Source organism: Phodopus roborovskii, unplaced genomic scaffold, assembly GCF_943737965.1.
Source record: "Phodopus roborovskii unplaced genomic scaffold, PHOROB, whole genome shotgun sequence".
Classification (NCBI taxonomy): Eukaryota; Metazoa; Chordata; class Mammalia; order Rodentia; family Cricetidae; genus Phodopus; species Phodopus roborovskii.
The window spans coordinates 23,335,806-23,407,894 of record NW_026126563.1 but is presented as its reverse complement, the minus strand read 5'-3'; the positions used below and the strand labels follow the sequence as shown (position 1 = coordinate 23,407,894).

Sequence of the window (72,089 nt, the reverse complement as noted above, 5' to 3'; positions counted from 1 at the left end):
TGCATCTCTCTCTCTCTCTCTCTGGAGATGGATGTGGAGATTGGTGGGCCCTTGGGTGTCAGCCATCAACCTCCTCCTTGTTTGAGACAGGGCCTCTGTCGTTTATGCTGCAGTGCTCGGCTCCTCAGTTCTGTGAGCTCCCAGGGCTTCTCCTGTATCCTCACCTTCACTGCAGGAGCAGTGGGATTGCAGACTTGCAATATTATACGAGTTTTGGGGACTCAAGCTCAGGTCTTTGTGCTTTCATGGCAAGTAGTTTAGCCATTAAGCCATCTCCCCAGCCTTGAATGTATGCACTCATATTTTCGTGTATGTGTGTGTGTGTGTGTGCGCGTGTGTGCGTGTGTGTGTGTGTGTGTGTGTGTGTGTGTGTGTGTGTTGTATGTATGTGTAACAGTGCAATTTCAGAGGCCAGAAAATTAACTTGTTGGAATTGGTTCTCCAACCAAATAGGCTTTGGAGATTGAACTCATAGTCTTGGGGGAAAGTGTCTTTATTGAGCCATTTCCTCAGTCCCCCTTACACACACACACACACACACACACACACACACACACACACACACACACACAGTGCCTTTACCGAGCCATCTCCTCAGTGACCCCCCATTCCTGCCATGTGCACACACACAGCTGGCATCTTTCCCAATACGACATTGTTTTCTGTGGCTGTGTGATTCCACATGCATTATGGATTAGCCTGAGCTTAAATTTTATGTAAAACTGAATTCTGAGTGCCAAGTAACCAACATGCAGCATTATGCTTGGAATACAACTTGTTTGTAAGCTGGACCAGTGCCCATTTAAAATTAGCTTAATACTTAATACTGAAAGTCAAAGTTTCAGAGCTCCATAGAAAGGGTTCTCAGAGTATTTCCTCTGATGGACCAGTCTCTAGAACATCCTCCACGGGTCCCGATGATTTCCAGGGACACTTGGGGACAGAGTAGAGTGACTGTGTGCAGAGTTCTTAGTTTCATTTTCATCTAAGTCCATGAAGTTGTGTTTGACTCCATGACACTTCTATGACCTTGCTGGAACCAGCCCTTGGATCTATTTGACAGTAAGAGACCCCCCCCCATAGATATTACTTTACTGCTTTCACCGTTGGGGTCCTCTGTAAGTTGAAGACAACAACTCTGCCCACAGGAAGGTTTCAGGGACCCTAGGCTAACTCTTCTTTACTGTGCAATTTCTGGTTGTTTGTCACCGGTGTCTCTGGGCTAATGTGCTGTGAGAATAATTTCTGTATGTTTTTGCCTTCCTTCTTCCCTGGCCTGCAAGTCAGCTGTCTTCATTTCCCTCAGGAATTGTCTTCCAAAAAAATTGGTGCTCTTGGCCCAGACCTAGAGGGCTTGGGCTCCACACAAAGGGAGGGATTTCCTTGGTTAAATTGAGTCTCTGGGGGCTAAAGAAAGTCAGCCTGCTGAGCTGGCTGACCCTGCTGCGATGCCAGCAGGAAATGGCTTTATTTTCTCTCTCTATCTTCAGAGCTGCCTGTTAGTTGAATTTCCACTCTTGACTCTGTGACAGACAGCTCAGGATAACCTTTACTCTAAGGCTTGTAAGCCTCAGAGGCATTTAGTTGAAAATGTCAGCTTCCTCCCAGCCTCCCTGTCCCCACCCGTGTGTCACAGAAGCAAGGAGAAGCCACTTCACTCTTGAGCTGCTCTGTTCCTTCAGGAAGCTCCCCCCTTGAATCGCAGTCCTCCTCTTACCTGAGTGTGGAACTGAGGGGGAAGGGCGCGGTGAGCCTTCTCTTGGTCTGTTCTGAGAGGATGCTCCTGGGGACTTGAACTCGAGAAGCTGGGCATAGTGGCACCAGAGGGAAGGCTGGGGCAGGATGACCACAGTGAGTTCAAAGCCAGCCTGGGCTACAGAGAGTTCTAGAATTGCCTTGACTAGAGTAAGCCCTTGTCTCAGAAAACAAAACAAACAACAATCATAAAAAGGAAACAAGAGGAAGGAAGTGGGAGCCCCCTCCCCCATCTCTGTGGCCCTGAAGCTAGAAGGATCTACACTGAGCTACTTGGCAGCCTGGTTACACAGACAGATGCCTTCTTGAACATGGCATTGTAAGTAATTTGAATAGTGAACTTTAGGCCACAAACATCTTTGACCCAGAGTTACTTTCCTAAGATATCTGTGGTGCAGAGGTTTCCAAGGAACCCAGGACCCAAAGAGGCCATTTAAGCCAGAAGACAGAGCAGGTTGTCCTCGATACTGCCAGGCACTGTGTAACCTGGACAGGGAAGAGCACTGGCAAGGAAAGCAGGTGTTTTTTACTAGCACGGAACACTCAACACCGGGCACTCACAATGAATTTACTCCATTTACCACTTTTGCTTTTTATTTTTTGAGATGGAGTCTTATGTATCCCAGGCTGGCTTGGAAGTCATTATGTAGCCAAAGATGACTTGAACTTCGGATCTTCCTGTCTCCACTCTTGAAGTGTTGGGATTACAAGCTTGTATGACCGCATCCGGTTTTATGTGGCATTTAGGGGATAGAGCCAGGCCACTGTGCATACTAGTCAAGCTATGCTTTTAGAAACAGGGCCCAGCCTGGAGTCCAGGCTATCCTGGGGATTCACACCAGCCCTACTGTATTCAGTCTCCCATGAGCTGAGATTATACGCGTGACCTACTGTGTCTAGCAACGACACTAGTTTGAACTCGGTCTTCCCATCATTCTTCCGTCTTAGGGTCCGGTGGACATGGGATGGTGGCTGCTGAGCCAGCTTGTCTTCATTACTGGGGTGCCAGCAAGAAAATATCTGCAGTTTTAGCAGCGCTGGAGGCCAGGTGTGGCGGGACGCACCTGTAATCTCAGCTCATGCTGAGCTGGCTAAATTTACGTCAACTTGTGACAGGCTAGATTCATCTGAGAGGAGGGAAGCCCAGGTGAGAAAAATGACTCCACACCATCAAATCAAAGTTGGACAACAGAAGGGAAAAGATCCCCAAAGAGACGGTACAAGAATCAGAGACCCACTTGGAGCCCCATAAATATGCTAAACTGAAAGCTGTAATGTATGCAGAGGAGCTGGCGCAGACTTGTGTAGGCCCTATGTTTGCTTCCTCAGTCTCTGTGAATGCATGAGTTTTGCTCATTTGCTTTAGAGGACCTTGCTCCCCTGGTGTTTCCATCCCCTCCGGCTCTCATACTCTTTCCATCTCCTCTTCCAAGGGATCCCCTGAGCTCCGAGGGGACATCCCACTTAGAGCTGTGTGCTCCAAGGCCTCTGTGTGTGTGTGTGCAATGTCTGGCTGTGGGTCTCTGTATTTGTTCCCAACTGTTGCAGGAGGAAGCTTCTCTGATGGTGGCTGAATGAGGAGGCATGGATCTACGAGCACAGAGGAATGTTATTAGGAGTCATGATTTTGTTCCCTTTCCTGTTTTAGACCAGTAGTATTTGGTTTCACCATAGGTGTCTGGGCTGTCTAGTCTCTGGTTCTTCATCACCTAACCGGTGTCAGGTATGGGTTCCCTCTCGTGGAGTCGGCCTGAAAATCAGACACTGGTTGGTAATCTCACGTGCTTTATTCTAACATTGCCCTAGCTTATTTTGCAGGCAGGACAGCATTGTAGGTCGAAGGTTTTGTGGCTGAGTTAGTGTTTTCATTTCACTTTTTGTATCCAGCAGAGTGCCTTTCTGTACCAAAGACACTAGAACATAGGGGTGAAGGTTCTATGCAGGCACCCTCTCAACCTCTCCACGTTCAGTGAGTGGTGTGGGTTACTGCAAAATGGGAGAATGTCAGCTACAGGCCTCGGGTGCTCTCTGACAGCATTCATAGCCCTTCCGTTGGTGGTGGATAGGGTTTGGGAGAGTTAAGACATCCCAAAGGTTTTTATCTGTTTACCAGATTCAGGGTTTTGATACAGAGGTGGGCAGGAATGGCTCTTTGTGGGGCTAAAGGCAGCCCAAGAGAAATTATAATTATGCTCCCAGACCTGTAACATTCCAAATTCTACACGGTCATTAAAGGTATCACCAGCCTTTGTAGCTTATTTTCAGAAATCCCCATTTGCAAGGCTCGATCAACAGAATGAACGCTGTGCTGGCTTTACTAAACTTTCTGGCTGGCTTCAGCTATCATAACTGGAATTGCTTATACCAGCATGACTGCCCTAACCCTTCACAGACAAAAACCAGAGAACTTAAAAATGTCCATGATTCTAAAACTCAAGTGTAGTTTAAAATGTGTTCAGAACAGCACTGACAGTATCTGCCCCTTTCATAGTAATGTTGTGACATTTAGACTTTGACAAGCCCATACATTTTATTACATTTTGTTTGTTTATTTGGGATGGTCCATGTGTACTGTGGTGCATGTCTGGAGGTCAGGACAAGTTACAGAACCCAGTTTTCTCCTTCCATCATGTGGGTCCCGGAGATTGAATTCAGGTTGTCAGGAATAGAGACCTTTCCCCACTGGGCCGTTGAAGTGCTCACTTTAAATAATTTTACTCTGCCAGTTCAGGACAGGACATTGAATTTGGGTCATTGTGGAAAGTTTGCACTAAACAGGTGATCTATTAGAGATGCCGCTGCCTGAGTAGAATCAAAGGGCCTGTGGCATCTTCTCACTGACTTATGCTCCTTTGTTGAAAGATTATGTCAAGTTGTCTATGCCCTGGTGTGAAGTGACATTTCAGCCTACTATTACTTCCGAACAAAGATTTCTGAACTTTGGAATCCTTTGGCAGGAAATCAATGGCATGGTCAAATTAGGAAGGTTCGTGGAGAATTTAATGATGTAACAGGGTAGAAAGGTAGAGTCTGGGAGTCAAGAGACCACAGGGTAGTGCAACCCCACGGGCCATTATGGGAACCAGGAAGGAGCCACCTGGAAGGAACCAAGTCCTCCAAATCTTAGGCTGAGCAATGTAGTTTACTCAAAGGGATCTTGTCCAGGGGGGGCTGACAGAATAAATACCCAGTCCTGTTACCTGCTTGGTGGCCAGAGGCCAGGCGAGGTTTCCATTTGTTTATCTAATAAACTGTGTGTGTGTATGTGTGTGTTTGTGTAAGTGTATATATATGTGTGTGTATGTGTCTGTGTGAGTGTATATATGTGTGTGAGTGTATATGTGGGCGTATATGTGTGTGTATGTGTGCATGTGTATATGTGAGTGTATGTGTGTGAGTGTGTGTATGTGTGTGAGTATATGAGTGTATGTGTGAGAGTGTGTGTGTGTGTGTGTGTGTTTGTGTATATAGGGAGGAGAAAGACCAGAGGGCAGATTTAGAAGATCATTTGTCAGGGATGAGTGCATTCTCATTTTGGATAAGCATATCAGGCAGCTGAATCCACCATCTCTCAGATACAGGAGAATGCTAAGCCAAAGAGCTAAAAAAATGTACAATTGAACTTTTAGGCCTGAAGGTTATTTTATCTCATGTTATTTTTAATCTATTAGCAGGAGCAAAAATGTAATCACAGAAAAGCCACATTACCATAGGTGAGTCATTTCTCACGTGACTCCTGGGGGCGGGGGATGAACTGAGGTCTTCTTTCACTTAGAATCAGGGCTCTAAGGCTATTGGTATTTGTGATGAAGACTTGGGCTGACAGCTGGCGTCCAGGGATTTAGTAAAATGGGAAGAACTATGGGCACAGGCTGAGTTAGGCACAGGGCTGTGACAGATGCAAAGAGACACTCAGGATACATTCCCAGATGAACAGAATTTAAACAATGTAGAAGTAGAAAACACGGAGGTAATGTTTTGAGTTAGTGGGAATTGATGATATATATATATATGCATGCTCACACATGTGTACACACACATTTTCAGACAAGGTCTCTCTAGGTAGCCCTGGCTGTCCTAGAACTCCTAGAACCTACCTCCCAAAAGCTGTGCATTGCCATGCCAAGCAAGAGTATATATTTTTAACAATAGATTGGTATTCCAGTATTATTAATTCTGCCTAGGCAGCATTTGCTTGCAGGTGTGTGTGTGTGTGTGTGTGTGTGTGTGTGTAATGGAGCCTGATAGCTTTCTAATCCAAGGGAACAACATAGGCCTGGGCATAAATCAGCGGGGGAGGGGGCAAGGGATGAGTGGTGGGAATCAAATGCAAGTTCAGAGTAAGAATGATAGTGCCATGGACAAATGAACCTTATTCTCTCTCCTCATGAAGGAATGGAAAAGTTTCAGATATTAGGAGATTGTAAGGAGTTGGATGTGACATGTTCCAGGCTTATGTATTTGAACACTAGGTTCACAGTTGTTTGGGAAGGTTAATGAACCTTTAGGGGGTGGGGGATGTCGCTACAGGAAGTGGGTCGGTGGTGAGTGGGCTTGAGGCTTATGGCCTGGCCCCACTTCCTGCTCTCTCGGCTTGGAGGTCTGTGGAGACGTAAGCAAGCAACCCTGGGCCACTGGTGCAACTGCTTCTGCGGACTTTGCTGCTTCCCAGGGTGTGCAGCATACTCACCCTGCTGCTCACATCACAAGAAATGAGACTGCCAGTCACGCTCTCTGTCTTCCCTGTCTGATAGAAAGTGGAGCTGTGTTTAACAGAAGCACAGATTTGATATACAGTGTAAGCAATAAGCCAGGCACACAGGTGCACGCCTTAAACCTCAGCGCTCAGAGGCAGAGGTAAACAGATGTCTGAGTTCGAGGCCATGCTGGCTTACAAGCGAGTTCCAAGATAGCCAGGGCTATGTAGAGAGAACATGCCTCAACAACAACCAAAAACCCAAAATGAAATAAACTAAACAAAACATGTATAGCAACGTTGTATATGAAAGAAATCTTTCTAGTGTCTGCTTTCTAGTGGAACAATCTTGAAATGATCAAGCTTGTGAAATTAGGACTCTCATACACAAGCTATAATGATGAGCTATAAAGCCAACCACCTCCCATCAGGTATACAGCCTAGTTAGAAAAATACAGAGGTCAGCAATAAAGGCACACGTGAAATGCCCTGTTGTTGCAGCTGCCAGGGTCTCAGGAGTTCAGGGAGATCTGTGTGTGTGGCGCTGGCAGGTTCTTGGGGAAGTTGAGGAGGCACTAGCTGGGTTGGGAAGGAGGCAGAGGATCTGACGCTTGTATACGAGGGAGTCTGGTATTTGCAGGGGAGACGGTATTTGTTCAGAAACAAGGTGAGACTCGGCCATCATGGGGCATCAGCTGGGAAAAAAATCCTAGGGCAATTTAAACAGCCATTTGGTTTCTGAAATATTTAGGTCATCAGTGACAGAAGCCCTTTCTGAATCACCCCACAAGTCACAACTAGAGCGTCGTTCGAATGCCAGCTCCACTCTTCCCATGAACTGATGGGGACCATTAAAGTTAATGGCACTATCTGCTGTTGGTTAGGAAGTTTATATTAGCGATGCCAATTGGAATCACTGACATTTGCTGGATTACAATTAGCTTCACTACTGAACACAGCCAAACACACTTAGAAGAAACTGAAGAGGAAGGACTAACTTGTGATTCAATCTATGAGGTTGGTGTTACCGTAATTCAAACCCACCAAAGACAAGACAAGAAAAGATATTACAGATCAACATTTTTCATGGATATAGATGCAAAAAAATTTAATAAACTTAAAGCAAAGAAGAATTTTAACACAAGAATTCAAGATCAGTTTGACTTTCAGGAGGAGGACATCTAATTTGCCATTTAAAAAGTTATATGAAGGCTGGAGAGATGGCTCAGCCATTAAAGGCTAGGCTCACAATCAAAAATATAAAAAGTTATATGAGCTTGGTATGGTGGTACATGCCTTTAATCCCAGATCTTGGGAAGCAGAGGGAGGCAGAATTCTGTGAGTTTGAGGCTAGCCTGGTCTACGTAGTGAGCTACAAGACATCCAGAGCTACATAGTGAGACTTTGTCTTGAAAAGCAAGACAAACCAAAAATAAACTCGTGTGTCTGTGTGTGGGTAAGTACATGTGAGTACAGGTACCTCCATGGGCCAGAAGAGGGACAGAGTATCCAGACTTACAGACAGCTGTAGCCCCCTGACATGGAACTGAGCTCAGGCCTTCTGCAAGAGGACTATATGCTCTTAACCACTGAGCCATCTCTCCAACCACTAACTTGTCTCAATAATGGACTAAAAAAAGACAAGTTAGTGATGTTTTTACTAGATGAAGAATAAATAAACATTTGATGAAATCCAATCTTCACTCCAGAATAAAAGCCCTTAGCAAACCTGCACTAGACCAGATGCCCAGAGATGTGGCTCTTGCCAGCCACAGGAGAATCACAGGCTGGGAGGGGGTAGGAGCTAAGGCAATGGACACTGGCTGTGGTGTGTCCTTGCTAGTGTGCAGCTGTGTTTCCGGAAGAAAGATGAGAAAGAAAATTTTCCTCTGTTGTTGGAACACCTGACCAGGTGTGAGCTTGAGGGAGAGAGGAGGAGACTCAATCCCCGATTGAGGAATCACAAAGCACTCAGGTCTTGGTCTGGGAACAAAACACACCCTACTTTTAGCCATCTTTGCTCTGGACATCTTGGTTTTGGCAAATCCTCCTTTGCACCTTCATACACATGACAATTGTGACATTTGGGGGTGGGCTGGGTCCAAGGAGTGGATCCTGGGCACGCTAACTATAGAAAACAATGAGGACTATAATAAGTGAAATGAAGATAACAACAGTTTCGTTGTGCTTTGTTTAGAAATTGAGGAAGAACGAAGAACAAGCAGCCACTCTGGCTTTTGTCGCTAACAGTAACCAAGTCTAACGGTCCAGTCCCTGGATCCCTTCCTTCCCCAGAGGCTGGGGATGCCAGATTCACTCTCTGAGTCTCCCTGTGGCAAAGCCCCACCTGCCCAATGTGCTAGCTTAAGCTTTGGGTTCACATATATGTTACATGTACACAACCATACAGAGGCCAGAGGAGGACGCTGGGTGTCCTGATCTGTCACTCTTCACCTTATTCCTTTGAGACAGGGTCTCTCACCGGAGCTAAGCTGGCAGCTGATAAGCCCCAGTAGTTTTCTTATCTCCAGCTCCTTCAGCACTGAGGTTAGGGCTTTCACAGGGATACTGGGGATTAGAACTTAGCTCTGCAAGTTTGTGCAAAAAGTGATCTTACCCACAGAGCTGTCTCCTCAGCCCCAGGTGTAGCTCAGTCTGGCTCTGAACTTGTGATCCTCTTGCCTCTGTCTCTTCAGCATAATTTCCTATCTGTCTTAGGTTTCTACTGCTGTGATAAAGACCAAAACCAAAAACAAATTGGGAAGGATAAGAGTCCATCACTGGGGGAAGTCAGGACAGGAACTCAAAACAGGGCAGGAACTTGGAGGTAGGAGCTGAAGCAGAGGCCATGGAGGAGGCTGCTTACGGGCTTGCTCCTCATGGCTTGCTCAGCCTGCTTTCCTATAGAACCCAGGACAACCAGCCCAGAGATGGCTCCACCCACAGTGAACTGGGCCCTCACACATCCATCATTAATCGAGAATATTGTCTATCACAGATTCAGGCAAGGATTCCATGAATGAATAACATCGAAACATAAAAGGAGGCTGCAGTACCCAGCTCACCTTGAAGATCCCAATGCTCAGCCAAAGTAGATGTTTTGGTTTAAAAACATTGTTTTTAAAAAGTAGAGCATTATCAAGACCTTAAAAGCTTTATATCCATTGTGAATCCAATCACCAAAGCCTGCCATACCTCAAGACTGTCTACAGGAGGCATTTTCTCAGTTCAGGTTCTTCTTCCCAGATGACTGATGTGTCAAAGTTAATGGCACACAGAAAATCTAACCAGCACACTATCCAGCGTGTGCCACCACAGCCAGATCAAACTTTACAAGATTCATGGATGGATGACAGAGGTGTGCTCTGAGCATAGAGGAGCAGGTGTTTGTCACCAAGCCATTGAGTCTGGTGGTTTGAATAAGAATGGTCCCCATAGGCTTACAGATTTTAATACTTGGTCACCGGGGAATGACAGTGTTCGAAAGGGTTAGGAGGTGTGTCCTTACTATAGAAAATGCGTCACTGAGGGTAGGGTAAGCTTTGAGGTTCCAAACTCAGAGCCTCTGTCTTCCTGCCTGTGGACGAGGATGTAGAACTCTCAGCTACTTCTCCAGTACCATGTCTACCTGGGTGCCAGTGTGCGCCCACCATGATAACAATGGGCTGGGCCTCTGAAACAGAAGAAACGCCAATTAAATGCTTCCTTTCTAAGAGATGCTGTGGTCATGGGGTCTTTTCACAGCAACACAACACTGACTAAGGCCCCTCGCCGGTGGTGACTATAGTAGTGCACCTCTGTGACTGGCTCTGCCCATGCCGTGAGCTCTGCTCTGCTGCCTGGAGCAAAGTAACACCATTCTAAGGTCAAGGATTTCTCTCTCAGTTTCCCCTTTATTTCTCACGAACCTTTCATAAGCAACTTGGCTGGCCAATGTCCTTGTACCCCTTCAGTCTCTGCCTGGATGGCACATGTGCAACACGTTCAGTGTCCACCTAGACATAGCTAGTCCTGGGACAAAATCAACAAGACACCAGAAAGTGCACATCACAGGAAGCTTTTTTTTTTTTTTTTCATAAAAGGTAAAAAACGAGCCAATACTTACAGATGAAAGCAGTTTTAGACACGAGGGCTTTATGGTCCAAAATGACTGCATGCTTCATTACACAGCTTTATGACCCTTTCCCTCGCAAAGGGCATTTGTTTGGTAAAAAATAGTTATTCATAAGGTCCAGTAGAAAAGTCTCAGTCATATAGAAAAACTGTAACTCTTATTGCAGCCGGCATGAAGGTAGATTTATACTATTGTTTGTCTGAATTCTGTTAAACCATACTCTGCTACCTCAGAATGCTGTTCTTGGTATAATCCAACATGAATTGCATACATGCACACATTCAGACACATGTGCCATGATGTTAAAACAAAACATGGAGTGTTCAAAACACTTTCTTTTGAAGTTTGCTGGCTAAGTGATTGTATTCATGGGCTCAATTTTTTTAGTTTTTTCTCTCTCTCTCTCTCTCTCTCTCTCTCTCTGTGTGTGTGTGTGTGTGTGTGTGTATGTGTTGGTACTGGGATTAAATCTAGGGTTTGTAACATGCTTGCTAGGCGGATACTCTGCTACTAAACATTCCCAGCCCCACTCAAAGTACTGATTCAAAAGAGTAAAATACCTTGGGAAGACCCTAAATGTCTATGGAAGAATGTATGGACATCCTGAGGCTACTGTCACTATAGAACACTGTGCAGCAATCACAGTGAAGGATTGCCCCATCCTATGAAAGGCATCTCACCAGAGCAGAGAGACACATAAGAAGACATGCAATGTGTGCATGATTACATTGCCATGAAGTTCTGGGTCGTTGTTGAGTTAGAAACTGGATGGTAATATCTTGAGGTAGGGTAGTCTTTGGAGACTGGATTGACATGGGAACTATATATATATATATATATATATATATATATATATATATATTCGCAGTTTTGAAACCAAAATATTCACTAAAAGGACAGTATCCTTGGAGCACAAGAGACTCCCAAACCAAGTTTTCATCACAAAGGACATTTATTTGCCCAGAGGGACAAAAGGCAGGGATTAAGAGACAAAGACAGAAGATGGAAGATGAGGGAGGAGAAAGAAATAAGGGAAAGGAAGAAAGGACAAAGGACTTGGAGGGACAAAGGACTACCTCTGGATAGAGAGGAGATTGACATGGCCTCTAGGCAAATGGCAGTTAGGATGAGGTGTTTAATTCTGAATGGACAGGTTCATTATGGTAGCAAAAGGGAGCTTTTGATTGCTGGATTTCTGTGCTTTGATAGCTGGACCTTGGTAGTCAGCCTAAGGAGGAGGAAGTGGCCAGATAAGGGAATGGACCTTGATGGCTAGTGCTTGGAATGTAATCTAAAGGATTTTAGCAATGCAGAGGGGATGGGAGAAGGGCAAGGCCTACCAGAGCCCCTTCATTTACTTTATGGCTGGTGGTTGAAATCACCAAGATGAGTTGGGTGCTGTGGCCACGCTCTTGGCTCTAGAGTGTTGTTCATTCAGGAGTCTGTCTCAATCTGTGGTGACAAGTTTTAGGTGTCTCACTTGTCTCGGTAGTATTCTCTCTCTCAGCCATGGCACTCCAGTTGCACTTTCTCTTGAACTAGGCAGGGCAGCCACTTTTGCCTCAACTTTTGAAGATAGCAGGACTTAGAGCAGTGGTTCTCAACCTGTGTCCTCTTTGGTGGCCAAACAACCCTTTCACAGGGGTTGCCTAATACCATTGGAAAACACAGACATCAACAGTAGCAAAATTACAAAATAGCAATGGAAATGATTTTATGGTTGGGGTCACCACCACATGAGGAACTGTATTAAAGGGTAGATGCATTAGGAAGGATGAGAACCACCGCCTTAGAGACACAGTGGTGTCACAATGTGTGTATCTCATGGCAACGATTTCCAAATGACGGTGTTCCCTACTTCATATTTCTTCGGCCACCAAGGCCAAAGATAGCAGAAGTGCAACCTTCTATTACTTTAGCCTGGGTTAACTAATGTATTTATTCTATAAAACTTTACCTGCTTATTTATATACAATTCAAGGATGTTTTTGTGAGCCATGCTTTAAGAGAGAGAAACACTCTCTAGGGGCTCAGGTGGTAAAGTGCTTGCTTCACAAGCATGAAGACCACATAAAAAGCCAGGCAAAGCTTGCCTGTGCATTTGTAACCCCGATGCCCTGGGAAGCAGGGACAGGTGGATCCCCAGAGTTTGCTGGCCGGCCAAAAGAGCTGAGTCAGAGTTCCAGGTTCAGTTAGAGTCTAAAAGTAAGGTGGGAAGGCAGCAAGTGGCCCAGTGGACAAATGTGCTTGTTACCAAGTCTGATAGCCTTAGGTTGACCTCTGATTCCCACATGTACTATGGTGCCTGTACACTCAATAAACACAATGTTAAGAATAGTGAGTGGAGAGAAGGTTGAGGATAACACCGACATCTACCTTTGACCTCCATGTGCATACAAATGTGTGTTCTCATGTTCTCTCTCTCTCTTTGTCTCTCTCTGTCTCTCTCTCTCTCCCTGTCAAAAATCAACTCCCTATGGAAACTGAAGTCCTTGTTCCATCGCACTCCAACTCCAGGTAAAACGAACACACAAGAACAAAACAGAGTTCTCGATCAGACAAACTAAATTTCCCCCAAGGACATTGGGTCATGTGCCTTTGGTCTCTGCACCTTACTCATGACCTCACTCGTGGACACCTGTGACCATTCTGGACACACTTCTATCATTCCAGTCCATAGTATTTTAAAGGCATAGTATTTTAAAGGCATAAAATTCTGTTAATATGTGTGTGCTGAGAGGAATGTGTAAAGTCAGTCTTCAAAGGCAGAAATGGAAAACCAGAAAGCAAGTAAGTGCCCAACTGCGTCAGCATGCAAGGTTATGTAGCAGAGGGAAAGGGTCTATACGCCTGCTCATGTTAGAACAGAATCCAAAAGCCATGCGGCTTGCACCAACAATCTGTATTCTTCCTCAGAAGTTCAGAGTTGTAGTGTGAACAGCCAGAGACCACAAAAGTGTGAAAGGGAATGCGGGGTGAGAGAAGAAGTTAGAAAACAGTAGCCAGGATTGGGATCAAAAGAGCCAAGCCAGTAGCGGATCCAGGCCCGGGGTGGGGCTCAGCCTTCAGGAGCCCTGTAGCCTGAGCTAGGGAGGTCAGCGGTGCTCTGCAATCAGTGGTCCTGGCGGGATTTACAAAAGAAAGATGGAGTCAGGCCGTGGGCCATCCTACTGTAGTTTGAGTCTTTATAGGATGAAAGATCTAAAGCAAGCAAACAACAACAAACAAACATGAGGCTTTCAACCTCTTGCTCTGGCAAACAGCAGCAGGCTCCCCGGGCAAGGCAGAGAACAGCGCTATCTTTGTTCCACCAACCTCTGGGCTCCGTCTACGGCTGTGTCCAGGAGGGGGACTGCTGCCAATCTGTTCATATTGTCCCTTTGCCCAGAGCGAAGCTCCCTCCCCCACCCATGCCCTCCACTTGCCCTGCCCCTTGAGTTCCTACTGGAGCTTTGTGGGAGCCGGACTGCTTGGCTCAGCCTCTGAAGGGCAGGAGTAGGGATGTCTGATGAGGGCTGACTAAGAATGTCTTGGATGAGGCCTTGGTTTCTCAGCCTTTAGGGGTTTTTGCTTTATTTTTTTTTTCCCTCCAAGCTTACAAAACAAGTCTTTATCTCTGCTAATTCCATAAGCAACATTCTTCAAAGCTCTTAGACTGACCTCCTCTAGTACCATCTCAATGTGCTGGTACCGCAGCAGAAACCAAGTGTTGGGCATAAATAAAGATAAACAGAAAATGAACAGCAAAGCAGCAGTTAGAAAAAATGATACAGGAGAAGATGAAGCAGGCCAATAATTTAAGAAGGCAAATGCGTCACAGTTGAGGATTATCACGTTTGACAAAGAAGAGAACCTCAGAGATGGGAGAATTGCAATAATCATCGGTTTCTTTCTCTATAGTATGCAAAAGAGTATGTGTAAAAATAACAGCTCATGCTAAGTGATGGGTGGGGCCTCTGGTAAGACAGAAGGGAAGACCACTGCCCAGAGGTGGAGTCAAGGGGATGGGTACCAAGGGCTAGGGAAATGTCACTCTCCCTAGCAGGGTCCCATCTCTCACAATGAAAGCTAAGGAGCCTACCATTTGGGAAGTCTTTTCTCAGCCATTTGGGGGCTATATTTGTAATGTTAAAGTGGTGTTCACTTAACATTTAAGAAGTCATTCCAGTAAGCAAAATGACCCATGAAATCTATTTTCCTTTATTCCTGTGGGGATCAAGTTTAGACAGGAGATTGCATGAGCCTGGGCGTGCCAGCAATGTCTTTGGAAAGGAGCAACTTTGACCTTTCACATTGCAGGGGCTTGTAAGGGTGTCCTGGAAGTGAGCTGGGTGCTAGCATACCGGTAGGAGGCTGTCCCTCACAACACCTTAGAGAGTGGCTTTCCCAAGCCTTGTTTGGGCCTTCTGAACTCTGGTTCCTTCTCTCCACCTAGCACATGCTGCAGTTTCCTCCTCTCCCCACTTTCTGAGGAAACTGGTCCTAAGAGGCAGAGAACACACCAACTTCCCAGCACCACAGATAACAGTGTGTCTCCTCCTGCACCTCTGCCCCAGCCCAGCAGTAAGGAAAACTGGAGTTCCCTATCCATTGCTCAAGTTCATCTGGGGCCATCTCTGAACTGAGATATGTTCTACAGGTGGCAGCCTGGACTGGGCAAGAAGGCCTTCCTTTTACTTTGCCTGTTCACACCGAGCAGGGAGGTGGAAACAAGGAAGAGTGTCTATCCAGATCCTGGGCTTACACTTGGAGAACCTACTCTAGGAACTGGTGACCTCGGAGTCTCTTGTTCAAATAGGCTTGTACCCTTTTCAGGGCCATTGAAGACCTTGTTCCTAGGTTCAGTGAATCTTCCCAGGGTCCTAAGAGGTGGTCAGCAGGAGGCTGTGGTTTGATGGAGTTCCACACGTTCACATATCATGTGAACTAAGGAGCAAGGGGCTTGTGGTAGCTGGGAGAGCTTTCTCAGTATCTTGACCAGCAGTTTCAAGGTTTTCCCCCATTCAGGAGTCCTTTATCAGCCATATTTTACATGGCAAGCTATGATTTGCACATTTCACAAACATTATCAAGAGAAAAAGCACAGCTCGTCCTCCAGCCTGCAACAACAGCCTGATCCTAAATATCCACTCTATTTCCTGAGCTTTTTCTGAGACAATAAGCCAGGCACTCTATGTCTTAAAATATGGAACAGCTTAACAAGTATGTTATTTACTTGTAATCTTGAAGTCTTAACTGGGATCAAGAATCTGCTTAACTGGTACATTCGCTCTGCTGTCACTAGTACCACAGGAAGGCTTCAGTAGCCTTTAGTGAAAGAACTGTGGCACTGGTGAGGGTTTCAGGAGCTTCAGGGACCACTAAGGAGGTTGCAGAGGCAGCTCCCATCTTGCAGCAGAGTTAAGTCAGGCCTTCCAAGTTTCCAGGGACGGCTGGGCATTTAGGGGGAAGTCAGCTAACTAAATATGGGTTCACTGTTCCATCCCAATGCTCATAGGTAACATGTGAGATGTGCATGCCGTGAGGCGTAAGAGGTCTCTTCATGTGCTGGCAGTGGGCAGTGACCAGGGTTTCCATGGTGCATGCAGAGCAGGTTTCTGTCCGACTTCAAGACTCTGCAGCTTATGTAGATGTCCTCCAGCTCTCCCCATGCTATTTATTGCTACCATCTGTTGACACTCTGCTGCTCGATCCTTGATGACTCTGACAACTACACACAGGCAGCTACATCCATTAGGAAGACAGAATTTCTCCTTCCCTACTAGAATGGGGCTCCCCAAGAACAGGCACTGGTAGCCTTGCTCCTTCTAATCTCCACTCTACAGAAGATGTATAAAGGGCAATCAACAGGTACAGGGTGACTAATATAGTGGGAACACGGAACTGGATCAGAAGGATGGGGGAAGCTAAAAGTGGTATCAGCCAAGAATGAAAGGGTGAGTGGAAGCTAAGACGACTATAGGAGGGTGGGGCTAGAAAAGTGACTTCCATGCATGATGGGTGTGTGACTAGACCCTGAGGGAGGAGGGAACACAGCTCATTGTTGGAGACTGAGGGGGAGTGCAGAGACCTGAGAAGGAAGCAGACTTCTGATTGGGGACCATGAGCTTCGTTTTAGGCATTTCAAGAAGACAATGGAGGGTTCCAAATAGGGAGCATGATCTGAAAACGCAGTCTGTCTTCTGGAATTGAATGTAATGTCTCAGCCATAGGCACCAAAATTGTTAGCAGAGAGACAGCTCATAGGGGAGATGGCAACTCAGGCCCTAGGAGTTATTGGAACAACTGGGAAATGTATAGAGTTGGAAGGGCAGAAGGGTCTTAGACATCAAGAAATTCTCAGTGTAAAAGAATAGAGAAGATCCCAGTTCAACCACAGCTGCTCATGATGACACTAAAAATCTGTATCTCCAGAAAATCCTATAGTAGCATCACAAAGCATTTGGTAAAACGAGACAGCTGTCGAAGAGACAACCAGAGCTTAGGAGGAAAACAAGATGGTGACATTTTAGAAAACAAGGGGCAAATTTCAGGAAAAAAGCAACCAGTGAGACCCAGACTGAATCTGGAGATTGGAATCCACTTGTTGAATGCCTTTATATTTGAACTCAGTAAACAAAGCAGGTCAATAGGCTGACCCAAGTCTTCAGATACAAGCACAAAATTCAGACTGGGGGGGGGGGGGCAAAGGGAATAGCTGCTTATTAGAAGTACAATTTCAACTGAGACAAAAAAAAAAAAAAAAAAATGGAATAGTCATCAGGCCAGGAGGTAGGCATTGTCGGGAAAGGAAACAATGGAAACAAAAGTATGAGTTCAGAGATCAGAATATTCTAGGAAGTAGAATGTATTCCTGACAGGGCACAAAGATTTTGTTGTTGGGAACTGAACAAAAGAAGAGGAATAAGCCTCAGATATTAAGGACTTAATGTGCCAAGCTAAAAAGTTACCTGGTTTTTATCTAGAGAATAAAGGGGGCCCTGTATATAAGAAAGTGAAGTGCTGCAGTCAGACTTAAAAGCCCGTTCTAGCAGCCAGTGGAAGTGAGGAACTTGGAGCCAAGGCGATTAGGAAGTGATGATAAGTCAGACTTCCATTTGGAGATGTCCCAGGGATCACATGGGGTGGGACAGTGAAAATGAGGTAAGCTGCAGGGGAGGCTGGAGCAAGAGGTCTGCTGGAGTGACTGCTGGTTGGAAGCATGAGTCCTTGAGTCAAGAATTAAGGAAAATAGATGTAGATGAGGTTAGGGGAGGAGATCTGGCACAGGAAACAGCATTTCAACACTAGAGAAGGCATAAGTAACGGTATTGTCAGTTCCTCGTTCTCTTAACTGGTCCTTCCCCTCTGCATCAGTCTACAGCCTGTTTCAAACATCGGCATGTATTGCTGCTTTAGCTACTAGAACGTAGAGATTCACTCCTTTATTCCTTACTTCACCCAAACATAATTATAATGCACCAACAATTTGCAAGTCACGGTACCTGAGAACGGATCTATTTATCCCTAGTCGAAAGACACAACTGGCGGTCACCTTACAGAGATTTTATTATATCCTAGCCAAAAAACGTGTACCGCCCAGTTAGAAACCACTAAGTTAGATAACGGCATAATGGTTCTGGAGAAATACAGTACACTATGAGACAATAAACGAGGTGTAGGCATTGAGATGCATGAATTGGTTTAGATCTGCGACCACCCTGTTATCTGCACGTAAGATTTTTGTCTGTTAATATTCGTTGAGGAGAGTAGAAGAGGGATAACCGTTGCATGCCAACACGTGGTTCTGGACTCCTAAAACACTGAAGAACACCCTACCTTTCTTGTCATTGTGCAGTACTGATACATGTTAATAAGACAGAGCAAGTAGCTCGGCAATCTGTTAGTGCCCTGATATTTAACGTCCTTTATTGTCATAGCCATTGGGATGGGCATTGTGGCACCTGCCTGTAACCCTGGCATTTGAGAGGTGGAGGATGATTTGGAATTCAAAGGCCACCTCAACTACTTGAGTTTATGGCCAGCCTAGTCTACATAGAAAGTTGTAGGGCAGCCAGAACTACACAGTGAGACACCTTGTCTAAAAAGCAAGAAAAAAAAAAAAAAAGCTACTAAAGGATCGGATGCTCACTGGGCCCTCCAGGACGGTGCCCAGAACAAGGCTCATAACCTCAGCAGCAGCCACCAGTTCGACGCCTTCCGACCCGGAAGAAACACTTCCGAGCCCCGCCTCCTAGTAGCAGCCGGGGAGGAGTCCGTTAAGCTCCAGGACACCGGTGGAGTCCCGGAGCATCAACACGGAAGTAGCCTCCAGCCGGAAGTTCCAGGGCCCGTCCGAGGAGGGGTGGGGGCGGGGAGCCGCAGGCACACACACTGCGGGCAGGATGGCGGCTCAAATTCCAATCGTGGCTGCCACTTCTACCCCCACCATAGCCAGGACCAGCAAGAAGAGGCCAGCCAGCCCATCTCACAACGGCAGCGGAGGGGGATACGGCGCCAGTAAGAAGAAAAAGCTGTCCGCCTCCGGCTTTGCTCAGGTACACTGTGCGCACCGCCCGGGGACGAGGGCGCATGCGCAGGCTCGAGAGGCGCCGAGGACGCTTGCGCGGGGAGTGGCGGAAGCTGGGGCGCGTGCGCAGTCCTGCGGGCGAGGGTGGTGAGACTCACTTCCCTGAGAGCCGCGTTGTAACTCCTGCTGGAAATTAGGTTTTTTTGAGTCGTAGGTTGGATCTACGACTTTAGTTAAAAAAAAAAAAAAAAAAAAAAAATCGCCCGCGTCGTAGAGTAAGGTTTTAATCGGTTTAGTAGAAGGGTCGCCCAGCTCTGTCAGGTCTTGTTTTCTGTATCTCTGCAAGCTTCTCCCGCAGATGGGAGCCCGAGGGGTCGCCCCAGTGTGCAGCATGGAGGAATACAAAGGTGATTGACACCTGTGGCTTCCTTCATTCTTTTTACATGGGTTAAATCTAGAGGTCAAGACGTGGAAGTCTAGCCGGGCGGTGGTAGCGCACACCTTTCATCCCAGCACCCCGGAGGCAGAGGCCGGCTGATGTGTGTGTGAGTTCGAGGCCAGCCTGGTCTACAGAGGGAGTTTCAGGACAGCTAGAGCTACACAGAAACCCTGTCTCGAAAAACAAAAAGAAGGAAGGAAGGTTGAGGCCAATCGGAAAGTGCTGAGCACAGAGGGTTGGCACAACAGACTAGCTACAACCCGCGGAGACCAGCAGTGGTTTGGTTGGGGGGTCGTGCCTTTCCCACTCTCACTTTATGAGGAGGGTTATGCTCCTGGTTATGCTTTTCAGTTTGTGTGGCGCGTTTCCCCAGCAACTCTGTTGGTAATTGGCAACCCCTCCACTCCATTTAAGCATTTTATTGAGTTTGCATGTAGTGAAACACACAGACCATAGACAGTCTCCAGACAACTTAGCATTTTTTTTTCGAGACACGGTTTCTTTGTGTAGCCCTGGCTGTCCTGGAACTTGCTCTGTAGATCAGCCTGGCCTTGAACTCACAGAGATCCGCCTGCCTCTGCCTCCCAAGTACTGGGATTAAAGGCATGTGCCGCCGCCGCCCTGTTTTAAGATATTCTTGAGAGGCCCAGAAAATTCCTGCTGATCTTGTCCTCTGCCTCAGCCTTGCAATCCGGTCACCATGTTCTTCCCTCCCCGCCAGAAGTAACCACTTTTCTGCCACCTCCTACCTCAGCTAGCTTTGTTTATGTACCCCCCCTCTTCTCCTGCTCCCGAAACAGTGTCCCTATGTAGTGCTCCACTTCTGGCTTACTTGTTTTGTTAGTATTTCATAAATTATTGTAGTTGTCTTGTTTCTTGGAACAGGATCTCATGTTTCTCAGGCTGGCTTAGAACTCACTGACCCTCCAGTTTCAGGCTCCTGAATGTTGAGCATCCCGGCTTGCAGTATGACCCAGCTCCGTTATGTACTCATTATGTACTCATGAGGTGTATTCTCTTGTGGTTTTCCATAATGTGATTTAATGTTCTCTTATGCTGAGACCAAGCAATATAGTCACTACATTAAGACGGGTTTTTGTTGCTTTGTGTTTGTCTTTCTCCTTTTGCTTTTGTTTTTAATTCAGACTCTAAACAATGTAGCCCTCACTGGATCTGGAACTTCTGGTATGGAGACAAGGCTAGCTTTGAATTTACAGCGATCCACCTGCCTCTGCCTACCAATGCTGGGATTAAAGGTCTGCTTTACCATGCCCTGCTCTTTGTGGACCACTTTTGGTTGGGTTTGGTAAGACACCATCATCTTACTGTGTAGACACTGCTGGTCTGGAAATCACTGCAGAGCCCAGACTGGCCCTTTGGCAGTCCTCCTGCCTCAGCCTCCTCATTCTTGGCAAACAGGTGTACACTACCACACCTGGTCTGAGTTAGTGTGTCTTTCTTTTTTTCCAACCTATTGAGACAGAGTCTTGCTATATAGCCTAGGTTGACTGTAAATTCACTATGTACCTGGGCTGGACTTGTAAGTCCAGGTTACTAGTAGATGCCTCTGTGTTTGATTCTTTTTATTTGGTTGTTTTTTTGAGACAGGGTAGCCTTGGATGTTCTGGAACTAGTTCTGTAGACCAGGCTGCCCTTGAACTCACAGAGATCCACCTGCCTCTGCCTCCTGAGTGCTGGGATTAAAGTTGTGAACCGCTATCCCCAGGCTGTTTGATTCTTAAATGATGATTAAAAACACCATCCCCTTCCTTTTCAAAACACCACAGCAGGAAGACAAGGTTGTCCCGAAGTCTGAGTCCCAGTCATGAGGGTTGCTGTTGGCAGAAACTATCATAAGGATTCTACAGTTCAGCATAGGCTAGGAGAGCCCCTAGGCCTTGCTGACCCCAGGTTATTACAGCAAGACTGGTGTCTCTACCCTGGAACTTACACCATCTTCTTTAGTAATAGGAAGAGGGCATAGCCCTTAGATCTAGGCGTAACCTCCCATCTGTCTTGGGCCTTTCATGTCTCAGGGCTGGATATTCCATCTCTGAAAGCCTTTTAGTGTTTATGATACTTTCACAACATGGAAACCGTAGATTACCATGTGTCTTATTTTTCCGAAGCAGAGCATCATAGACTTGGTTTTCCCTCTGACTAAAGGCCTTCCTGTCATCCTGACTCAGTACTGACTGTGAATGAGAGGAACAGAGAAATAAGGGTGGGGTAACATGGGAATGGCCTTTAAGAGGAAAGGCAAGCAGAGACCAGTATGACCTTCCTGCGGTTTATCTGGCTGGAGATGGCGTAGAACCCTTCAGTTTGAAAAGCAATAGCCACTGAGCCAGTTCCCAGACTGTCATTCCCTTCTGGAGTCTTCCCTAGGCTGCTGTCGGAAACAGCAAGCTCTGGCCTCCCTCACCCCCATTACAGGCAGCAGCAGAAGCACTTTGTTTTGGTGGGTGACCTCTCCCTGGAAGAACTTTACAACTGTCTGTCTAATCCACACTGACTTGCTGCAGTGACTGTTTTTCACAGAGCCTCTGGAGACAGTCCACCCTCCCACATCTCCAAATTGGTTTGCCCCTGGAGGATGGGGCACTGGAGTTCGACACACTCTGTCCATAGTACCCTTGTCACTGTTATAGTCTGAGGCATTAAGGCCTTGGTTTCTTTTACCTTTAGCAACCCTTTGCTTCCTTGGCAGTTCAGCTTGTTTGTCCTGGATGACCTCTTTCCTCCTAACTGACAGCTCTCCTGAGATTCTCTACTTGCCTCTAATTAGCAGCTTGTCCTTTCTCCTTTTGCCCTGAATCACAGCCTCTTAAAACATAGATTTCAAGGCCGGGGAGATGGCTCAGTGAATAGAAGTGCTGATGTAGCAGTATTCACAAATAAAGAAATACAGGATACATTTCAGTGTGAGTTTCTTCTCTCTCTCTCTCTCTCTCTCTCTCTCTCTCTCTCTCTCTCTCTCTCTCTGTCTCTCTCTTTGATACAGGGTCATCTCTGTTTAACCCTAGCTGTCCTGGAACTTGCTTTGTAACCAGGCTGGCTCTGAACTCACAGAGATCCGCCTGCCTCTGTCATTTTGATTGCTGGGATTAAAGGTGTGCACTGCTACCTCTTGGCTTCAGTGTGAGTTTCTTAAGATTTAAGGATTTGCATAATGCTGGGAAGACTGGAGTGAAGGAGGATGATGAGAGAACTCCCAGAGATTTGCCTGCTTCTGCCTCCCATGTGCTGAGAGTTAAAGCATGTGTCACCACACCTGGACTAGTTTGATTCCTGTCTCTGTGACTCACAGCATGAGAAAGTAACTCATGGTGGGAAAGGGTTCATTCAGCTTTCCTTCCTTGTCACAGCCTGTCACTGAGGAGTTGGGACAGGAGTTCACTGTAGGAACCAGGGGGGATTGCTGCTTATTAGCGCACTTTTCTGGCTTGCTCTGCTAGCTTTTTTTATATAGCCCAGGCCTGCCTACTTAGGGACGGCGACACCCACAGTAGACTAGTCTCACATCAGTCTCAGTCAGTTCTTCGTAGACATGGCCACAGGCCAGTCCAAGCAAGACAATTCTCCTTGTCCCAGGTGACTTGTGTCAGGTTGACAGTAGAACTATTTATGTGTGTGTGGATGTGTATATGTGCACATGTGTAACAGCTTTGTTTATAACTGAACATGGAAAATGAACCAAATGTTCAACAGAAAAAAAATGGATAAATAAGTTTTAACTCTTCCATGTAGTGAATTCTACTCTGCTGAGAAAGAGGGAAATTGATGAAGGAAACCACTGATCCATGTGAAGGTGTCAGATACAAGCCATATACTGTCACAGTGAAAGAGATGTAGAAGAATCAGGACGTTGGTTGCCCTTGAGACTGGAAGGCATTGGCTAGAAAGGGGCAAGAGATAGTTCTGGAATGGTGGTGGGCTATACCAGTGTCAGTACTGGAAACTCATGAAACCTGTCCCTGCCACATATGCATTTCACTCTGTGAAGATAATGACTCAGTTCCTAAGATGCTTGTCTTGGAATTGGTTTATAAACGAGACGGCATTTCTTATTTCTGCCTCCTTTCTCTCGTGCTGCTTGAAGGACACTGCGTCCCAGCTTCAGCCAGCTGGCCCATGTCCCTCCAGCTTCCTCTGTTTCAGAATTCCCGTGTCCTGTTGTCCCCAAGTGCAGATTAGCTCCAGCCTGGGTTTTCTGACCAAATTAGATTCTTGAGGTCCAGACTCTAAGACTAGTCTTCCTATTTCAAGACATAGTTGACAAGATCGTCAAGAAAGAAGGACTATGGCACTGTGGAATGGATTTAAATTGAAAAGTTGTGTGCTGTGTAGCCTTAAACCAGGCCCCCCTGCCTCTATTTCCTGTAAGAGGGAGATAATGGCATGTCCTTAGCAGTTGTCAGAATTAATCAGACAGCTGGAGTAGACAGCAGTCCCCAGGCACTAGGGGACCAGGAAAGCTGGTGCTGGGGTCCTGCTTATACCTGCCATGGTTCTTGCTTATACAGATAGCGTTCCCCAGCCTCCAGGGCAGGAACCCTGGACCCCTTGCATGTCTGTCTGGTTGAGAGCGCACATGAGGAGCCCATCTGGCTTCAAAGATTTCCTTCTTTCTGTGTTTCCAGGGTGTCAGCATTGAAGCTGTGAGTGAGAATAAAATGGCATCCTCTGAGTTTAGTTCGGGGCCTGTGGAAAAAGCTGCCAAGCCATTGCCATTTAAGGATCCTAACTTCGTGGTAAGCATATAAGGGGTTATCAAATATGGGGGTGGACAGCTGCACCTCAGCCTCCGATGTAGCTGGGTCTGGAGTTGCCTTCTCCCTCAATTCCATTTGCCACCCCCCCACCCTGGCTGTTGAAGATGGGGAGGGAGGGGTACAGGATAGGACTGGGAAGGCCCTCTGTGACCTCCCAGTGTGTCAGGCCTTTTCAGAATTCCCCAGAGTTCTGAGGATGATTTTTCCCACGATTGTTCCCCTATGCTTTCTGTTAGCCTTAATTTTAAAAGAAGTTAGAAATAAGTAAAATAGGAGCACTCCCCACTAATTCCTTTAAATCTCTTTCATTCATAAAGGCTGTATTAAATCAGTTTTAGTGACCCAAATCATACCTTTAAAGGTTTATTTATTTATTTTTTGATGAGTCTTGGCAATCCATTGTAACCATGGTCAGCAAATATGTTAGTAGTCTTTTCCGTTTCATTTTTTTAATCCTCATATCACAAAAAGAAATTTCCAGAAGGCTTGCCATACCATGATTGAAGCTTATTTGGGTTTTCCAGGACCACTAGTAATTAGAAGGCAGAGAGACACACCCTCAGAGGTGAGTTAGAAATGTAATCTCAAGATCACATCCAAGTTTGAGTAAACTGACTTCAAAAGGATGAGGTCATGAGTGAATTCAACTAGGGTGAAGACGGTCAAGAATTCACTTTCCTGTGTGCATGGTGAAAAATAGCCATTTATTTCTGCTCTGTCATGAGCAAACTTGTGGGTTTAGGTAGCCCCCAAACTAAGTTCTTTTCGTTTGCTTATTTATCTTTTTTTTTTTTGAGAAAGGGTCTCCTGTAGCCCAGGCTAGCCTCAAATTCATCCTTGAACTAACTCCCAATTCTGCCTCCACCATGAATAGCTACGCACTATGTTCTTTTAAACAAAGATTAAAGTATATGGTGAGGTCCTTTTAAAGGTCTCGCCAGCATAAATAGTTGCTTACAGCCTGAGTGGTGCCTAACGGCTCTAACGGGCACCGTGTCAGGTTCGATGCATCTTCCACTGACTCGTCTCTTCTCCCCGCTTTTAATTTGAGCACTCTGGCCACGGTGGTGCAGTAGCTGGCAAGAAGAATAGAACCTGGAAGAACCTCAAACAGATCCTCGCTGCCGAAAGGGCATTGCCATGGCAACTGAATGATCCTAACTGTGAGCTGTCTAGAGCCTTCTAAGTGTTTGTAATGTAGACAGAAACTTCCTAACAACAAACCTACGTTATTTGCTCGTGTTTGTGTTATTGCGGGGAAATGTTCTTAGCCTGAGAGCCCTGCAGTGGCACCCATCCAGGGATATTATGCATATATTCCCTGTTCATGGAGTCTATGTTGAGTCTGTTTGTTTGTGTTGTCACAGGGGTTTAGTTTTTAGTGTTTTATTTGCAATTTCAGTCTGGAGAAGTAGGCCCCACTGTGATAATGGCAATGTTTCTATTAGACCTCTCGTTTAAAAATCCACTATTTAAGCTTGTTTTCACAAAAAAAAAAAAAAAAAATGTAGCCCACCTGTAATCCTGTAATGAGAGATTTGAGAGAGTCTTCAGAAAGCAGCTAACAGGCCACACACACACTTTTTCTCTGAGCAAATACCTCCTGCTGTAGTATGTCCAGACCTGGGCAAAACCTTGTTAGCTGTTCTGCTCAGCTACCAGCTACCCTGGAAACTTCAGGTTCCAAGATCTCCCCTCCTGCCCTGCTGTGCATCTTTCATGACTCAGATGGTGACAAGTTAGTCATCTGGGTGTGGACCGCTTGAGTCTGGGTGTGTGGATCCTGTTAGTGGCTGTGTGGCCTTTCATCACCAGGAGCCCATTTTAGCTGGAGACTGTGAAATAGCCTGCGGGTAGATGAACTTGGCGGATCCACTGGGGTGGCTTGTCTCTGGTGGCAGGGCAGGACCCTAGCTGAGGCCTGCACTTAGTCTGTGACATACTGTGCTAATTTTGAGACACCTCCTTTATTCCCCTGGTTAATCCCGGGAGGCTTCTGTAAGTGTGTAATTACAGAGGGGCATTTCAGGAGTTAGCTTAGAATAAAGAATAAGGGATTGGAGAGATGGTTCAGTGGTTAAGAATAAGGAAGAGCATAGATAGCATAATGGACCAGGAATTAGGATAATTTGAAGGTTATGTGGTCATCTCTTTTCTTTCTACTTTTTAGACTTTAGTATTGATGCTCCTCCATCCTTCAAGCCAGCTAAGAAGTATTCCGATGTTTCAGGTCTTCTCGTGAGTATAATTACATGTGTCTGTATTCGCGTTACATGTGCGATTTCAGGCATGTCTGTCTACACCGATGGTCCTGCCTGGAGTTCCGGCTGTGGTCTGAGTGTCTGTGTGGGTAGTCTGGAGAGGCCTTTGCTCCAGAAAGCAAGACGCAGAATTCTCACTTCTTCTTTTTTCCTTTTTCCTGTGTGAGACAACATGAACGAAACAGCCATTTCTGTCTTCACTCTTGAGTTTTAAAATAGTGATTTACACAATGGCAGTCCTTTAAAAGCTATTCTTGGCTGGCGATGTAGCTCAGTGGTAGAACACATGCCTAGCATGCCCAGCACCGTAGAGGGGACCTGAAGTCAGGACACACAAACACAAGTTTCTAGCCTTTTCCCAAATGAAGCCGTGTAAGTAACCCACATGTCTCTAAGAGCTGGAGCCCCCTCTCCCATGTGGTTTCTGTGGATCTGGTCCTATGCCCTCCTCCCTAGCCGACCACCATGTCCCCTCCAGTGCTTCTGAAGCAGAACTGCAGGTTGGGGTGGAGGCAGGGCACCGACACTGGGCACTGAGTGTACTTCCACCCACACAGGCGACAGGCGAGCAGCGGGTGCAGAACCCGCAGAGAAATTCCAGCTGGCCTTTATCCGTCTTCATCTCTTGTAAATTTGAAAAGCGGGGTTTTTTTGCTCGTTATAGGAATGGTGAAGCGTACTACGTCTAAAATTTACCTGTATATCATTTAAATGCTTTTCAGTTTAATGAGGATAACTGATCCACCATCTGTCACAGACTGGCCAAATTAGTTCTATACATTATACCAGAAAATTGCTTCTTCTGTTATCATGTAATCTCCTCTCTCAACTCCTGGCCTTTTTATTGTTCTAAGGTATGCTTCTGTCTGAATTCATATAGCTACATGCTTGAGTTAGGGTGTTTGCTCTCCTGAAGGCCCATTTGCTGTGAGCTTGGGCCTCAGTGTGGTGGTGTTGAGGCATTAAAAGGTGGGCCTGATGAATTAATGGTGCGTCTTAAAAATGGTCACACCTGGGTCAGATCCCATAGGAATGGATGCGCTTCTTCCAGACGGACTCATGAAAAGAGCCTTTCTTTTTTCTTTCTTAGTTTGCACATACACTTTTCCTGTACTTGGCCTGTTTTCTTCACACCATGTTGAAGTACAGCCAGGTGGGACCCTCACCAGGATGCCAACATTGAAAGCTAACTAAGCCTCCGGGCATTGGTGGCATACGCCTTTAATCCCAGCACTAGGGAGGCAGAGGCAGGCAGATCTCTATGAGTTCGAGGCCAGCCTGATCTATAAGAACTAGTTCCAGGACAGGCTCCAAAACCACAGAGAGACCCTGTCTCAAAAAAAAAAAAAAAAAAAAAACAACAAAACAAAATACAAACACACACATACACACACACTTTATATGTAAAGGTGTTTTTCCAGCATGTATGTATGTGCACTATGTGTGTGCTTGGTACCCTCTGAGGAAACCCTGGAGCTGGGTATCCGGCAGGAGCTCCTAACCTTTGAGCCATCTCTGGCACGGGAAGCCTCGTTTCTTTATAAAGCATTCAGGTATATTTTCGATAGTAGCACAGAATGAACTAAAACACCATTCCAGCTTTCCTTTTGTGCAAGTTTGTATGTAATAGCTCCCATGTGTGTTTTGCCTTTGTCTGTATTTTTGTATTTAGAGTGAGTTTCTTTAAAGAGGGTCTAGCTTTGTACCCACCTGACAGTGTGACTCCAGATGATAGCTTTATATGGTTCACATTTCAGTGACCATTACTGTGGGTATGTAGTTGATGGCTGGTTTGCGCCATCAACCAGCTCCCAAATAAAAACATGGAGACTTATTACTAACTATGAATGCTCGGCCTTAGCTTAGCTCTTTTAATTTAATCTGATTCTCTTGGTCTATGGTTTTACTTTCTTTCATTCTGTATGCCCTGCTTTGCTGCTTTCTCCATGTCTGACTGGCTGGTGCCAGTCATCTCTCTTTTTGCCTTTCTTTCTGAGCCTAAATTCTTCTTCCTACTTAATCTCCCTGCCCAGAAGTCTTACCTATACCTCTTCCCTTGATATTGACCATTCAGCTTTTTATTAGACCCATCAGGTTCCATAGGCAGGCAAGGTAAAACAGCAACACATCTTTATATAATTAAACAAGTGCAACACATCTTTGCATAGTTAAATATTCTGCAACAGTTTTCCTTTTTTTTGTCTAAATAAAAAGGTTTTAGCTTAACATAGTAAGACTATAAACAATAAGAACAATTATCAAACACAAATGAAGCCGCGTATGTAAGAATTACATTTGCTACAATGTCCAGCCCATTTGAACTTGGCAAATTCAGAGAAAATACTCCATTATCTATCCTCTCTTATAGTGTACCTAATTTACTTCCTAACTTTCTATCCTAACGTGTATTACCAACCCCAAATTATGTTTTTAGACCTTAAAACATTTTCTTAGATAAACAGTTTAAGCTTTTATGCTTCTCAACCTTCATATTACATTTTTATTTGTTTCTTTTCTGAATTTGGTAATAAGGAAAACTATAACTATCTCATCTTCAACTCCATCAGAGACCCAAGAAGGATATAGTATTACCTGAATAAACAGGAAGTGCAAAGCAAACAACTTCCAAAACTATAGAAGTGACAGAGACATCTGTCTGCCTGGACAGTCATCCAAACTCTGCAGTGTTGGGACATCCAACTTCTGTCTACAGGTCTAGAATATCTGACAGACTTTTCTATGAAGAAGGAATTTTGAAGAACTGTTGCATCTTGTCTTGGCAAAATTTGGCAGTCTTTTTCCTATTGTCCTACTTGTCCAATTTGGACTCTCAGCAGTCAAGGCAAGGGCAGTTCCTTGCCCAATGTCTAGCTTTGTCACAATGAAAGCAAACTCCATATGGAGATTCTTCAGCATCCATCATCCTTTTATGAAGTAAATTGTTGCTGCCAGAAATAGACATGTTTCACTGACATGAAAAGCCTTAGGTTATTAAACATCTTAAATGTCAAATTCTGATGGTCTTTGAAGTGTTTGAAGATCACCTATCTATCTAAAATATATGTTTAACCTTGAAAACATACCTAACATGACTATAAGTTGTTACAGATGACTAACTACTAACCTGTATTTTTTTAATTATCATAAACAGTTTGAAATTATAGCTTTCAATGACTAGAACTTTGTATTACAGTAGTAAATGAGCTGCATAGATCCAATACCTTAAACAAGAGTAGAAACATTTATACAGTGTAACAAAAATAACCTTAAATTGTATCAGTATATAAAAATCCATACCAACATAAAATATTTGAGATGAATAGTTGTCTTTATATCCTATATTCCTATATTCCCACTGAATGATGACAAACATGAGCTACCAAATGACCAAAACCTACCCACCCCACCTTTTGGGAATGCGAGCACTGTGTTCTCTAGACTATTTTCTGTTGCCTGAGGGCAATGCATACCCAGGGGACCCTTAGAAAATTGAGATAATGGTGAAGTCTTAAGAAAACTAGCTATAACATTGGTTGTTCAGTCTCTGTGCTATGAGAAAGTGCAAGGCTTATCTGAAGTTCTGGCTACAATAGTCTATGAGGCTGAGCCATCTCAGCCAGCAGCATTGACGTAGTTCTGCATGCATCAGAGGCACTCTGACAGGCTGGATCACCTGGGCCACCCGTTTTCAATGGTATCTGGTCCCCTTGATCTGAAAACACACACACTAACAAGGTAACATATATGTCTGCATTAACACAGGTATGAACTGTGCATTGCACACAAGGCAGCCAAAGACTTTTTTTTTAAAATATATCCAAGCAAGTAAAAAACAGCTGTCAACTTGGCATGTAGTAAGTCATGAGGACTCTGTATTTATCTTGTCTCACCCAGTCTCAGAGCTATTCTTTTGTCAAGGGATTGGCATATATGTCAACCGTGTGTGTGTGTGTATGTATGTACATATGTAAACATATATGTAAACAGTCTTTTAGTTTTTCTAGACTTATTTATGTCTGTAGCCAAGATTTTCAGGGAGTCAAATCTGGTCTCTATTTTGAAGGAATCCACAGCCTTTCGTTTCCTGTGGAAACAAAAGCATAACCTCTCCCCCAACTCAATACATTTTCCAAATTACATTTTAAAGTCAGACATGCCTAAAGTATCTAGACTGATTTAATTCAGCAGTTCCTTTCACAGTCCCATGTCTCTCAGCTGCTGCTGCTTGCTCATCAGCATTTAGAAACTTCAATGGTAACAAAGTACCATACAGGATCTAGGTACACTGAGTGTTTCCATTTTTACATGGTTTATATATAATACATATTGCATGTAAATGTTATATATAAATATTTATATATAGATATTACTTTATTCTTTCTTTAAAGACTTTTATTTTTAAACTATTTTTTCCTATGACTGTCTATACCCATTCCCTTTTCTTTCTTAAGCATATATGCACACTGTAATCTGTTTAAAGTGTTTTGGTCTAGACCTGTTTTACTGTGTTCTCTGACCTGTAGCATGAAAAATGAAAGACCCAAATTTTGGGGTTCAAGCTGAAGATCAGAGAAGCAAAGCAGCCAAGCCAGTAGATCTTACCTCTACCCAGCTGAAATGGCAAACCTGTCTCCACAAGTCCTCAGAGGCAAAAGCTCTCAGTTCCTGTCTCCTCCTCCTTTTATTCCTTTCTCTCCCTAGCCATATCTCTCCTGTCTCCACCTCCCTAGTGCTGGGATTAAAAGTGTGTGATCCCAGGTGTTGAGATCACCTTTGTGTAAACTGTTTCTTTAAGAACTGAATCAATTTTGTGTAGTCACTGTGACCTTGAACTAACAAAGATCCGGCTACCTCCGAATCATAAGTCTTGTGATTAAAGGTGTGTGCCAACATTGCTTGGCTAGCTAGTATAGCTGCTGAGATTAAAGGTGTGTATCACCACTGCCTGACCTCTATAGCTTGTGACTGGCTTTTCTTTGTGAATCTTCAGTTAAGCTTTAATAAATCATAAATAATGTATCACCACAATTCCCCTTTTTTATCCTGTACAAAAAGAAGATGGCTACGACTAACGAAAAACTATATACAATAAGTACAATAAGAATGTACACTGTATACAGGCAGTAAGTACACCAACAATGTCTAGTCCATTAGCATTTGACAAATTCAGAGAAAATACTCCATTATCTATCCTGTCTTAGTGAGTCCAAAGTCTTACATGTAATTTATTTTCTATTCTAATTTACATTATCAAATTGTCTTTTAATATCTCTCATACTTTTACACTTTACACATTTTTAGGCGAGCGTTGGTGGTGCACACCTTTAATCCCAGCACTTGGGAGGCAGAGGCAGGTGTATCTCTGCGAGTTTGAGGCCAGCCTGGTCTACAGAGCTAGTTCCAGGACAGTCTCCAAAGCTACACAAAAAACAAAAACAAAAAAACAAAACCCCACACCTTTAGTGAGTTTGTTTTTTTTTTTTTTTTCCTGAATCTGGTAAACAAAGAAGATTATAGCTATGCTATCTAGTCTTCAACTCCCTCAGAGACCCGAGAAGGAAAGAATATTACCTGAGTAAACAGAAAGTGTGAGCAAGTGACAAAAACAGCTGGCTGCCAGAACAGTCACCCAAGGTCATTCCACAACATTGGGGCATCCATCTTTGGCCTGTAGGCCTAGCATCTCTGATAGACTTTTCTGTGAAGCAGGGTTTTTAAAGGCAGTCCTGCCTTGTCTTGGCAGGATTTTGCAGTCACTCTCCTTTGCGTCCTGTTTGTCTAGTTTGGCCAGTGTACTGTCAGCAGTTGAGGCAAGGGTGCTTTCTTGCCCAGTGGATACTTTTTGCCACAAAGAAAGTAAACTCCATGTGAGTTTCTTTGATGCCTGTCATCTTCTCTGAAGTAGATTGTTGCTGCCAGGAGTAGATATGTCTCATTGTCAAAAAAAAAAAAAGAAGAAGAAGAAGAAGAAGAAAGAACCTATATTATTATTAAAACATCTTAAATACCATACTCTGTAGATCTCTGAAATGTCTGAAGATGACCTATCTAAATTATATCTGTTTGACCTTGATAACACACCTAATATGACTACAAGTTTGATTGTAATAGATGACTAATTACTAACCTATATTTCCTTATTATCTTATATAGTTTGTAATAATAACTTTCAAGGACTAGAAATTTGCATTGCATTGTTAAGTGAGCTGTATAGGTACAATGCCTTGAACAAGATTAAAAACATAGGTATGGTATATTTGAACAAAATTAATTTCTACTATAGAACTGTGTTACATGCTTTCCTCATGAGGGTGCTAACTGGCCATTTAAAAAGCTGAATGGTTGCCCTCATAGTCCTAATGCTCGTCTTACCCTACTGAGTTTATTTTCAACACTACACTGCTTTGTCTGGAGTGTGAGGCTCTTGTACTAACCCCTTCCCAGCACATTCTTGTTCTTTATTGTCATGATTACTTATGCGTAAGATAGCACAAAATAGACTGCCATTAGTTCTTGCTTTAGTTATCTTTTAGAGAAACAAAAATTTTAAAGATTGTTGTTGTTTATTCCAGCTTTTCTTCACTGGGTTTTATATGTTCATCTAGCAATCTGATCCACAGCTCTATCCTAGAATTACTTTCTGAATCTCTGTGTTTTCTTGATTGTTGGTCTCTTGCAGCCTCTTGTCTGCTGGATGTGTGCTGTGTTCATTTCAGTGGTTATCTGAGACAGGAAAGCTGGTGCAGCCCCAGTTACCATTATGTCCCAAAATGGGAATCTTGCCCTGTGTCATTCTGGGCAGCTGGAAGTCATGGTTTATGAACAGACTCAGAAGCTGGCCCCTTGGCACATCCAGTCTGTCCTCAGCCATGGCTAGCAGCTGTCAGCTGCAACAGTAGTTCTCATCTGTGAAGAGACAGAAGCAACATTGTGAAGAACATTATTCCAGGCCTCTGTGGCATCAGCAGAGCTCTTGCCATATATACAAGAGTTACCTAAGCCCTGGATATAAAAATTAAGGTCTTCAGAACATATAAAGAACCCTGCTCCCAAACCACTGACAGACAGCCCTTTGAAAGACATAGGAAGAGCCAGCAGGTGGTCAGCAGGTGTTCAGCCTCACTGGAAGGACTGAGAATGTTTGGTTGTACATTTCAGCTTGGATATAAAGAAAGTGTGTGTTCCTACACTGCTCTTTGGGAGTAGGAAAGGTATTGATGCAGCTCCCTTGGATGACAGCTTGACCTTTGACCTGGCAATTTGCCTTCTATGCAGCTCCCTGGAGAAGTAGGCTGTGCAAGGATCTTAGGCAGAAATGTTTCTGAGAGATTATGAAGGTCTTTCCCTGAGATGTGTTCTGTTATTCTGTGAGCCAAATCCATGTGGAGCAGCATGGATGAAGTTCCAGTGGACATCCTTGGCTAGAAGAGGCCAAGCATGTGGATTGTGTGGTAAAGACACATGTACGTGCACACAGGCACACACACATACTCATATGTGCACGCGTGCACACACACGCATGCACACACACACTCATATGAACGCACACACTTGATGGGTAATTTCTCTGCTTGGTTTGTTTAATAAGGTATAAATTTTAAAAAGCCTGTAAGGATCCCCACCTAACAGTGGCTTTCTTGGGGGAAGCAAAAGACTTTGAGGTAGAAGATGCTGGCAAAGGATACTTTCCCTCTATGAAATGCTTTGATTTTATTTTTTAGATGATAGTATAGTTCATCTTGCTTGAGCACAGGAAGGAAAGCATGGATGTATGTGTCATACCCTCATTTTACAAAGCTATGATGAATGTTGTGGCTCTAGAGGTTCCTGGGGGGTTGTGGACACTGTCTGTCATCCTAAAGTTGGGACAGGGCATAAGCAGTTTGCTGGGTCCCCATAGGCAGGGAGTCTTTTTTTTTTTCCTTGCAGTCTAGAAGAGGGTGGGAAAGTACTCATCTGGCTCAGGGATTTAGTTTGGCATACTCGTTTCTATTCAGAGTACTGCATGTTGGCTCCTGGGTCCAGTCTGTTCCAGCTTTTGTTTGTGACAATTTTGTCTGTGCCACAAGATCTCTGTATTCTGAATTGTTTATACAGCAGCCTTCTTGGCATGAGGCATGAGCTTGGGTGGCCAGCTCAGCACAGTGTGGTCGGTGGTAGGAGTGAGGCTGCCACATTCGGAGCCACAGGGAGTCTGGATCATAGGTTTATCTGTGGAGCCAGACAATCCAAGCCCCTTCTGAGAGAATGTGAAGGTAGCTTGCCCCACCAGGGAGGGAGGGAGGGAGAGAGAGAGAGAGAGAGAGAGAACTCACCTAACTTCTGCATAGCCACAAGCTCTCCGAAACAGCTTTATGACTGTTTTCCAGCCTTCCCATATATTGTTGTCATCAAAGGAAATGTAATTCACAGGAGATAAATCGGACAGCATTTCTTCTAGTCCTCCCGCCTTCCATTTCTCTCTGCCCCTGTCCTTGAGCGTTGGAAGGGCTAAGGAATGTGGACTTAGGGTCAAACACTCAACAGTCCCTTATTCTTGGCCCTTTGGCCAATTTAGGAGCCTCTGCAGAGGCAGGAGTTAGAAGGAAGGGATGTGTGACCATTATGAAATGAGTTTTGGACCTGCAGCTTGCAGCCCTCAAGATAACAATAAGAAGTGTCCCAGGATCTGATGGGGCTGTTCCTCTTCCTCCAGAGTGTCCCTGGGATTGGTCCTCAAGTCTAGAAAGATGAGTGAGCAGTTTGGTGTTCTTGGTGACAGTGAACCCTGATGAAGTTGTATTTTACTTGGAGTAAAGTAGAAAAAGGTTGAAGTTCATGCCTAAAATCTCTCCGCTGACAACTTTGTCCTTCCCTCTGTCTGTCTCTCACTCAGGCCAATTACACAGACCCTCAGAGCAAGCTGCGGTTCAGCACCATTGAAGAGTTCGCCTACATTCGAAGGCTGCCATCTGACGTGGTCACAGGCTACCTGGCCCTGAGGAAGGCCACGAGCATCGTCCCCTGAGCCTGAGAAGTGGGAATGAAGTGGGAATGGCCTCAAAAAACAGATTCTGCACGTGTGATATTGTTTCATGGAAACATACATGTTCTGCTGTCGGTCTGAGAGTGGCAGCTCCGTGCCTTGGAAAGAATGTCTGGCTTTACCATGATGGTCTTTCTGATGTTTATTTTCCTCCAAGTGTGGCATTCCTCTTTTAAATCATACTTCAGTTGTTGCCTCAAGTAAACATTGTTTGATAAGAAAATACAGAATTTTAAAATTAACTCAAGCATGTCCCAGAATTTTGTTTGCAAGTCGTGAACCCTCTTGCAATATTTTCAAAGAATGTACAATGAAGACACAGATCTGGATTGTCCTAGAGCCTGGCAATTGTGCTGGCCCCTCCCCAGATCAGAATGGATTGCCCTGGAGTCTATTGAGCATTCTGGTCCTTCCCTGATAGAATGAGTTGTCCTGGAACCTAGCAAGCCTGCTGGCCCCTCTCTGGATCAGAATGGATTATCCTGGAGTCTAGCACGCATGCTGGCCCTTCCTTGGATCAGAATGGATTGTCCTAGAGAGTCTGTTGAGCATGTTGGCCTTTCCCTGGATCCGAAGCTTCTATCTGTCTATTTTCTACTATGCTGTCAGGAAGTTTTGAAACTACCCATCATGATGGCATGCCTGCTGATGATTCGTCTCTGCTACATGGTGAATTGAGGCATTGGCCTCCAGGATCCTAAGGATAAATTCAGCTCTTAAAAGGAAAAGCAATTAGCAAGATTGAAGAAACATTTTGGAGGCTTAGCAGTTAAGACCACTTTTTGCTTTTGTAGGGGACCCAAATCTGGTTCCTAACACTTATGGTGACTCACAACTATCTCTAACTCCAGTTCTAGGGCATCTAATACCCTCTTCTGACATCTAAGGACACTGGATGTACACATGCAAACAAACTCTCATTCATACAAAGAAAATATATTTTTTAAATTGTATTTTCTTCTTAAGACCACACTGATATCCAAGCTGCTCTGATCTAAGTCCTTTTAATGTGTGCTGCATGTCTTCACTGTAAGAGAGGGTCCACAAGGACAACTTAGAATGACTGGAGTGTTAGAGATGCCCCTTGCGGAGCTGAGGTGTGGAAGACCGGGTCACTGTAGTTAATTTTCCTGCAATGAAATGCCTGGCAAGAAGGACTACATATCCATTCTGTGGGGAAGGCATGACAGCTGGCCACACTGCATCCATGGTCATGAATCAGACAACAGACAAGACGGGAGGCTGGACTATACCACCTCAGGGCCTGCTCTAGTGACCCACTTCCCCCAGAGAGGCTCTACCACCGTGGTACGACCGCATCCTTCCAAAACTGTGCCGCCCACCATACGTATTTCACATTCAAGTCACTATACCATGTCCCCCGGGTTAAAGCATGCGTCCACCCAGCTGGAAGTGTGGGCCAGACTACTTCCCACCAGATAACACTTTTCTGAACCCATGCCTCTTAGGAAGAGGCATCCCATCATCAAATAACACAGGTGCCTATGGAGAGGTCACAAATGATGTCTTCTTCATGAAACAGTGTTATTTCCAACAATGTTCTCGTCTGAGAGAATGTGTGAGCCTTATTTGGATCCTGGTTCAAACGAAAAGCTTACAATATTTCCAAGACAATTACAAACTTGATAGATTTTGATGTGTGACCGTATGTAGAAATAAGTATGAATACTTTTAATCAGAATGCTGGTATCATAATGTTAAAGGAAAGGGTTCATATTTTAGAGATGAAGGCTAAAACATTAGTGAATAGAGCAATATGATGTCTGGGATTTGTTTCAGGATGGTGTGGAAGAGAGGAAGTAGTGTTGAAACAAGATTGGCCTCAAGTCAACTATTGTGTGCTAAGTACACGGAAGCTCGTTGCACCATTCTCCTCTGTATTATTTTAATTTCTCCACAATAAACTTAACAAGGGGGTGACATTTTTATTACTAGCCGTTGAACAGAAAAGATAGCCACTTTCTGAAGCTTCTCACACAAACAGATTAGGGAGAAAGAACCACAAGGCAGCAACAGTGTCTTCTCTATGCTTCGAATCGAAGCCACCTTTGCTCTGCTGTCTTGGAGTCAGGGAATGGTGTGGGTCAGCTTTCTGTTGCCTTGACAAATACCTGAGAAAGTTAGCACACTCATGATCCAATCACCTCTCAAGTGAGCCACCATCCGGGGACCAAGCCCTCAATGCATAAGCCTTTTGGGGGAGTATTAGCAGCTTCTTGGGTACAATTAAATCAAATGAGGCAGGGTTTGGAGTGCATCAGGATGGCTTTCTGTGGCTTGGGGAAACACCTGTAAATTGTTTTTTAACAGAAGCTGCACGTGGGGCCTGGAATCTGTCAGCACAAATCCAGCTGTTCTGTCTACAGAACTTCCCAGACAGCTGAGCAAGGACTAAGGCAGAAACAGACAAACTGGTTCACTGAGAGCATTGTATTCAGTGTCTGGCATTTCCCTGAAGGGGCTTTTTCTTTAGAAAGGCCAGAAACTCATCTTTATCTCTAGCTAGCAGTTTCCTCCCATTTGTTACCAGGAGAGATAACAGTCACCATGGCCTGGGCTGGCTTGCCACAAAAAGCCCTTGTAATATTCCACACTGCAAAAAGCCAGGCAGCACTCGCCAGCGTTCATCCTGCAAACGCATGGCAGGAAGTCAGAGCTTCAGAACGCTGAGCACAGGCAGGCTGTTGGGGTGAAGGAAATTGCTGTCCCTGAACTGCTTGTGCCTTACTAAGGACAGAGGAGCCCAGACACAGCCCCGTGGAGACCTGTCATAGTCAGGGTTTGGTGCCTTGGTGACGTGCCATGATCAAGGCAGCTAGGGAGAAAAGGGTTCCTTTCAGCCTGCACTCCAGCTGACAGTCCCCCACTGAGGACGCGGAAGGGGGGCAGGAGCCACCCAGCAGTAGCAGTGCTGCTGTCTGGCTTGCTCAACCTGCTTCCTTTTTAAAATTTGAAACAAGCTTGTTTTACAAGTCCAATTCCTTCTCCCTCCCCTCCTCCCCTGTCCCCCTCCCCCAACCCCCTATTCCATCCTTTTTCTGCTCCCCCTGGAGGGTGAGGCCTTCCTTGGGGAGTCTTCAAAGTCTGTCACATCTTTTGGAGCAGGGCCTCGCCCTCCCCTGTGTTTCTAGGCTGAGAGAGTATCCCTCTACGTGGAGTGGGCCCCCAAAGTCTGTTCATATGCTAAGGATAAATACTGATCCACTACCAGCGGCCCCATAGATTGCACAGTCCTCCTAACTGACTGGGAACCTGGGTCGGTCCAACCTGCTTTGTTACAGAACCTGGACCACCAGCCCAGGGAAGTTCCCGCTCACATGGTCTGTGCCCTGCCGCATCAATCACTCATTAAGACAATGGCCCACAGGCTTGCCTATAGCCTGATTTTACCGAGGCATTTTTCACAGTGGAGGCTTCCTCCCTTCAGATAACTAGTTGTGACAGAGTGACATAAAAACTATTGCCCCTGCTACAGAAACGCATGCATCCCAGAGTCTGCTGCCGCCCCACAAGGTGAGCTTTTGGCTCAGCACTCAGACCTGGACTTGAGTTACGTTTTGTTCCACTTGTACACCTGACCAGCCCTGTGGTCTAGGCCCGTTTCTAGTCCAGTCATAAATTATTAATCCTTCATAAAATGTACGTCCTGATAGACTCCAACAGGAGTAGGGTCAAGCTGGGAAAACTCAGAAGGTGACATTGAGCCCCTGAGCCCACCTCCCTCAGTCTGTGCATCAGAAAACTGGGTCCTTCCTGACCCGAACCTTCTTAACCGGTTTTCTCATTCCTCATAGACGACACCAGCCCACAGGTGGCAATTGGACTAACCGTGACAGAGCTCTCCACAGCTTGTCTCTATTGGTCCTATCAGTTCTTACTGCTTATCTCTTATCCTGTGCACTTTAACAAGCCAGCTTTTTTTTTTTTTTTTTTTTAATGGCTCAAAAAAGTAGATAAGCAGATGGGGTTGAGGATGTAGCTTGGGTGACAGAGTGCTTTGCCTGGGGTGCTCAAATCTTAGAGTTCATCCCCAGTGTGACAGTGGCACTCACCTATAATCCTAGCACTCGGGAGGTAGAGGCAGGAACTCAGAAATTTAAAAGTCAGCATAGTGAGTTCGAAGCCAGCCCGGGCTACGTGAGACCCCTGTCTCAGAAAGAGAGAGAGAGGAAGAAGAAGGAAGGAGGAAGTTCTATAACTGAGACCAGGGAGGAGTGAGGCATGGTGGGTAGAGAGCAGAGACTGTAGAGTCAAGCTCAAGGAGCCTAGGGAAAGCTTGCTGGGCCTCTCCACCATCCTCAGTTCTTTGCATTCCTTCTGTATCCTACCTTTGTTCCTCATGGATAACAGGCCGTAAACACTTAAAAGCAAACAAAAAATGAGGGCTAGTCGTCTGCTTGTGTTGGTGACTGGGTAGGGTGGAGGCAGGGTACCCTTCCTACTGTAAACACAGGGCTCCAGGGGCCACCTGCGTTTCTTCCATGACTCAGTGGCCTGTGTTCCAACTGCAGACAAAGCCCTTCCTGGAAGAGTCGATGTTTTCCTGGCCCACAGGATGCTGGCTGCTGACAGGTGCACAGTGATCACCAAACAGCTCTCTCCTCACTGGGGTCAGAAGATGAGTCACATCCACCAGCCTGGTGACTTGGAGTCTTGGCTCTTTCCACCATGCACGTGGGACGGCGTGGCCTAGGGTTGTGCAGTGTGAAGGGCTCTTGCAGTGATCCAGTCAAGAGCCTGGCAAGTGATAACTCCCCTAATAACAACTGGGGAGGAAACTGGTTACTAGAGATAAAGAGGAGAGCTTCTGGTCTTTCCAAAGAAAGAGTCTATCCAAAGACAATAGCAGGCCCTGATGCCGCTGCCTCAGAACATTTCATCTGTACAGTTGCCCACACTTCTTACATGACCGTGTGCTAGGTTTTGTAGAGATAACTAGAGGGTTTGGGTGCTGAACACTTATTAGCCTTTCTGTGACGGAAGCAGTCACAGGGACATTGGGTCGTGCACACAGGAAACATGGTCTGAGCCTGCCTGGGGCCTCTAGGAAGGAGGAGAGGTAAGGAGGGTGTGGCTGACTCCTCAGGACTCCGCCACCAATCCCAGCCGCTTCCCTTCCACCGTGGCCAGGGGTCGCACCTAGGCCCCCTTCAGGTGCTGACATCATGCTCTTACACTTCCAGCCTCAGAACCAGGCGTCCAGAAACTTCTGTTTATAATTTACTCAGTAGGTGGTATACTGATACAGCAACAGAAGACAGATTGTCATGAATGCCGTGTTATAGATTTTTTAAAAAAAGAAAATATGAAATGGTTCGTGTCAAGAAGGCCATAGGTGAATTCCAGGGAGGGAATGGATCGTTTGGGGTGGGGGTGGCAAAGAAGGTAAACTTAAATATTCGGAAAGAGAGAGAAGTTTGATTTAGCTCAAGGTTAAAAGATGACTGATGTTTTCCCCTGGAACTCGGGCTCGCATACTTATGTGGGACCCCTGCCTCCAACTGCTTCACTCCACATACGGATGGGCCTCAGATCTACCGAAGAGCCATGAAAAGAAAGAGAAAAGGAATGAGACCCCCCCCCCAACTGCCGTACAGTGCCTGAGGAGCCCTGACCAATACACTTCCTGGCTGGGAAGATTGGGTAGATACATTTAATTAAACCCACTTTTCACTGGCATCACCAGGCCCAGCAGTGAGTCTCACACATCACCCGCACTGTGTAAGTTCCCGGGTAAAAAAATCCAATTACAAGAGGGAAGATGTTCGATGTCCCTGTCAGCTGTGATGTTTCTTTAAATGGTTGCTTTGTTCCTTTGGGAGTCGGTGAATCTAATGAAACTGAGTTTGTGTTGACGAACCTGGTGGGCCAGAGCGGGGAGCAAGAGGCAGTGAGGTTCTTTTTCTGAAGATTTTCTGACCCGTTGTCGTTTCAGAGACACTAGTTTTTGTTTTGCCTTTTAAATCAAAGTAATGGGAGAGGAGAGGCTGGGGAAGTGGCTTGGCCTGTAAAGCGCTTGCCATGCAGGTACAGGGGCCTGAGTTTGAACTCTAGCCTCTGTGGCTACAGACTGACCGGGCACAACTGTAACCCTGCTGCTGGGAGGTGGAGGCAGGAGAATCCCCAGGGCTTTCAAGCCAGGGAGTCTAGCAGAACTGGGGAGCTCCAGGCTCAGTAAGAGACTCTGCCTTTAAAGAAGATGCAGAGTGATAGACACCTGATGTCAACCTGTGGCCCCCACACACATGCACACACACTCCATTTGCTCGTGCACACATAAATGTGCACCTGTACATGTATGTACACACACACGTACATATACGCACACAGTCTGAGGAAGCCTGGTCTGAAAGGGCCAGAAGTTGAGCTACGGGGCAGGCAGTACTGTTCTGAGTACCCTGTGTCTCTTGGTATGCAGCTCTGAAGGACACGCCCAGCCCTATTCTGTACTTGGTGACAACCAGGTTCTGTTGGTTGCTTTTGTAACCCGGTCACGTGCTGTCTCATCAGTACTCACAGAACGTTATTGCTTCATTATTAGCCATGGAGGAAACAGTCTTGGGGACGGTAGTCCATCTACCCAAGCTACATGAGAGCCATGGGTCAAGCATGTGCTGAGGCCTCTGGGAAGGGAGAGTTGACAGATGTGTGCTGGCTCCCCTGGCCTCCCCACCCCCCACCGTGTTCACCACATCTGAAGAGCAGATCCTGATGAAGACTTGTGGCTTTGTATCCTTGCTTCATGGTTCACAGAACTGCATTCTGGGTATGGAGGAGTGTTTGTTAAGTCCCACTGACAATTCTAGTCTGTTACATTGCTTTTCCACATCATGGCAAGCTTGTTCTCTGTCCCTGTCACCTAGAGCAGCCAGCTAGTTCAACTCTTGGTTCAGCAATTGCCTTTCTGGAAACCTTCCATGTCTCCTCCCTGGCCCTGCCATCCCCCCATGGATCTCCACTCCATAGTTGCCTTGTTCACCATGTTGAAGCCCTTGTCCAGGAGACTGACTCCCTGTAGACTCTGAATGCAATAGAATTCTAGAAAAATCTCCCAGATGTGGTGGTGCACGCCTGTCTTCCCAGCACTTGGAGTGTAAAGGCAGGAGGATCAGGAGTTCAAGCTTGTCCCCAACTATATTCTGGTTTCAGAGTAGTCTGGACTCCATGAGACACTGTATCAAAAACAAAGAAACCCACCAAACCCCACAGAGGGGCTGGGGATGTAGCTCAGCTCGTAAAGTACTTACATAGTATGCACAAAACTCCAGGTTCAATCCACAGAACCACACAGAACCAAGCCTAATGGTCGTTTGGGAGGTGGGATCAGGAGAATCACAAATTCAAGGTCAGCCTTGGCTACACAGTGAGTTCCAGGCAAGTCTAGATGATGACAGTCACTATAGGTATTACTAACCTAGAAAGAGAGAGAGGTGTTCAGTGGAGGAAAATTAACTAGAAACGCCTTGGCACTTAGCATCATGTGGAATTTACAGAATAATGAGTAGTTCTTCAAAATGATGGGCGTGGGGGCAGGTGAGGTGATCCAGGGGGTAAAGGCCTCTGCCACCAAGTCTTATGATCATTTGGTTTAGATGTTTGGCGCTTTTCTTTCTATCTCTTCCTCCTCCCCCCCTCCCTGCCTCCCTCCCTTGTGTGTGTGTGTGTGTGTGTGTGAGAGAGAGAGAGAGAGAGAGAGAGAGAGAGAGAGAGAGAGAGAGAGAGCCTATGTAGGCAAGAGTAGGGCATCAAGTGACCCTGTTCTGTCATTGTTCATCTTAAAAGACCTTGAGGCAGATCTCTTACTGAACCTGGGTCTGGGCTGGTGACTAGCAAACCCCAATGATCTTCCTTTCTCTGCCCCACTGTGCTGGGATGTCAGGTGCACACACCTGGCCTTTTACAGGGGTGCTGGATGTTTGCCCTCTGTTCCTCATGCTTAGGCACCAAGTGCCAGTAGATGCCCAGCCATCTACCCTGCCCCGTTTCATTTTTATATCCACCCACCTGGGAATGGCAAGACAGATCCTGCCATATGAGAGTTTAAATGATGATCAAGGTAGCTGGGTGTGGTGACACACAGCTGTAATCCCAGCACGTGGGAGACTGAGGCAGGAGGATTGTGAGGTTAGCCTGAGCAATGCAGCAAATCCAAGCAGCCTGAGTCACATAGTGAGTCTGAACCCTATCTCAAAAGGGATTGGGTTGAAGAGACAGCTGTGGTGGAACACAGGAGAAGGGTGGCCAAGAAGATGCCCCGATAAGCATGACGGGGGGGGGGGGGAATGTACCAGGAAGATGACAGAAACTGCACTGAACAGACCAGAGCAGGCTCTCTTCACCAAAAATGGTATTGGACTATTAGGGGGAGTGTAAGTAAAGAGGTGTTGCCATGTTTTAATCAAAGCAGGGAGGGAATAGCTAGGTTTTTGAGGACACAGAAAAGACAAGAGGGTAAGTTAAGAACAGAAAACTTTCCTTAGACAACAGTCACTTCCTACGGCAATTGAAATATTTGCAACATGCCTGGAGAAGAAAGGGACAAGCCAAAGATACCTGGTTTCCAAAGCAGGGAGACCAGGCCTGCAACCATGACTCAGGAGGGAGGAATGTGGCCCAGGCTCCCCGCAGCTGTGATAAGGACAGGATGGAGTGCTGAGGAGGGCATCCTGCAGAGGCTTTGGGACTTTCCATGTGGCCCCAAGAGCTCTGGCCTGCATGCCAGGCGGGCTGCTTGAGGATAAGAAGAAGAAACTGGGGAAGTGCTCCCTCCACCACCAAAGCATGCGGCTGGGGCAGTCCAGTGGGCCTGTGGATGACCGTGTTACAGATCTTGCAGACACCTGCCCATGCACTATGTTGAATGCTTTCCAAGGCTGCTCTGGAGTGTTCCCAGGCCCTGTAGCTCTGAAGCTGTTTCACATTAAGGGATTTTTCGGCTGCTGTCCTGGTTTGTGTCATGTATGTACTATGCTTATGTCCTACTGTACTTAGGACGCTCTGAGGTGGAATAACTCAGTGGTACAGCATTTACCTAGAATGTTCAGGGTCTTAAGTTCAACCCTCAGTACTGAGAACAACAACAAACTGAAGAGGTAGGATACTCTTTTAAACAGGCCGCATTCTGAACATGGACATCCTAAGCAAATACACACACCGATGAATGACCCACCTGGCCTGACCTGCAGCTTCTCCCATCACCCCTCCCCAGGGACTCCTGGGCTTGTTTCCATGTGACCCAGTCAGTGCCCTTTCTGGGCATCTACTCACAAGACACCCCAAGAGTCCAGGGAGCAGGATAGCTCCTCCCTTCTCTGAAGCAGTCATTTTCACTCAGTGGTGTGTATCACCGGAGTTTCCCGAGAGGCGGGCGAGGGAGGCAGATGGATCCCATTTGGTCAGGTTTCTCCATCTTTCTCCAATGCTGAATCCAGAAAGCAACCTATTGCCTCAAAGCACGAAATCACTATGATAGCATGTGATAAGACACAATGAGGTTGGCACTTCTCTCTTAATGGTCTTCCTCCCGAGTCCAGTAACCCCAAACTGGTCATGAGAACATCAACAGATCCTTCTGGAAGGGCATTCTACAAAAGGCCTAATGAGTACTCCTTGGGAAAGAGAAGTGGGTATAAACCAAGGAAATCTGAACCAACGGTGCACTTTAGTTAATGATGTATCAATACTAGCTTCCTAGTTCTAACAAATACACCATAGCAAGAATAAGGGTATCAATAGGGGACATAGGTATCAGGGTGATGGGAAGGGCTTTTGTGCCTATTCTGAAAATCTGAACTATTTTACAACTTAGCTAAAGAATGAGGAAGGCTTGGAAGCCGTGTGGAGTAGCCACATCTTTGTCAGATATAATGAAGGGAGATCCTACTCATTGCATTGCTTGCTTTTGTCATTGGCAATATCAAAATAACCCCATAAGAGTAATTTAAAGGAAGAAAGATTTATTTTGGCACACAGTTCGAGAGTTAGAGTCCACCGTAGCACAACAGGCTGGCAGCGTGGTGTCAGGAGCATGAGGCATTCAGGTTGGTGACCTGGCATCATACTAAGATGGCCACGTTGCATCCAGGGTCAGGAAGCACAGAGCGAAGGATGCAAGTGTTCACCTCACTTTCTCCTTTTCATTCGGTCCAGTCCCCAGCTCATCAAGTGTATTGCCGTATTTAGAATGAATGTTCCCTCCTCAGTTAAACTTCTTCAGACGTGCCCTCAAAGACACGAGCAGATGTCTCCTAGGGGATCCTAAAGGCTGTCAAGTTTAGTCATCATACTCATGAATCTTAACACAGCCTTCCAGACCACAGGAACGTCAAGGAGCTACTGCTACTGAGCAAGCAGCCATCTGCTCTTGGCCCTTAATCAATTGCTCTGATATCTATTATATAACGCACAGGATCTATTAATGTGTTCTTTAATAAAATCCTGGATTAACTTGTTACTGATTCAAAGGGCAACTCATTACTTGTTGAATGTGTTGAATAGGACTTGAAAAAGCAAGAAATGGTTGTCAAATTGGCATCTGCTTTAAGGAATGATGTATTGCAGCTTCCCTGAAGAGGTGCTTTGGAAATGACCCTGAATGTCTACTCACTGCACTACATTCTGCCCAGTAGAGATGGAAAGGAAGCAATTGTTTCCAGTGGTAGCCAGATGTGACAAGCATTAACCTCCAACCTGACTGCACTGCAGAGTCCAGTCCATGCCTTCCTGCAGAGATTGTGAGTTTATAAATTCACTACAGCATGTAGTAAGATATCCACCCTGCCCACACCTGTAGCACCCACCACGCCTGTTTGTGCCTAATCCCGTGAATCTTTCCCGTGCATCCACGGCAGTGCTCTGAGTTTTCTCCAGTGTGAGTCTCTCAGGCTTCACTGGGAGAGAGAGACTGATCAAGAGGCAAATTTGAAGAAAAGTTCTCCTTCTCCATGAGAAATGTTTTAATTTTAACATTAGAGTCTGTTTAAAATTTTCATTATTTATTTTTTGAGAGAAGGTCTCATGTATTCCAGGCTAGCCATGAACTTATTCTGTAACAGAGGATGGCCTTGAACTTGCAATCTTCCTGCTTCTGTCTCCTATATGCTAGACTTACAGGCATACCCAGTTTAGAAAATGAATGCTGGTCTGGGGGTGGAACCATGAGTTTCAACCTTGCTAAGGTTGAATATAGGTTATTCAATAAGGTTAAAATAAGACTATATTTTAGCCCTTTGCCGTCGTCATTGTTTTACATACTTTGTGTCCTCAGAGACCAGAAGAGTGCATAGGATCCCTGGGAACTGGACTTACAGACAGTTGCGAGTCACTACAGGGGTGCTAGGAATTGAACTCAGGTCCTCTGGAAGAGCAACCAGTGCTCTTAGCCACGGAGCCTTCTCACCAGCCCCGAGCTCTTTGTTTTGGGACAGACTTAGGTAGCCATTTTCAGCAACTATAGTGTTGATTTGCTATTTGTGGCACGTCACACACGAGATAATTGAAGTCACAGAAGAAAGAAGCAAGCAGGTGAACGCACCTTTGAAAGGCTGAATACAACACACACATGAAGCCTCAACATGCTTGGTTTAGCTCCAAAAGCCTAACATTGCTGTGACTACTGTTGCTTCACCTTGAATCTCTACAGCTCTCTCATCTCACATGGTCTTGGTCTCCTGTTTTCTGCCTGTTGCTGGCCTCTTCCTGCCTTCATGTGCTTTGCTAGCTAGCATTAAGACCTGCACCTCCATATGAGCCAGCACAGAAAACCAGACCCTACATGGCCAGGGGCTGGGAGACTGTCCGTTAGACTTTGATCGAGTCCCCAGAAGGTTCAGTTCTTTGCCAAATACACGTCATAGTTTGTGTCATTCAGTTGTAAGAGTTTTAATGCTTCCCAATGAAGGAAAGTTAATCAGAATCCAACTGGCCGTCTAGCTCTGGGTTTCCTGAGGTGCTTAATCCACAATGCATACTGGAGCTCCCAGGGCCTTCTGGGGCAGCAGGATGGCCCCTTACTAAGCACAGCATTATGCACTCACAGACAGAACACCTTTCTTTCACACTTTGTAAATTCAGTAAAGGTTATTTCCTTGCGGATTTTACCTCCTTCTCATGCTGATGCAGCAATCAGTGGCTGATCCCCTGTTCGCTTCGGTCTGGGCCTGAGACAGAAGCGCTGGACTTGGAGTCCAGGATTCTAGGTCTGACATCAGTGCACAAGGGTAAGTATAAGAATGTCAGAGGCCTCAACACACCCATCTTCAGAAGGTGTGGTCCCTCACTTCAGGATTCTTCTGAAACTATACAGAAGGGCTTTTCAGTGTGCTACTGATATGAAGTTATACTGCTGGCTCACAACTATGATCCTAGTGCTCATGGTTGAGGCAGGAGGATTGCCATGAGACCAGCTTGTTCTACATAAGTGAGTTCCAGGAGTAAACACACACACACACACCACATTGAAGTGCTTTAGTTAAAGTCTTCAGTGTAAGTTCCTTCTCAAGCCTGGGTAGTATACCGTTGTATCAGAACTGTCAGTTTCACCATGACATTCAAAATGTTATTTTTAATGCCTTAAATGCCTGGAAATTGGCTTCCAAACCAGAGCTAAGGTAATAAGGGAAAAAACCATAGCCCAGAAGTATCTGTAAAAGTGCCGTTGCAAGTGTGGGCATTGTTAGATGGGAATGCTCCTGATTGGGTAGAGCTGCACTCATGTCTCACAACCTGTCAACCCTGTCAATCTATGTGACAGAAAGGTGGGTAGGAGCTGGCAAGGGCTTTTACCTGATCCAAACCTGATGTGGGGAACAATGTTTATTTTTGTCTACTCACATCAGCATTCTATTATTCTAATACTGCCCGTTGAAGATTTCCCCCACCCAGTGGAAGACAGTAGTTACCTGTCTTGATGACCAGTTGGACATCTGTGTGGGGGCCCCTTCCTTCTCCTTTCTGTTCTAGCCCATTGGCCTCTTCCACAACAGCAAGTTACTATAGACATATTTCATTAAAATTATGTGTGTGCGAGTGTGTGTGTGTGCTCTCATGTGTGTGAGTGTGTGCATGTGTGCGTGCGTGTGTGTGAGTGTGTGTGCGTGTGTGTGCTCTCATGTGTGTGAGTGTGTGTGCACGTGTACATGTGACTATAAGGTGTCTATGGAGGTCTGTGCACGTAAGTGTAAGGTGCCTGTTGGATCCCAGAGCTCTTCACGAGCAGTTTTCAGCCACTTGACATAGAGCTGGGAACCAAACCCCAGTCCTCTTCAAGAACAGTTTGTGTTGTTGCCCACTGAGTAACCTTGCCAGTCACACTGAAGTATTGAGACCAGGTCCGGTGAGTCTTTTTAGATCTGTCTTTTCCAAGATAGTCCTGGAGACTCCAGGTCCATTATAGATCAGACTATTGTCGTCGTCGTCGTCGTCTTCTTCTTCTTCTTCTTCTTCTTCTTCTTCTTCTTCTTCTTCTTCTTCTTCTTCTTCTTCTTCTTCTTCTTCTTCTTCTTCTTTCCTTCCTTCCTACTCCTTCCTCTTCCTCCTCCCTCCTCCTCCCTCCTGCTTCCTCCATCTTCCTCCTTCTTCTCCTTCTTCCTCCTCCTCCCTCCTCCTTCCTCCTGCTTCCCCTCCTTCCTTCTCCTTCTTCCTCCTTCCTCCTCCTCCCTCCTCCTTCCTCCTGCTTCCCCTCCTTCCTTCTCCTTCTTCCTCCTTCCTCCTCCTCCCTCCTCCTTCCTCCTGCTTCCCCTCCTTCCTTCTCCTTCTTCCTCCTTCCTCCTCCTCCTTCTTTTCCCCCAAGACAGGATTTCTCTATGCAATTGTGGCTGTCCCAGAACTCGCTCTAGACCAGGCTGGCCTCAATCTCAGAGATCCACCTCCTCTGCCTCCTGAGAGCTGGGATTAAAGGTGTGCACCACCACCCAGCCAGACTATTGGTTTCTTTAGAAACATCACAGCTTGCTAGGATTTTGATTTGAGTCTACAGATCAGTTTAAGAAGAGCATCTTAACAGTATTGTGTTTTCTAAACATGAACTTGACCTGTCTGTCCAGTAATGTAAGTCCTTTTAAACTACTCCTGGTGGTTTCTTATAGCGTTTAGTATGCAGACTTTTTTGTATATTTCATTAAATATATTCCTAATATTTATGGGTTTTAATTGTTATGACAAGTGATATTTAACTATTTGTACAGTAGCATATATATTTTTTTCTTTAAGCTGTTTGTGTGTGTGTGTGTGTGTGTGTGTGTGTGTGTGTGTGTGTGTACTGACATCTGAGCACCATGTAGGTAGGTGTTTGATGCCTGTAGAGGCAGTCCTCTGGCACTGGAGTTAGAGAAGGTTGTGAGCCATCATTTGGATACTGGGAATCAAACTCAAGTCCTTTGGAAGAGCTGCCAGTGGTCTTAGCTACTGAGCCATCTCTCAGCCCCCATGTTTTAAATACTTTTATATTTCTAGATTCTTGTTTTGGAAAAAAAATTAAAGAAAATTTATATTCAGTAAAATGAATTTTAGTTAAGAGTACTTGCTGTTCTTGCATGAGATCTGGGTTTGCTTTCCAGAACTCACAACAATCTGTAAATCTGGTTGCAGGAGATCTGATGCCCTCTTCGATCTCTGTAGGCACCAGGAATACATGTAATACACCTGCAATACACATGCAAACATGAAGACAAAACACTTATACACATAAAACACTTAAAATACACAAATGAATATTTTAGCACACTTACAGGCTTGTGCAACCCCTGTGTCCTCTAGCACCCCCCAAAAGAAACTCTACATTAATTCGTATTCACTCTTTCCAACCTTCCCCTTTGAGTCACTAACCTACTTCCTGTCTCTGAAGACTCATCTATTCCGGGTGGTCTTTAGAGGTAGAGCCTCTGTCTTGTGAGCATCCATGTACATGTGTGCTGGCTAGTTTTTATGTCCACTGGGCACAAGCTGGAGTGTTCAGTTAAGAGGAAACATCAATAGAGAGAATGCCTCCATAAGATCAAGCTTTAGGCAAGCCTGTAAGGCATTTTCTTAATTAGTGATTGATTTGGGAGGGCCCAGTCCGTTGTGGGTGGAGCCACCTGTCTGGGTCCAGTGAGAAAGCAGCCTGAGCAAGCCATGAGGAAGAAGCCAGTAAGCATCACCCCTCCATGGCCTCTGCACCAACTTCTGCCTCCAGGTTCCTGCCCTGTTCGAGTTCCTGCCATGACAGCCTTTGGTGATAAATGGTAAATGAAATGAACCCTTCCCTCCTCAAGTTGCCTGTGATCATGTTTCACACAATAATGGAAACCCTAACATAATGAATCTTATGAACCTTGTACCTACGAACGCCACTCGAATCTTGTGAGTATTAAACCTATGAACACCTATTTGTGTTCAATCAGTACTGTGCTCATGGACACTTATGCACATATTTTTGTTTAAGTAATTCTTTTCGATTTTTTTTTTTTTTTGAGTGTGCATCTAGGAATAGAATTGCTGAATCACAAAATAACTCTGTGTTTAGATTTGCTAAGAACTACTGAGCTGTTTTCCAGAGTGGTGGCACCGTTCACACCCACCAGCAGTGTGCAAAGGTTCCCATTTCTCCATCTTCATCTGTTCATGTTGCTTCCATCTTCTTTATGGTCACCCTAGTTAGTATGAAGTGTTAAGTCACTGCTGTTTTTGTGCACTAATGGGTGTGTCGTGTCTTTCCGGGTGCTTATTGACCCTTTGTGTTTGTGGGGGAAGTATGTATGAGAGTCCTGTGGCTATTTTGCTATTAGGTCAATGTCTTTTTTTTGCTGTGGCGATAGAAAGATCTTTCAATATTCTGGATCCTAGACTCTTATCAGATATATGCCCTGAGGATGTTTTGTTCTATTCTGTAAGCTTGCTTTTCACCTCTTGTGGTCTTATAATTTGATGCATAGGAGTTTAAAGTGTGTGGGTAAGGAGTGGTTGATGTGCACGTGTGTGATATACACATGTGTGTGTCGTGTGTGTGTGTGTGTGTGTAAGAGAGAGAGATTGTACACATGTATGTGTGAAGGCTGTGTGAGTATTGATCAGTTGTTGAATTGTTGAGCAGTTCCTCGATCTTTGTAGTCAAATGGAATTGTTGATAATCTTATTTTTCAACTATTTGATATTGGTGTATAGAAATACAGCTAAAGTTTATAAAATGTTCTTGTATCCAGAGGTGCTAGAAGTTCACTCAAAGGGTCGTTTTAGTTCTTTCCGGTGGTTTTTAGTCTGTAGTTTGCCTTCTTTGCTTTGTTATTCCAATGAATAGTGGTCTCCAGGAAATGTGGGCTGTAGTAGTCAGCATGGACATTCTTGCTATGTTGTCCATTTTTAGACGAAGTCTTCTGCATCGCATGGTTATTTGGAAGTTGTTTTGTTGTTTTTTTTGTAAACACCCTGTCTCAGATGGAGGACTCCTCTCCTTCCACTATTCTAAGAATTTGTGCCATGACCAAGCATTAAATTTTGTTAATTGCTGCCCTTATGTCTACTGAGATGCTTGTGTTTTTTTCTTGTTAATTCTGATAATGTGATGGATATTCTAAATAATTGATATTGAAATAATAAAACAATCTTGCATTCCTGGGAACAGATCTACTAGGTCATGCTGTATTGTCCCGTTTTAAAAAAAAAAAAAAAAAAAAAAAAAAAGCTGTGCTCAATTTGGTAGTATTTTGTTAAGGATTTTTGTGTCTGTATCCATGGGGAATATTGGTCTGTGGTTTTCCTTTCTTGTAATGTTGTTGTCTGGTTTTGGATTGGGATTTGTGTTAGTCAGATTTCTGTTACTATAACAGATGCCTGAGCTTATGAGTTGACAGAGAGAAAGGGCTTGTTTTGGTTTGTAGCTTCAGAGGTTCCAATTCATAATGGATTGGCCCTATTGTTTTGGGCCTGGGTGAGGCAGCACACGACAAAACAAACACATGTTGGACCCAAACTGCTCACCTTATGGCTGAGCAGTGATGGAGAGGAAGGGGAAATGATTGGGGGTCCATGCACAGTGTTCACCGTGTTAACACCCTTGTGTGAGTGTGGGAAGGGGAGGAAGCAGATCAGTGTGCACCAGCAGCTAACACCAGTGAGGTATTAGTATCACACAGCTTACATGGTTATAGATTCTTATACGTGGTAACCTACGTAAAATTAAGTTTATTCCCTTCCCAGAATTGTATATTTTGTCATATTGTGAAAATCTCTCTAGTTATGATGTTTTTGCACAATATCCTTACCATATTCTATGTGTGCATACTTTTACTTATGTTCAAGACAATTTTGTATATTGATACAATTTAGGATATTTTTATCATGCTGCACTTTATAGTTCTACCTTTGGTGTAGACCTTTCTATTCTACCTCTGCTTTAGAGAATTACATGTACATATATGTATATAGTTACATTGCTTAGGTATTTGTCCCTGCTTTACTCAGGGAAGTTTCAATCAGTGTTATAGCTAGGTTCCTGAGTATTACAGATTATCTTCACCCATGTTTCCTATACCTATGAGATTAGTCAGAAATAGGCTTAATCTTCAAAGACTTCATAGACCTGCAGAACATGGCATTGAAATGTTTTAATATTAGTACTGCGCTGACACGAGACACTATTGCTCCTGACAGCACCGTGCACCTTCCCAAAAAATGTTGGACACTGCTGTCGCTCCTTCTGGAGTCCATCCTTGCTTCAGCTATGACCTCTTGGGCAAAGAACTGCCCCCACCTTGACCACTGATTTGGACATGCACTCCTATGTGCTTGCAGGAGACAAACATAGAAGACTGCTGAGCCCTGCCAAGTCAGGGTAAGACAGCCTTTCTACCTCCCTGCTTTGTTGTGGTCTGTCAGGTACTCTTGGCCTTAGTCAAAACTGGCTGTACCAACGTTGCTGTGAGACCTTGGGTGACTGTCCAGGTAGCCTGCTGTTTCTGTCCTCGCTGCACCTTTTGGAAGTTGCCCATCTGTACTTTCTGCCTACCCTAGTACTATTATTTTCCTTCTCAGGTCTTTGATGAGGTTGAAGATTAAATTATCACAACTATTATTCTCTCTTCCTAGTTAGATATATTAGGTACCAGACTTAAGCTTTCCAGTTTAGGACAACTCTATTGTAAACCCTGTTTCGACTTCACTCTAGGACTAGATAGTTAGTCTTAAGTTTGTATGTTCTCGATTTTACTTTTCTTAGAGCACACTTGTTATTCACTGTTTCGTATACAGTTTTTGTATCTAGCCCAAATCTTTTTTTTAGAATAAAAGGGGAATTGTAGTGAGATAGTCACCTTGTCCGCACCTGTGGTATAGACCACGCCCATTGGGGGGTGGAGACAGTGCCAGATGTGACCTGGGGGAACTAAGGCTGAGGAGGGGGCTTGGAGAGCTCTCTTGCTTGCATCTGGAAGCATCCTTGAGATCAGGAACCTGCTGGTGTTCGTCTGTCCAGGTTGTGAGTTATTTCTCCCTGAATAAACATCTATTCGGCCTGTTTGTTTCTCCTGATCCTTATGAAACGTCAATAGCTAAACCCTCCTTTTCTTTTCTGTTCAGCTCTCAAGACTGAAATCAGACACATGCACTCAGTGTGTCTTGGGTAATATAATGTTGGCATCTTCAGTGGGGATTTTGCTAAAGGAAGGTGTTCTGCCTCCTTCATGGCCCCAGCCTCCTCCCAGAGCAGTGACTGTCACTGAACATACTCCATAAGCAAACCATGATCAAACCAATGTCTAAAATATCATTGGTCCTTTTCTATCTAGGGAAATGTAACACCATGTTCTGGGGATCTACTATAGGTTTTGTTCACCAAAAAGTCATACACTGAAGCCTAAAATAAAATTATATTTGGAAATAATACATATAAGAGGGCAGTTAGGGCTTAGTGATGTCTTATGGTGGAATGCTGATCCAATAGGATTAGTACAGTCACATTCCCATTGATAAAACAAAACACATGAAGCTGGGTCCTTTATACTGAAAGTGGTTTATTTAGGTCCCGGTTTGGGAGGTTGGAAGGCCAAGATTAGGTGGAACCATTTACTCAGCCTCTGATGAGGAGCCCCTGGCTAAGACACATCGTGGTGGATGGCATCATGGTTAAAGTGCATGCAAACGAGAGACAGACATTACACAAGAGACAGAAAACTGGAGAGCAGGAGGGTGGACCAACCTTGCTCTCTTCTACAATTTATTTTCCCAGAAATTACACAGGATTCTAGCAGAACCACATCAATTCCTTCTAAGGACAGTACTTAAGTTACTTTTCAGTTGCTGTGTCTAAACACCAAAACTGAGACACAGCTTTTAAAAGAAAGCCTTTAATTTGGGGCTCATAGTCCCAGAGACTTTAAGTCTGGGACATCATGATGGGAGGCATGGTAACAGGCAGATAGACAGGGCAGGGGAGTGGTAACTGAGAGCCTACATCTGGATCCACAGTTACAAGGCAGAGAGAGAGAGAGAGAGAGAGGGGGGGGGGGGCTGGGAATGGCTCTGGATTTTGAAACCTCAAAGTGCAGCTCCGTAGACACATCTCCTCTAACAATGCCACACTCCCTAACCCTTCCCAAACAGTTCCACCTATTTCTGATGCAGTATTCAAGTATATGAGCCTGTAGGGACCATTGTCACAGAAACCACCACAGGCAACATCGCAGCGGTATAATAATCACCTCTCACTAGGCCACTCCCTTACAGGGTTAACCACTTCAACACCACCACATAGAGGACAAGGGTTCACTCCAAACATCCAACAATCGAGACTTCAGGAGTGTTCTCTCCTCTCTCTCTCTCTCTCTCTCCTCGTGTGTGTGTGTGTGTGTGTGTGTGTGTGTCTGTCTGTCTGTCTGTCTGTCTGTCTGTCTGTATCCAAGATACAAAGAGGTCCTTACAGAAATCTAATTGACCATAGACCTTCATCCTAATGTTCTAGACTCAAGAACTATGAAAACTAAAGTCCTTGTTCGTACAACTCATTCTATAGTATTCTGTTTTGGACAGCCCAAGCAGACTAGTATAAGAGCTCTATGAAACAGGCTCAGTATTTCCTAGTTCATCAATTCAAGCTCTGGGCCCTGTGGTGGATGGCTGAGGATATGGTTGTCTGTCCAGAACAGCAGGCCTGGACAGACACCTGCCTTTCCTCCTACTCATGACCCACAGTGCCCATTATACTTTGTACTTTAGTCTTTAAAGATTCTTGCAATTGGTTCTTCTCTTTCCCACAAGCTGATAATCATTCTCTGAAGAGAAACCTCCTTCCTCTGACCCTCACATTCACCCCAGGTTTCTGTAGTTATCATGATGACATCAGTGATCAATGGAGCTCAGGACTGCTCAGCTGGGTTCAGGTTGCATGTGGTATAAAGCAGATCTGGCAGCAGTGGGCTGAAGACTGCACCCTGGCCTGATCACCCTCCAGTTGCCCTGGGCTTGGAGCCTTTGGGTTGGGAAGTTATAGGATTCTGCTGAACATGGTGGCTTACTGCGTTGAGCTTGCAATCCCCACTGTGGGGTCAGAGGCTTCCATGCTAAGAGCAGAGTATAATTAAGTAGTTTAATATAGGAAGAAAGGACGAAAAAAGAGAAAGGGGTTGGGTATTTAGTTCAGTGGTAGAGTGCTTGGCTAGCAAGAGCAAGGCCCTGGGTTCAGTTCTCAGCTCTGAAAAATAAAAGTCAGGAGAAATTTGGTAGGGAATAAATGTAGGGAACAAATCCATGGATGTCTGATCATAGAGGACTTCAAGTTACAAGGCCCTGACCTTGGAGGGGACACACACACTTGAATACAGCAGTAACCAGGTCATCTCCAAAGTCTTTTGTCTCCAACTTAGATACAGAGACACAGAAATTCCTAACAGTCAGAGCCATCACATCTGGATGCCTACCATGTGGATGGTTGTTCATGAGCTTTATATCAGGATCAAGTACCACACCTGGATGCCCCCTACATGGATGGATGTTCATGAGCTTTACAGCAGGGTCAGGTGGCAGAAGGGAAGAGTGTGTATAGTAGTGACTAAAATACCCAACAAAGCTAACTTAAGAGAGGAAGAAGAAAGGAAGGAAGGAAGGAAAGAAGGAAGGAAGGAAGGAAGGAAGGAAGGAAGGAAGGAAGGAAGAATTTGTTTTAAACAGTGCTGGCATAACTGGATACTGGTATGGAGAAAACTGCAGATAGATCCATATCTATAGCCATGAACAAAACTTAAGTCCAAATGGATCAATGACCTCAACATAAACCCAGCCACACTGAACCTCTTAGAAGAGAATGTAGGAGGTACCCTTGAATGAATTGGTATAGGAGACTGCTTCCTGAACAAAACACCAGTAGCGCAAACACTGAGATCAACAATTAATAAATGGGACCTCCTGAAACTGAGAAGCTTCTGCAAGGCAAAGGACAGTCAACAAGACAAAATGGCAGCCCACAGAATGGGAACAGATCTTCACCAACCCCACATCTGACAGAGAGCTGATCTCCAAAATATACAAAGAACTCAAAAAGCTGGTCAGCAAAACACCAAAATGATCCAGTTAAAAAGTGGGGTACAGAACTAAATAGCGAATTCTCAATGGAGGAATCTAAAATGGCTGAAAGACACTTAAGGAAGTGCTCAACATCCTTAGCCACCAGGGAAATGCAAATCAAAACAACTCTGAGATACCAACTTACTCTACTCAGAATGGCTAAAATTAAAATCACCAAAGACAGTTTATGCTAGAGAGGATGTGGAGAAAGGGGAACACTCCTCCAGTGCTGGTGGGAGTGCAAACTTGTACAGCCACTTTGGAAATCAGTATGGTGGTTCCTCAGGAAAACGGGAATCAGTCTACCTCAAGATCCAGTAATTCCACTCTTAGGCATATACCCAAAAGATGCACGTTCATGCAACAAGGGCATCTGTTCAGCTATGTTCATAGCAGCATTATTTGTAATAGCCAGAACCTGGAAGCAACCTAGATGCCCCTCAACTGAAGAATGGATGAAAAAGACGTGGTACATTTACACAATGGAATACTGCTCAGTGGAAAAACACAATGGAATCCTGGAATTCCCAGGGAAATGGATGGAACTGAAGAAATCATCCTGAGTGAGGTAACCCAGTCACAAAAAGACAAACACGGTATGCACTCACTCATACATGGATTTTAGACATAGAGCAAAGGATTGCCAGCCTACAATTCACACTGCCAGAGAAGTTGGGAATCAAGGAGGACCCTAAGAGATACATGGCTGGTTCCCTGGAGAGGGGGAAAAGGGACAGGATCTTCTGAGCAAATTGAGAGGGAGTTAGGAGAAAGAGAGGAGGAGGGGGAGGGAACAGGAAGATTGAGTCAGGGAAAGAATAGAGGAGAGCAAGAAAAGAGATACCATAATGGAGGGAGTCATTGTAGATTTAAGGAGAAATCTAGCACTAGGGAAATACCCAGAGATCTATTAGGATGACCCCAACTAACAATCTAAGCAAGTGGAGAGGCTACCTTTAGTGCTCTTCCCTGATAATAAGATTGATAACTACCTTATATGTCATCCTAGAGCCTTCATCTAATAGCTGATGGAAGCAGAAGCAGAGACCCATAGGTAAGTACTGAGCCAAACTCCTGGAATCCAGTTACAGAGAGGGAGGAGTGATGAGCAGAGGGGTCAAGACCAGACTGGAGAAACCCACAGAATCAGATGACCCAAACAAGGAGGAGCTCATGCACCCCAGTCAGATGGCTGGGAAACCAGCATAGGACTGACCCAGACCCTCTGAATGTGGTGTTAGTTAGGAGGACTGGGCAGTCTATGGGGCCTCTAATGGATCAGTATTTATCCCTAGTGTACGAATGGACTTTGGGAGCCCATTCCACATGAAGGGATGCTTTCTCGGCCTGGACACATGGGGGAGGGCCTAGACCCTGCCTCAAAAGATGTGACAGACTTTCAAGATTCCCCATGGAAGGCCTCACCCTCCCTGGGGAGCAGAAAGGGGAAGGAATGAGGATTAGTGGGAGTGATGGGAAGGATGGGAGGAGGAGGGAACTGGGATTGGCATGTAAAACAACCGTGTTTTAAATTTAAATTTTAAAAACAGGAAAAAAGAAAGAAGGAAGGAAGGAAGGAGAGAGAGAGAGAGAGAGAGAGAGAGAGAGAGAGAGAGAGAGAGAGAGAGAGAGAGAGAGAAAGAAAACTTGTTTTGGCTCACAATTTGAGCGGAAACATCCCATCCCTTTGAGGAAAGCATGGTGGGCAGAGAGAGAGAGGTGGCTGGTCACTTTGCACCCACAGCCAGGAAGCAGAAAGAAATTACCTCTGGTGCTCTCTTCTCTTTTTCCTTTTTATACAGTCCAGGACTTCAACTTATGGGATGTGGATACCACATCCAGTTCAACCTTTCTGTAAACATCCTCATAGGCTCACCTTAGGGTGGTTTCCATGGCAACTCTAAATCAAGTCCTGTGTATGTGAGCAGAGCAGGCTTGAGAGCTCTGGCTCACTGGGGCTTGTTGAAGTTTCCTTCACCTTCATGTGTTTTTGAAGCAGCAGCAGAGTAGTCGGGCTGACACCATCTGGCATCAGCAGGGATGCTATAAATGTTTCTGTTTTAAGTCAGGCCAGATCATTATTTTACAATATTATCAAATCATTTCTTCCAGTAGTTCCCTAGTAAGTACCAATGCCAAACAAATGTCCAAGGTGAAGGAAATCAATATAATAAGAAAATACGAGATTAATTCATGCAATAATAATACCCCTCTCCATCCCAGGCTTGGGCCAGCTGAGTACATAGGATTCTGAATTTGTTCCAGAAGCTTCCACAGAAGCCGGGCATGTTTTGGACGTTTGCTCCTACAGTTGAACTGGCCTGTTGCCATGACAGAGAGTTTTATTTATTTGGTTTTCTTTTTCCAGCATGAAATCCAGACCTATCTTGATTCCCCTGAGTCTGGGGCTGTGTGAATGCTCTTAACTAGAGTCTTTCCGCTCGTTTGTAAGGAGAAGGCTTCCTCTGGGACAAGTGGGTGCCCTAAAGCTTCACCCTCAGAGAGGCAGGTTCTGCTTAGAACACAGCTCTGTTTGGACAGCTTGTCTATCAGGATATTTGCTCACCTCCCCTGTGGTAGTAACTTTTGTTTGGGGTTAATGCCACTTTCCCTTTGAGCTGTTAGGATTTTTTTTTTTTTAAATAACCTCATGGTGGGTGTTCTGTCTGGAAATCATATGCCCAGGCCTGTCCCCACATCATATCCAAAGTATACAACTGTGGGTGCTGGGACCTTTGTGTGTGCTGGTAGAGGACTGGCCTCAGATCTGTACCAGTGATCCTAAAAGGTATTCAGGGTAATGGGTGGCAGGGAGGGGTAGAGAGAGGCATGGAGCGGCTTGGAGGTTTCAGTTCAAAATAAAATGGTTGAGGGGTCTTTAAAAGGTCATTTGTAAATACCATATGCCTAGCCAGTGTATCCGTAGGTATTTACTCCAGAGAAATGAAAACTGTGTTCATACAAAATCTACAGGTGAGTTTTCATAGCAACGTTATATATAATGGTCATAAACTTGAAATAGTATAACGACCCTTTAACCAGAAGATGGCGTAAGACCAAAACAGGAAAAATACACCTTGCAGGTTAAGGACTCTGTTTGCAGTTAAGACAGTTAACAATACGTTCCTGTTTGTCCTATGATTGTTTGACCCATCAGCACGGGATATGCTTGATCACAGGTGAGTGAGTGGAAGGTACGAAGGCAGAAAAATGTCAGGATATGTGCTTGAATCTGATTGGACCTGATGGGAAATGCAGTGAATTGTGGGTTTACCTTACTAAGCTCTTGCACAACATGGCTCATGAACATTCTCTGGGAATCCAGAGATGGACCTGGCCAGAGCTCATCTACCTGGCCAGTATTTAGTTAAAGCTTGCTTCCGACATAGCTTTAAATTGTGATAGGAGTCTTATTCTTGACTTGTGGGATTAACAATGGTTGAACGCACTGTGGTAAGTTCATGCCATGGAGTATTACTCAACAACTAAAAAGAGAACAAACTATTGATAGACTTAGTCATCTAGTGAATCACTTGAGAATTGTTTTTAGTGGATAAAAACCAACCCCCAAAAGGTTACTTACTGTGTCTTCCCATGTACATGACATTCTTGAAAGGACGAGGTCATAGAAATGGAGAGCCAGTAAACTTCTGGGGGCTGTACAGGAGGTAACAGGAAGCATGTATGGCTATAAGAAAGTGATTTGAGGGGCCGTCATGTTGGACATGTTATTCCACAGATCAAGAATAAGACCACCACCAGACAAATTTGAATCAAGCTTTAGATACTGGCCAGGAGGATGAGCTCTGGCCAGGTCCACACCCAGGTTCCTGGGAAATGGCCCAGAATCAAGTATGGCAAGAGTTAAGAAGGAAAACCCACAATTCATTGCATTCCCCATCAGGTCCAATCAGGGGCAACCATATGTCCTGACTATTTCCTGTGTACATATCTCTTGCCCACATGTGACCAAGCACATCCAGTACAGAGGGGTCAAACAAATTTGTTTGGGACAGTGAAAAGCTTGTGGCTTGTTATCTCCCATAAACAACAACCTCCAGCATTTCAGGAACTACTGTCCTTGAGTAAGAGACTTGCAGATCAGAGGCATTTTGTTTTATGGACTGTGAGTGCCCATAAAGATGGCTGCACTCTATCTTGGCACAAGGACAGAGTTCAGCCGTGTCCTCAGTAAGTCATAAGGCCTACAATACAGGTCAAAGGTGTGGCTACAGAAGTATGTTTGACTGTCTTATTCTAAGTAACAACAGACCTGAATCTGTTGAGGCTACTCCTGACCCTCAAGGCTAGGGAACAAGAAGTTGAATCTGAGGTGTGGTTACTGAACCCTTAGAATAAGTGAAGAGGAAAAGTCTGTTTGTTCCGTATACATGATTCTGTGTTCTGCTGTTTGGATAAGGTATATAAGAGTGGTGAAAAATAAACTCGTGGCATTTCAGTATTTACTGATCTATCCTCCTGACTTTTATTCCGTGTCTCTATCTTTTCTTTATCATCTATAGCTAGCCTTTCCCTCATCCACACGCCCCCACTCAGGTACGAACTTGGGGCCACTCAGCCGGCTCAGTTGGTTCTGATTGCAGCCCCACAAGACAGTTCCCAACAATGGGTCTCTAATGCACAGTGATTAAAACTTCAAATGTAACTTTGGCTCTCACAGGAAGCCTTTGCACTTGACTGTGTAAGTGTTCATATCTTGGTTGTACGTTTACAAGATGCTGCTGTTGAGAGACGATGGCAACCAGCACCGGATTAATGCAACACACTCTCACAGCCCGCTGCCATGCTTCTCCAGGGTTCCAGGAAGCCCTGGGTTGCCTTGACTTTCACCAGCTTCACTCATCTCTGCTATCAACACACACTGTCTGCTTGCTTTTGTCTTCAAACCATTCCCTCTTTCGATGACGATGCCACATAGGATTAAGACCCACCCTAAGGAGCTCACTTAGTTATGTCCACACAGGAGAACAGCCTGAGGACTAGGACTTCAATAGGTGCTTTTGGGTGACACATTACAGCCTACAGGCAGGTTGTGCTTCGAAAAAAAGCAGCAATGGGCAGGCAGCCCTTGCTCCATGGTACTAAGTTGCAAATATTAGATCAGAGCAGCCTGTCTGAACTCATGCCCACACCCTGGGTCAGCTGACTCTGAGTCACTGCCACTGACACCTTGGAAACATACTTATTGCAACTGTTTCTGTTGCACACACAGACACACACACACACGCAGAGAGAGAGAGAGAGAGAGAGAGAGAGAGAGAGAGAGAGAGAGAGAGAGAACTGATTTTATTTTGTAACTTCCAGCTTACAATGTGTATGACCTTGGGAATGTTACTCACCACTGGTGTGAAAGTGAGTATAATAATCTGTTATTTGTTTTAAAACTTAAAATTATGATCACATCATTTCCCCTTCCCTTTCCTCTCTCCAACCTCTTCAATGTACCCCTCTTACTTTCTCTCAAAATACTGGTCTCTTTTTCTTTGTTATTGTCAACATATTTATGTATACACACACACACACACATACACACAGTCCATTTAGAGCTACTTGATGTATAAGTTTTAAGGACTGACCATTTGATATTGAATAATTAATTAGGGGATTTATCCTTCGGGAGGGTTATTTCTCCTGCTCCCAGCATTCCGTAGTTGCCTGTGGGTAGGGTCCAGTGAGGGTTCTGGCTTTTATGGTAATCTGTCTATTGGTTTGCAATTCTTCTGCTCTTGTTTCCATGTTATTGAGGGATTATGGGTGAATTTCCCTTTCATTTCTAGGAGACAATCTCATAGTAGATTGCCTGATCATTTGACTCTTCTTCTGCCCAATTCCTTGAGCCTTAGGTACAGGAGTTGTATTGTGATGTATCAATTTTGGGACACCCCATTATTAATCTTCTTTATATTCTGACTGGTTGTAGTTTTCTGTAACTCTCTCCTTCTGTTGCAAAGAGAAGTCTTTTTGATGAGGGGTAAGAATTGCTCTATCTGTGAATATAAGGAGATATTTAGAACAAAGTTAGGGATTGTACTGGCTTAGGTGCAGTATAAAGCTCTCTAAGATCTGTAACCTCACTGTCTCAGCTAGGTTCCAGTACCAGGCATGATTTCCCTCCTGTTGAGTAGGTCCTACGTCCAATAAGAGAGCTGTTGGTTACTATCAAGATATGAGTACTACTATTGTCCCCTTAGGGTTACCATGCCATCCATGTTGGTCACTGTGGTTCATAGGCACTGAGGCTGGGTAGGAGCTCTGGTTGCTATCTTTCTTTGAAATCATGCACAGTACCTTCCGGTTCTAGGACAGCTAGTCTTCAAGGAAGATACAGCTCAGATCTTCAGGTCTTATACCAGAAATGTATGCTGTCTTCACACTAGGAATTTACTTTCAACCTATGAGAGGCAACCAAATGATAGCCTATATTGTTTTGGGAGTCTTTTGGACATCCCTAAGCAACAACTCAAAAGGTGATGTCTTGTGTCTGATATAGGGGGTTTTGTAAGATAGTCTATGACTCTTGGGGTAAGAATTGTCCAGCCCAAGTGGGATAGCCTGGTTTGACATATACAACACATACATTATAACTGCTTTTTAACTAAAAAAAAAATGTTTCTGTTCCTTAATACAAGGACATTTAGTTAGTAGTGCTTTCTTGACAGTCAAGTAGGTCTAAACGATTTCTCTTTACCTCTTTCCCTAAGTCCTCCAGATGGATAAAGATAGTTCAGATCATGAAAACTCAAGGGCCTTGGAGAGTCAGATCCGAGCCGAGCCATAGAGCCCTTCCAGGAGATGGAGCGGCCGGGTGCGATGGATGGCTCTGGCCTAAGAACCAGAGCCTGCAGCGCTCACAAGCAAGGAGTGTTCCAAACAGAAAGGGACAAAGGGGCACAGTGTGTGGTACCTCCAATAGGGGGGGAAGTCTTGATGCTGCTTCAAGAGTCCTAGACCAGGCATGGATGTCCTCCCCACCCTCTTCCCGTGTTGTGCCAGGTGCAGAATGAACGCTCAGGCAAGGAGACACGGGCTGGAAAGGACCCAAGGGAAGTGGTCAGGCCCAGAACTGTACGTTGACCTCAGCAGCTTTCCCATTTCAGTGAGGATGGAAAATACATGAATCATAACCACCTTTCCAGGACACAGGGAAACATTTATGTCGGCCTCAGTAACAAACAAGGTCAAGATTCAATTTAGAATTCTTTGATCTGGGCTGTGGTTAATGTATATGCTTGTTGATATACAACTTGGAATAATTTCCTGCTGGGAAAAATATGAAGCTCCTGCTGTTTGGACAAGTAGATTTTCACATCAAAGTTCATCTCCTCTGAATAAGCTCAGAGTGCCTAGAGGACACTGTTGGGTCAGCTGGTGGTGGTGCACACCTTTAATCCCAGCACCCAGAAGGCAGAGGCCGGCAGGTGTTTGTGAGTTCAAGAACAAAACAAGTCCCAGGAGAGTGAGGGCTGTTACACAGAGAAAGCCTGTCTCAAAAGAACATTTTTGGTTTCTGAGGGTGAAACATTAAGGTCACACCATTGTAGGTTTGCTCAATCTAACCTTAATTTTTACTATTCCTTCATATTTTAAATGCTCTAAAATAACTGTTTTTCATTGGGACGAATATAGCTGGGACGAATAGCTATAGAAGTAAAGTGGGCCAAGCGGTGGTGGCACACGCCTTTAATCCCAGCACCCGGGAGGCAGAGGCAGGCCATCTCTGTGAGTTCCAGAGCAGCCTGGTCTACAGAGCGATTTCCAGGACAGCCTCCAAAGCTACAGAGAAACCCTGTCTTCAAAAACAGAATGAACAAACAAACAAAGAAAGTGAAGCGGCGGACAGAGCTTCCCCTCTCAAAACAGTAGAATGGAATTCTTGAACAACACATCAAGACATTCAATCAGATGAGCAAACAGAAGCCACGTGGACCCAGGTGAAATTTTCCTGGCTCTCCTGTGCCTTCCATGCTCACTGGTCAGCATGCTTACACTGTCAGGGGAGAAATGGCCTTCACTTGAGATGAGCGATACTGGACTGGATAGAATTTCACAGGAATAGCCTGGAGTGGAGGCTGTATGGTGGCCTTGATCAACAGCATCCCATATATTCCCGGCTGTCCAGAAGCCTGTGAACGCACACAGTGAAGATCCAAGAGGGCGTGGAGTTAAAGGAACAGAGTCAGAATTGAAAATGGCCCCGATTTTACTATGTTCCCTAATTCAAGCAAAGATCCACCAGCAAAAGACTAGGTTCTGACCAATCACTGAGTGACCACTAAGCTACATAGACAGAGGTGTCTCATAAGAAACCAGTCCCATACTCCCATGTGGTGGTGTGAATAAGAATGGCCACCACAGGCACGCATATTTGAAAGATTAGTCACCAGGGAGTGGAACTCTTTGAAAGGATTAGAAGGATTAGGAAGTGTGGCCTTGTTGGAGGTGTGTCACTCTGTGTGTGTGTGTGTGTGTGTGTGTGTGTGTGTGTAGCTTTAAGGTTTCAAAAGCCCATGTCTGGCCCAGGTTTCCTTGTCTCTTTTGGCCTGTGGGTCAGGTTGTAGCTCTCAGCTCTGGGCCATACTCCCTGTCACGAAGATAATTGACTAACCCTCTGAACTGTAACCCACCACCTCAATTACATGTGTTCTCTTTGAGAGTTGCCATGGTAATGGTGTCTTTCACCGCAATAGAAACCCTAACTAGGACATCCTACTTAAGCCAGGTATAAGTGAGATTGTTTTTAAAATTAAGTAGAAATATCAAGAGGTACTTACTATAGGCCAATAGATCCCGAAAATCAAATGCCATATGTTTATATGGACTGGAAAGACAGCTCAGCAATTAAGAGCACTAGCTGTCCTTCTAGAGGACCCATGTTAGATTCCTAGCACCCACGTGTTGGATCACAGCCATCTGTCTATAATTCCTGTCCCAGGAGATCTGATGCTGTCTTCTGGCTCTTACTAAGCACACACGTGGTAATCGTACATACATACAGGCAAATATTCACACACATAAAATAAAATAAAAATAACTTGAAAAATCACACACACACACACACACACACACACACACACACACACACCCCACCACCATCACCACCAGCAGCAGCAGCAATAAGTAAGATTTTCAGAGGAGAAAAAGAAAACAGAATCCAGACTTAATTTTACATATTTCTGTAGAGAGCCACATTTTAACAAAAGCTGTGAATTACATAAGAAGAGAACAAACTGTGAGCCTTCCTGGGGAAAGTCCATGGAAACTGTCTTTGAGTGATCCAGATGTTGGATTCCTGGGCAAAGTCCGCAAAAACTGTCTTTGAGTGTCTAGATGTTGGTTGGATTCAGCAAACACTTGAAAGCTACTATTTGAAGCATGTTGAAAAAAAATGAAAGAAAACCATGTTTAAAGAATTTAAGGAAAATATTATGAAAATGGCTCGAGAAGCAGAAATATCAATAAAGAAATAAGATTTTTGAAAAACCACATGGAAAAGTCTGGAGTTGAAAGTTTTCACAGCTCAAAGAAACACTGATTGCATGGGGCCAGGAGTATTCTTGAAGTGACCGAATTTTAGTGAGGTTTCAGGTAGATAGACTGTTATTCTATCTGAGGAACCAAGAGAGAAAGAAAAGCAAGAGAAGGCCTGGAGTTTGTGGGACAGATGGACCCCACCAGCTGCAAATGAGCTCAAGAAGAGAAAAGAGAGGGGGAAAAATGCCAAGACATGATGGCTGAGCACTCCCCTAATTTGAATGAAAAGCATTAATTTGAGGTTCAAGAACCCAAGGTTGGGCTTTCTTTTTAATCCCAGTGATCACTGATGCGCTGGAAACAAGTACGTGTCAGCTCGGCCCGCTTAGAAGAACTGAGTTTTATTTCTTTAAAGAAATTTGTTTGGGGGAGGTCTGTAACATGAACAGATTTTCTTTTCTGGTTAAAATGGTATCAGACCATTCTATCACAGTGTTACTTGAAAAGGCTGCACTGTCGTCAGCAATGATGGAAGAGAAAGAAAGGGAGAGGGATGGCATCTCAAAGTGTTGAAAGAAACAATTCTCAGTCAAATAAAGTTATAGGCAGCAGAACTAACATTCAAACCCATCTTCAGGTAAAGAAAGAAATATTATATTGCTAATAGTCCTGACTTAACCACCACTCCAAAAATGCTAAGAAGTCTTTCAGTGTGATAGTCAGCTTGCTGTCACTATAACAGCACCAGAGGTGATTGACTTACAGGAGATAAAGTGCTGTGAGGAGGCAATACATGACCAATGGCTATCATTGGAGCAGAGGTTGCTATGGTAACCTTTGATCTTATAGCCATGGCAACAAGAAATGCATAGTGATGCAGTGATAGCTAGGTCTATGCTGATGGTGATGGGATATTACCACTCCTTGAGAAGGTGGGGACTACTAGACCCTATCTTGAGAGCCCAGCCATACACTTCTTCCTGCCCCTCAGCTGCACACGATCTTGGGGAGCTCTGAAGTAGCAGGGAGGTGAAAGGTTAACTGATTCAGTGGAGACAGTGCTTGCTATACAAGCATGAGGGTCTGAGTTCTGAACCCCATTGTGCATATAAAATCTGGATATGGCAGTGCAAATGTATTGGTAACACTGGGTTGCTGGAGAAAGGTTGAGCCTAGGGGCTGCTGAAATGGTAAGCTTCGGGGTCCACGAGAGACCCTGCCTCAAAAACTAAGGTGGGGAGTGATAGAAGAGGATGCCTGACGTCAACCTCTGGCCTCCACATGTGCATACATGCATGCATGAACAAATGCTCATGTGCACACATGTCCACATACCACACACATGTGCACGCATACACAGACAAAGGCATACAAAAAAGACCAAAAAAAGTACAAGACTTGTGTGCTAAAAAGTGTAAAAAATTGTGTGTAGGGAACACATTTTGTCTATGTGGACTTAAAAAGCACTCCTATTAAAGTGGTAGTTAGCTGGCAATGGTGGCAACATACACCTGCTCAGGGGGCTGCATCCTCAAGATGTGAATTTGAGGTGAGCATGGGCCACAAGGAGAGACCCTGTCTCAAAGCAAAAATGCACTTCTCACTAAAATATCCTAAAGAGTTAACAGAATTCTAATAAAAATCCTAACAGGGTTTCCTGTTTCTACTGGCGACCCAATCCCAAATGCATATGAAATGTAAAGGACCTAGAATAATAAAGGGCTTTTTAAAAGGAAAATTAATTTGGAAGGCTCAAGCGGTACCGTTGGGTGTGTTGGTGCACACTTGTGGATTACGGTACTTGGAAGGCAAAGCCAGAAAGTTCATTTCAAGGTGAAGGCCAGCCTGGTCTAAATACTGCGTTCTAAGCCTGTCATATATACAGTTGCACAGCAAAATGTTTTCTTAAAAATTCCTTCCCTCATCAAAACAGAGTAAAAGAAATGCCAAAGCTGTGGCAATTGAGACAATAGGGGTGTGAATGAAAGACTGACAGATAGCTCAATTTTAACATAGGGATCATGCATACTGACCAGTTGACAATTGAGAAATTGGAATGGCAAGATGGCTTAGAGTTTGACAGCAAGCTGAGTTCGACCCTTGGACTCGAATGTGGAAGGACACAGCTGACACCCATAACTTGTTCTCAGACTTCCTTCGTGTGCTGTGGTACATGCATGCCCACAGTCTCTCACACACAGTTAAATTTTTTAACTGAGAAAGAAATTAGCCTATATATTTATCATCAACTAATTTTTAATATAATTTTTATTTAAATTAGAAACAAGCTTGTTTTACATATCAATCCCAGTTCCCGTACCTTCCCATCCTCCCCTGTTCCCTCCACCAACCCCCATCCCACCCCCTTTCTGCTCCCCAGGGAGGGTGAGGTCTTGAAAGTCTGTCATATCATTTGGAGCAGGGCCTAGGCCCTCCCCCATGTGTCTAGGCTGAAAGAGTATCCCTCTCTGTGGAATGGGCTCCCAAAGTCCATTTGTATACTAGGAGTAAATACTGATCCACTACCAGTGGCCACATAGACAGCCCAGTCCTCCCAACTAACACCACATTCAGAGAATTTGGACCGGTCCTATGCTGGTTTCCCAACTATCAGACTGGAGTCCATGAGCTCCCCTTTGTTCAGTTCAGCTGTTTCTATGGGTTTCTCCAGCCTGGTCTTGACTTGACCTCTTTCTTTGCTCATCACTCCTCCTTCTCTGCAACTGGATTCCAGGAGTTTGGCTCAGTGTTTAGCTGTGGGTGTCTGCTTCTGCTTCCATCAGCTACTGGATGAAGGCTCTAGGATGGCATATAAGGCAGTCATCAATCTCATTATTGGGGAAGGGCATTTAAGATAGCCTCTCCACTATTGCTTAGATTCTTAGTTGGTTTCATGCTTGTAGATCTCTGGACATTTCCCTAGAGCCACATTTCTCTTAAAACCTATAATGGCTCCCTCTTTTATGTTATTTCTATTCTTGCTCTCCTCTATTCTTTCCCTGACTCAGTCTCCCTGCTCTGTCATGCCCACCTCTCCTCTCCTCTTTCTCCTAACTCCCTCTCCCCTCCCCCCATGCTCCCAATTTGCTTGGGAGATCTTGTCCCTCTCCCCTCCTCCGGGGGACCATGCATGTCTCTCATAGGGTCCTCCTTGTTTCCTAGCTTTTCGGCAGTGTGGATTGTAGGCTGGTAATCCTTTGCTCTGTGTCTAAAAACCATATATGAATGAGTACATACCATGTTTGTCTTTTTGTGACTGGCTTACCTCACTCAGGGTGGTTTCTTCTAATTCCATCCATTTCCCTGGGAATTTCAAGATTCCATTGCTTTTTTTTTGTTTGTTTGTTTGTTTGTTTGTTTGTTTTCTCTGATGAGTAGTACTCCATTGTATAAATGTATCACATTTTCTCCATCCATTCTTCAGTTGAGGGGCATCCAGGTTGCTTCCAGGTTCTGGCTATTACAAATAATGCTGCTATGAACATAGCTGAACAGATGTCCTTGTTGTATGAATGTGCATCTTTTGGGTATATGACTAAGAGTGGAATTACTGGATCTTGTGGTAGTCTGATTCCCATTTTTCTGAGGAACCACCATACTGATTTCCAAAGTGGCTGTACAAGTTTGCACTCCCACCAGCACTGGAGGAGTGTTCCCCTTTCTCCACATCCTCTCTAGCATAAACTGTCTTTGGTGATTTTAATTTTAGCCATTCTGATAGGAGTAAGATGGTATCTCAGAGTTGTTTGATTTGCATTTCCCTGATGGCTAAGGATGTTGAGCACTTTTTAAAGTTTCTTTCAGCTATCTTAGATTCCTCAATTGAGAATTCTCTATTTGGTTCTGTACCCCTCTTTTTAACTGGATTATTTGGTGTTTTAGTGACTAGCTTCTTGAGTTCTTTGTATATTTTGGAGGTCAGCCCTCTGTCAGATGTGGGGTTGGTGAAGATCTGTTCCCATTCTGTGGGCTGCCGTTTTGTCTTGCATCAACTAATTTTTTAACAAAGACAGCAAGGTAGTTCAGTCAATAAATATTAGCCTTCCACGAATCTTGCTGGAACAACTGAATATCTTTAAGTTGGAGAAATAAATTAGATACTCCAAGATACATATGAAAATTGACCCTAAATGTACCAAGGACTTAAGAGTGAAAATTGTGAAACATCTAGGAGAAACATTACAGAAAATCTTTGCAGTTTGGGATTGGGTATAGAATTCTTCAATATCATTTAAAAGCACAGTACAGTACAAGCATAAATAAATAAGACCACCAAACTTTAAACTTTTGCTTTTCAGTCAATCAGTTTAAGAAAAGAAATGGAGACACAGCTTATTTAATTAGTAGAGAGTTTGTAGCATTAACAAGACCCCGAGTTTAATCCCTAGTACCCCATAGTGCCCCACTGGCATGGTGGCTCATGCCTAAACGCAAAACACTGGGTGGGTGGGGGGAGGCAGGAAGATGAGAATGTCAAAGTCATCCTCATCATGAGACTGTCCAAAAACAAAACAAACAAACAGAAACCATATGAAGGCAAACTACAAACTCTGAGAGATATTTATAAATTATGTCATAAGGGATTTGTACCCAGAGTATACAAAGATCTGGAGAGGTGCCTCAGTAATTAATGGCACTTACTGCTCTTGCAGAGGACCTGAGTCTGGTTCCCAGCACCCACAGGACGACTCACAACCACCTGTAATCCCAGCAAAAGGGTATCCAACACCTTCTTCTGGCCTGCAAGGGCACTGAATGCATGTGGTGCACATATATGCATGAAGGCACACACTGATACACATAAACAAATAGAATTTTTTAAATCTCTTATAATTTATCAGTTTGTAAGTTAAATAACTCAATATGAGAATAAGTCAATGTTTTTCATAGGAATTTCACTAACAGTGACATTCAAATGACGAGAGAAGTGTGTGGCAACATACTTCTGACAAGTGTGACTGTTTGGAACATCTTGGGGATGGCTCTCCAGGCAGCAGGAGTTGGGGTAGGCTTGTCCTGCTGTCCTAGCATTTGTGATGTCTAAGTAAAATCTGTTCATTGTCAATATGGTAAGAACAGCACTAGTCTGAAATGCATTTATTGCTGGTAGCCATGGCATTCGGTCTCAAAACTCTGTCTTTTTCAGAGCATGTTGTCAACATGTCATTGAAACCTCATTCACGTGGAGGATAAACTTGTTCCCAATACTGCTCTTTCCTGGCCACCCAGTTGCCTCTTTATATCCCTCTCAGAGCCTAACCATACCCAGGGCGGCAGGGGTTCAGCTCTTAGCTTGCTGCTCCTGATAAATTGTGTTGTACCTGGTTGGAACCAAATATTTCCACTCTTCTGATCTAGCTCTTAGAAATAAAAGGCTGTACCCTGTCACCAGGTCATGTCTTATAAAGAAAGAACAGAGAGAGGAGTGAAAACATTTTCCACGACATTTACAAGCAGTCCATAGCTGGGACTTG

At 44.8% G+C, this 72,089-nt stretch overlaps 1 protein-coding gene across 1 annotated transcript; it reads left to right on the top strand.

Moving 5' to 3' along the window:
* Window positions 1–18,833: 18,833 nt before the first annotated feature.
* On the top strand, window positions 18,834–37,512 carry Ino80c (INO80 complex subunit C). The gene is made up of 5 exons (XM_051202061.1): window positions 18,834–19,102; window positions 24,157–24,267; window positions 25,340–25,451; window positions 26,459–26,526; window positions 35,425–37,512. Exons 1-5 carry the CDS (start codon window positions 18,950–18,952, stop codon window positions 35,554–35,556), a joined length of 576 nt encoding a protein of 191 aa, XP_051058018.1. The 5' UTR covers window positions 18,834–18,949; the 3' UTR covers window positions 35,557–37,512.
* The last annotated feature ends 34,577 nt before the right edge of the window (window positions 37,513–72,089 follow it).

Excerpts from the sequence above, each read along its gene's own strand:
- Ino80c (XM_051202061.1), top strand. The coding sequence starts at position 18,950 with ATGGCGGCTCAAATTCCAATCGTGGCTGCCACTTCTACCCCCACCATA. Across the intron at positions 19,103-24,156 it reads CCGCCTCCGGCTTTGCTCAG|GGTGTCAGCATTGAAGCTGT; the intron begins GTACACTGTGCG and ends CTGTGTTTCCAG. Across the intron at positions 24,268-25,339 it reads TTAAGGATCCTAACTTCGTG|CACTCTGGCCACGGTGGTGC; the intron begins GTAAGCATATAA and ends TTTTAATTTGAG.